At 60.2% G+C, this 67,402-nt stretch overlaps 3 protein-coding genes across 4 annotated transcripts; 2 read left to right on the plus strand and 1 right to left on the minus strand.

Annotated features, from left to right (window-relative positions):
• Positions 1-2,351: 2,351 nt before the first annotated feature.
• Positions 2,352-8,105, plus strand: CKM (creatine kinase, M-type). The gene is made up of 8 exons (XM_040976582.1): positions 2,352-2,403; positions 3,634-3,849; positions 4,150-4,304; positions 4,926-5,058; positions 6,072-6,243; positions 6,908-7,031; positions 7,573-7,762; positions 7,916-8,105. The coding sequence occupies exons 2-8, from the start codon at positions 3,657-3,659 to the stop codon at positions 8,092-8,094; spliced, it is 1,146 nt and encodes a 381-aa protein (XP_040832516.1). The 5' UTR covers positions 2,352-2,403; positions 3,634-3,656; the 3' UTR covers positions 8,095-8,105.
• Positions 8,106-9,526: 1,421 nt separating this feature from the next.
• MARK4 (microtubule affinity regulating kinase 4) lies at positions 9,527-32,182 on the minus strand. Of its 2 annotated transcripts, XM_040976157.1 has the most exons (18): positions 31,802-32,182; positions 28,214-28,414; positions 26,168-26,221; positions 26,000-26,048; positions 25,573-25,638; positions 25,387-25,457; positions 24,910-24,966; positions 21,927-22,163; positions 19,777-19,896; positions 19,447-19,546; positions 18,496-18,605; positions 18,244-18,403; positions 15,746-15,963; positions 13,893-13,996; positions 12,047-12,325; positions 11,833-11,912; positions 11,222-11,266; positions 9,527-10,616 (listed from the first exon to the last, which is right to left on the minus strand). In XM_040976157.1, exons 1-18 carry the CDS (start codon positions 31,850-31,852, stop codon positions 10,552-10,554), a joined length of 2,067 nt encoding a protein of 688 aa, XP_040832091.1. In that variant the 5' UTR covers positions 31,853-32,182; the 3' UTR covers positions 9,527-10,551. The 2 variants fall into 2 exon arrangements, with proteins under 2 accessions (XP_040832091.1, XP_040832090.1); XM_040976156.1 differs by lacking the exon at positions 11,833-11,912.
• A 6,208-nt stretch (positions 32,183-38,390) lies between these two features.
• On the plus strand, positions 38,391-49,257 carry EXOC3L2 (exocyst complex component 3 like 2). Its single transcript, XM_040976583.1, has 11 exons — positions 38,391-38,898; positions 40,722-41,355; positions 43,028-43,139; positions 43,749-43,850; positions 43,971-44,071; positions 44,226-44,336; positions 44,792-44,927; positions 47,022-47,144; positions 47,242-47,397; positions 47,666-47,787; positions 48,928-49,257. Exons 1-11 carry the CDS (start codon positions 38,391-38,393, stop codon positions 49,193-49,195), a joined length of 2,373 nt encoding a protein of 790 aa, XP_040832517.1. The 3' UTR covers positions 49,196-49,257.
• Positions 49,258-67,402: the final 18,145 nt, after the last annotated feature.

Consider the following 67,402-nt stretch of genomic DNA (forward strand, 5'->3'; position numbering starts at 1 on the left):
CCTGTAGGTGCAGGAACCAACACCTGGGCCATCCTTCCCTGCTTTACAGAGCATTACAGGGAAGGAACTGGATGGGAAGTCGAGTAGCCGGGCCTTGAACCAGCACCCACATGGGTGCCAGCGCCACAGGTAAAGGATTAGCCTGCTACACAAGACCCATATTAGTTTTACTTATTTATTAAATATTTATTTGTTTTTATTACAAAATCACATATACAGAGAGGAGGAGAGACAGAGAGGAAGATCTTCTATCCGATGATTCACTCCCCAAGTGAGTGCAACGGCCAGTGCTGCGCCGATCCGAAGCCAGGAGCCAGGAACTTTCTCCAGGTCTCCCACCCGGCTGCAGGGTCCCAAGGCTTTGGGCCGTCCTTGACTGCTTTCCCAGGCCACAAGCAGGGAGCTGGATGGGAAGCGGAGCTGCTGGGATGAGAACTGGCGCCAATATGGGATCCTGGCACATTGAGGCAAGGACTTTAGCCGCTAGGCCACGCTGCCTGGCTCATTAGTTTCCTTTTAATAGTTGCAGATGACCTTAGCTCATCTTGTATTCAATAATAAAACAATATTTGAGAAACGACCTTAATGACATAGAAATCCTAACAGTAGTCGGAAAATACTTGCAAGTGACCGGTAATCAGACTGCTACAGAGTGAGAGGGGCGAGGGCCAGCCAGGCGTTGTCCCCATGACACACACAGTGACCGCTGATGCAAGGGACCCTGGGAATCCTCGACTCTGGCTCCAGGGCGCGGCAATCCCGGACCTGGGATGTGCTTCTGCCACCTTGTGGCTGAAAAGTGCTAAGAGCCCGCCAGGGTACATCAGGGGCCCAAGGGCTTGGCTGCCCTGCCCACCCTGGGGACGTGGCTGGAGCCCCCAGCGGCTAGCAGGGGCCTTGCTGCTGGCTCCCACTGTACCCCTGATCTCCGCCTTGCCTCCCCTCCTCCCGCAGGCTCCCCCACCCCGGTGACTCCTACCCTTCCCCTAGGTCTCCCTTGGATGTCCCCCACCTGCTCGCCTGTGCTATGACTGTTTCCAGAATGCTCCAGGCTCCAGTTGGCAGGGAGGGGTGGGGGACGGCATGGTACCCCTCCTCAGGAGTCAGAGCCGATTGGGACCTTGTCCCAGCTTTACCCTTAGTTGACCGCAGAAAAACGGGGAGACCTGGGAGGCGGAGAACCCCGGAGAAGGGACACACTCCTAGATGTGGGACTGTGGACACAGAGAGCGTTACCCCACAATCCTGGGAGTTCCCTGAAGGAGACGCTCTACCCAGCCTGCAATCCTGGTGTCCACTAAGAGGAGGAGGCGGTTTCCCCACACCATCTTCCCTTCCCCTACTAGCGTTCAGGCCTGGTGGCATCCAGGGGCCACTGCAGTGTACACATGCCATATAGTTCAGATCTGGCACCCCCCTGCTCTGGGCCATGGACACTGCCCAGCCCCCTTCCCCTCTCCGCGGGGTAGGGTGGGGGTGAGTGGGTGTGCCACCTGCAGCTTGCCAGTGCCCTTGTAAGGAGGCAAGGCCCCAGGGATACCCGAGCCGTGCAGCTATAATTAGCCTGGACACGTGGCGAGCCCCCCCCAACACCTGCCTGGCACCCCCCTATTTGCAGCCTAAGGGCTTGGCCCTTGCAGTCGCAGGAACAGGATTGCTGTGTGCCCTAAAAATAACTCCCTTCCCAGATGGGCCCTCCCAGCTGCACCCTGAGAATGGGAGGGGGAAGGCGACCACCACCCCAGCCCCAGCCCCAGCCCGAGCTCTGACTTCCCACTGCTAGGCAACCCAGCAGAAGGGTGGGCACGCTCCCTGCTCTGGGGTGACTCCAGCTTTGGCCTGGGTCCATGTGTGGTCATAGCTGGGTGCTGCAGGAGGGTCCCACATCCTTGGCTTCCTCCTTGCCTAAATGTTGTGTGTCCCAAGCACTGGCACCCATCAAAGGGTGGGGACCCAGCAGGTGCTGTTCACTGTGGGGAGGGTGGGGTTTGCTGTAAGCAGCACGCTCAGGGGCCGGGGGCGGGGGAGAGGCACTTGGTGTAGGGACATCCCCAGCCGCTGTCCCGTGCTCCTGGTGGGGGGCCAGCTGTTCCTGCCAGCTCCACTCAGCAAATCAGTCCTGGGGTGGGGGTAGTGGGGTGGGTAGGAGGGCCGGGCCCAGCCCCTGGGGCACCCATACAAGGCCATGGGGTTGGGTGCATGGCATGCCTGGGTCCTGACAGGCACCATGCCCAGACGGCGAGGTGAGAGGCTGGGCTGGCCTCCAGGACCCCTCCCTGGGCCAGCCCCTCGCAGCCAATGACACGGCCCAGGGCCCCCTACATAAAGTTGGGGCAGTGAGCCCTTCCTTCGTCCCAGTGTCGCTTCCAGGACACCAGTAGCCCCTCAGTGCAGCGTGGCCAGGTACTACCCGGGGTGGGAGTCCAGAGTTCACGGGTGCGGGCTAAGGGGGTGCCATGGGAGCCAGAGGAAGGGGCCTCGGGAGCTGCTGGCTGGCTGGGGACCTCTCCCTGCCACGGGAGCCTGCCTGACTTCCTGTGGGACCCATGACTTCTGGGGAGCCAGCGAGTGACCCAGAGGTGCAGGGGATTACTGCTGGCTACCAGCGGTGCAGGAGCTGTGTGTGTGGGTTTGTCGTGGAGATGGTGCCATAGGCCCTGCAGGCGGCAGTGCCAGGGTCAGCTACAGCAGGTGGCCCGGGTGCTTCCTGTGGGTTCCTCTGTGTCCCTGTGACCTTGCACCCAATCTCCTGCATGTGTGTTCCTGCTCTGTGGGTGTCCCTGAACTCTCGGGTGCTGCTGAGTTCATGGTCAGGTGCGGGCATGGCTCTCCGGTGAGGGGTTGGCTCTCAGGGCTGTGTTCTGGGCTGGTCGGGGCCTTGGTGACTCCTGGGGCCTTGGAAGGGCTGTCCTTGAGCCCCAGGTCGTCTGTGTGTCCTCCCAGTCCCCTGGGGAGACCCACCTGTCCCCGGGGCCTGCTGACTTGGCGCAAGCTGAGCCCAGGAGTGGGGGGCGGGGCAGCAGCTGGGGTTGAGGGGCAGTCAGCCAGGTTCTAAAAATAAGCACCCTGGCCTGGCGCCCTCCAAGGGCTCTGCTGGTCCCCATGCCTCCTCGCCTAAGCTCACTGCTGTTCCAATCTCATCTTTACCTCCCTGGGTCATGCCTGCTGTAGCCACCAGGATTGCAAGCCCCAGGAGAGTGGGGAGGGCTGTACAGGGAGGCCTGGGGTCACCCAGCTGGCAAACACAGCGGACAGCACCCCAGCACTCCCACTGGGGATGCTGGAAAGAATGTTCCTGTAAAGCCAGCTTCATTCCAAGCCACCACTACAGCTGGAGGCGTGCTGAGGGCCTCACCAACTTGTCCACACCCGCTACCAAAGGCCATGGCTGAGAGAGGCCCCAGGCTGCCCTGAGCCTGCACTTGTTCCAGGCCTGGAGTGTTTTCAGCCTCAGAGGGAATGGGGGTGCGGGTGGGTGGGGTCCCTGCTCCCATTCTCCAGCTGGGGACAACCAAGCTGGGCTCCCCAGGGTGGGGCTCACCTCCCTCCCTGGCTCCAAGCCCTGCAGCCCACAGCCTCGCCGGGTGCTGCTTCCTCAGACTCAGAACTCAGCTCCTGCCACCTGCCCCACAGAGCCCCCACCCCAAGCCACCACCATGCCGTTCGGCAACACCCACAACAAGTTCAAGCTCAACTACAAGCCTGAGGAGGAATACCCGGACCTCAGCAAGCACAACAACCACATGGCCAAGGTCCTGACCCCTGACCTCTACAAGAAGCTGCGTGACAAGGAGACCCCATCCGGCTTCACCCTGGATGACGTCATCCAGACTGGAGTGGACAACCCAGGTGAGCCTCCTGTGTGCGGTGGCCTTGGCCTTGGCTTTCCCGGGGTATGGCTCACTGTGAGGAGTGAACCAGTGGACACCGGAAGCTCACGCCTTGCAGCTAAGATTCCCTGACGTGGGGGCTGCTAGGTGCTGCCCATGACACAGCCCCCCTCCCAGGCCTGCAACCCCAAGTCCCCCCACCCAACCTCGTGTTGTTGGATGAAGCTTTGGGCACTGGCACACCCACACACATTCAGGCACACGCCCCACCCAGGCCTTCCTCCCTGAGCACAGCGCTCTTGACCTTCCCGACCCCCAGGGCACCCCTTCATCATGACCGTGGGCTGTGTGGCTGGGGATGAGGAGTCGTACACCGTGTTCAAGGACCTCTTCGACCCCATCATCCAGGACCGCCACGGGGGCTACAAACCCACCGACAAGCACAAGACCGACCTCAACCATGAGAACCTCAAGGTTGGGGGCTCCCTGGGCAGGGAGGGGGAGAGAGAGAGGAGGACACAATGGGGGGAGCACGGGGACAGGTAAGACAGGTGCAAGGGTGTGTGGGTGGAGGGGGTGGGAGGGAGGTGCAGAACAGGTGTGGAGGGGGGTCGCCAGATGCCTGCCATGCCCACATCTCCTGTCGAGTGCCCACTGCTGATCCAGCACCCTGCTAATGTATCTGGAAGGGCAGCAGAGGATGGCCCAAGTTCTGGCCCCCCCGTGCCACCCATGAGGGAGACCCAGCTGGAGTGCCAGGCTTGCAGCTGCAGGCTGGCCCAGCCCTGGCTGTTGGCAGGTAAATGGGGAGTAAAGCAGCGAAGGAAGATCTCTCTCTGCTGCTCTTTCAAGAAGATGAAAATAAACAGCTAAAAAGGAAAAGGAAGGATTCAATAGGAGAGAGAGAGAGAGAAGAGAGAGGTGGAAAGACATGGGGAGACAGAGATGGGGTGAAAGTGATGGGGAGATGGGGATAGCCACAGAGAGGAAGTGGGGCCAGGAGCCTGGAAGGGTCCTGGGGGCTACTGAACTTGCTGGGACGGTGCCCCAGGAGGGTCCACCCAGCTTGATGGCCCCTCTCTGCTCGCCATGCAGGGTGGGGACGACCTGGACCCCAACTACGTGCTCAGCAGCCGTGTGCGCACCGGCCGCAGCATCAAGGGCTACACGCTGCCCCCACACTGCTCCCGCGGTGAGCGCCGGGCAGTGGAGAAGCTGTCTGTGGAAGGTGAGAGCCCTTCGGGCATGGCAATCTTCCAGGGCACGTCCCTAGTCCTCCAAGGCACGGTCCCAGAATTCCCCCCGAACCCTGCCCAGGCACGGCCCCAGTCCTCCCTGGCATGGTCCCAGTGCTCCAGAGCACGGCCCAGCCCTCCAGGGCATGGTCCCAGTCCTCCAGGACGTGGCCCCTGTCCTCCAAGGCACGACCCAGTCCTTCAGGGCATGGTCCCAGGCCTCCCTGGCACGATCCCAGTGTTCCAGAGTACAGCCCAGCACTCCAGGGCACACCCCAGCCCTCCTGGCCACCCTCTTCCCAAACACTTGAGACCTTGTACCCTGTGGGCATTAGAAGAGTGACAGCTGTGTCATTTGTTTGAAGTCTGAGGAGCTGATACAGACCACACACCCTATTCATCCACCCATCCACCCATCCATCCATCCACACACCCATCCATCCATCCACACACCCACCCATCCATCCACCCACCCATCCACCCACCCACCCATCCATCCATCCATCCATCCATCCACCCATCCACCCACCCACCCATCCACCCATCCACCCACCTATCCATCCATCCATTCCCCTAACATTACTAGTTGTTCTGGCCTGAGGGGGTGGTGGCTGGGATTCCCAGGCTGAGTAAGGTAGATGAAGTCATACTGCAGTGTATACCACAGGGTACATAGTATTTCAATGTAGATGAATCGTCTCTGTGTGTATGCATGCATTCCTCACACACCTGACCTCCAGTTTCACACACTTGAACATACATAAGCAATATCTGGGCTCTTGCGGAATAATTCTTGGTGATGGCTCCCCAGTCCCCGAGACCTCGACCTGCAGCCTAGCAGCCGTGGGAGAGGCGGCAGCGGGTTCCCATCCAGGGCAATGGACAGACTTTGGATGTGGGGAGGATGCAGATGCCTGGGGTAGGTGTGGGGAGCACCGGCATGGGCTTCACAGCTGCCTGGGGCAGGCTGCTGACCACTCTCCTGGGGTGTGGCACCCACCCTTAGCCCTCAACAGCCTGACGGGCGAGTTCAAGGGGAAGTACTACCCCCTGAAGAGCATGACGGAGCAGGAGCAGCAGCAGCTTATCGACGACCACTTCCTGTTTGACAAACCTGTGTCCCCACTGCTGCTGGCCTCTGGCATGGCCCGTGACTGGCCCGACGCCCGTGGCATCTGGTGAGGCCCCCCTGCCTCTATCTGACACATCGATCCCACCCCCTACTCCATCCTTGCCTGGCTGTGACCTGCGTGCTATACATGGGGAGTGTTGACCTGCAGCAATGGAGTTGAGAACTCAGACTTAACCTCACTCCCCAGGTTCAAATCCCAGCGCTGTCCTTTACCAGCCAACTGTGTACCAGCTGGGTGAACCATTTAATTTTTCTCTACCTCATCCAACCTCACTAAGCTGTAGATCATTAAGGGTTTTAAAAGGTTTAGACAGCCTAGGGTTCAGAGATGTGCAGACTGGGGGATTTGGAGATGTTAAATATTTAAAATATCGCTATTTAAATATTCTTAGGTTTTTGTGAGTCCACAATTCAAAACAGCCGGAAAGTTTACGGTTCTGGGACGCGCAGGTGCATGTTAAGGGATCACGCAAGGGACACTGCCAAGATGCACCCACTGGGAGCCCCTCAGACGCGCCCGATGCATCTGGTGTGAGATCCAGAACATTACAGTCCCAGAGCCCAGGCTTCACTGGCCCGGGGCTTCAGTTTCTGCATTTTGAGGAGGGGGCACCGCTCACCTAGCGGGGACCCGCGGGGTTTGGGGAGACCACAGGATGCAGGCTGGATGCCAGGTTCACCCCTCGGCCTCTCGCTGCACCCCACCCTAGGCACAACGACAACAAGAGCTTCCTGGTATGGGTGAACGAGGAGGATCACCTGCGGGTCATCTCCATGGAGAAGGGGGGCAACATGAAGGAGGTTTTCCGCCGCTTCTGCGTGGGGCTGCAGAAGGTAGGACTGAGTCCTTGGCTGCTGACGCCTGGCTCCGCCCCCAAACGCCACGCCCATCACCCCGAAATCCCCGCCCAGACATCGCCCCGCTCACGTCCCAAAGCCCACCCTACCTCCTGCTCCAGCCACGCCCACCTGGCACCATTCCACGCCCCAGCTCCGCCCACTTCCCCCAGCTCTACCCACCCCTTCCATGGCTACGCCCACCGCCCATCCCAGCTCCACCCACTTCCTTGCTGGCTCCACCCTATGCGCACGCCCACCCGGACACCACCCACACAAACCCCGCCCACTTATGGTTCCACCCTATGTCCTGCTCACCGCTCTGGCTCCACCCACAGCCTACCCCGGCTCCACCCACACCAGCCCCGCCTGCCCTGGCTCCACCCACACCGGTCCCGCCCACTCATGGTTCCAGTGTCCTGCTCACCCTAGCCCCACCCACAAGGCCCCGCCCACTCCAGCCCCGCCCCGCCCCGTGGGTGCTGCCCGCTCCTGGGGTGTCCGCCGGCGCTGACCTCGGTCTTCGCCCCCACCCCAGATTGAGGAGATCTTCAAGAAGGCCGGCCACCCCTTCATGTGGAACGAGCACCTGGGCTACGTGCTCACCTGTCCGTCCAACCTGGGCACCGGGCTGCGCGGGGGCGTGCACGTCAAGCTGGCGCATCTCAGCAAGCACCCCAAGTTCGAGGAGATCCTCACGCGCCTGCGCCTGCAGAAGCGAGGCACAGGTGCGGGGTTTGGGGTCACGGGCGCCCCATGTGGAAATGGGGTGGGGGCGGTCAGCTCCCGGCTGTGGGGTCGCCCTAGGGGGTCTCCGGTTGTAGGGTCGCTCTCCGGGGCCCCGCCGCCTCACCCCGCCGTCCCCTCTCCTGCTCCCGCAGGGGGCGTGGACACGGCCGCCGTGGGCTCCGTGTTCGACATTTCCAACGCCGACCGGCTGGGCTCGTCCGAGGTGGAGCAGGTGCAGCTGGTGGTGGACGGCGTGAAGCTCATGGTGGAGATGGAGAAGAAGCTGGAGAAGGGCCAGTCCATCGACGACATGATCCCCGCGCAGAAGTAGGAGCTGCGCCCGGAGCCACGCCCACCCGGAGCCACGCCCGCAGCGCTGTCCGCCCCGCCCCGGACCCCGTCCATAGACCCCACCTCTCTCAACTGAGCCCCGCCCACGACGCTGTCTGCCCCGCCCCTCTCGACGGAGCCACGCCCGAACCCCGCCCCCTCTCGGTGGAGCCACACCCCGGACCCGCCCACTTCTGTGTTCCAACCAATGGGCTCCGTTGCCTGAGTCCTGGCCAATGAGAAAGCTTCTTCACACCTCCTGCCCCACTCATTCTCCCCCCCCCCCCGCGCAGCGTGTGCTGACGTGTCTCGAGCGACACGCGCGGCAGCGAATAAAAGCGGTGGCGACGGCGGTCCCTGCCCAGTGTGTGGTCTGACTGGGTGGCGGAAGTCGCGGCCAGTGTCTGCGTTCCGCAGACTCGTGCTGTCCTTGTGTGACACGAAGCCACGCTGGGGGCAGTTTAGTGAAGCTCCCTGGGGCCCCGGGGGGGTCAGGGTCGCCCGGCACCGAGGGAGGGGGGCGGCCAAGGTGTCGAAGGAAAAGAGGGGGAGTACATGGGACACAGTGGAAGCCCCGGGACACAGGGGTTTCAGGGAGATGGCTCCCATGGCGGAGACCCCGAGGCCCCGGGAGTGGCCACAGCCCCAGGCCCGCCTGAGGAGCTCGCCCTCAGCTCAGCTCACCGTGCCTGCCGTCCTCCGCACAGGGCCCCTCCTGACCCTCCCCACCCTGCCGGCATCGCACGCTGCACGGCCTCCGTGCTCCGTGTCCTGGATGTCCACCCAGCCCGCCGCATACCGGCACTGTCCACTCTGAGCCGACCCCCCACTTCACCGTGACCCTCAGGAGGACAGGGGTGTTACGGCCACCCCTGTAACCCCTCCCTCCCATGGCACAGAGCCCCCAGGGCTCCTCAGAAGCTGGCCCTGGACACCCCACAGCAACACCTCCACTGCCTGCTCGCTCAGCTCCCAGTTCTTTCTGCTCCGGGGACCTAAGTCCAGCTCCTGTTGCAGCCCGGCCACTCGCCAGCCCTGCATTGGGCCAAGGACGACCATGCGACACACCCAGCCCTGCCTGCATTAGAAACAGCCCGTTAGACGCTGGGCAGATGGAGGTGTCGGGAGCTCCTGAAACCAACACTCCTGGTGCAGCACCCACAGATGGTGGGTCTTTAGAATGCGTTTCTCCATTAATTCCCATGCCCACCGTATCACCCATGATGCTCTGAGGCTGTTGTACAAACTCCTGCTCCCGGGCCCAGTCCACCCCAACATGTCCTTCCACGCCCGCCCTAGCACTGGGTCCTTCTCCAGCCCTGCCTTTTCTCCCTGCCCCAGCATCCCAGTCAGACCCAGGTCCTCACACTGGGGGCCTCCAAGGACGCCTCAAGTCTCCGTGTTGGGCGCCGGGCCTGGCACAGAGGCGGCACTGGTCATTGAGTGTTTATTGAGTAAATGCGCTACTGGGGCAGAAGTGGCTGAGTCCAGTGTGTAAGTGGCGGATGCGCCAGCGTTCCGTCCTGCCCTCTCCTCTGTCACCTGCTCCCTTCCCGCGCCCTCACCTCCACTCTGCAGATGGGACAACTGAGGCAGGTGCAGGCGGGGAAGGAAGACCCCAGGGGTGGCACGGGGCGGGGAACTGGCCTACGTTTATTGGGTGACAGGCTGCAGGTGAGAGGCTGACAGAGGGTGGGATAATAACTTAAAAACTGGGGCGGGGCGGGGGGCGACAGCGACGGCCCCTCAGGACGTCTGTGGTCTGTGGAGGGACTGGGGGTATTTACAAGGGTTTCTACAAAGTGCCCCGCGCCAGCCTGGGGCAGGAGGGGGCCCGAGCGGGAGGGGAGGAGCTGCCTGACCGCACTCCCAGATTCTCCCCCACCCGAGGCTTCCAGTTTTTAGTCTTAGCAGCTTGTCCTGCCCCCGGCCCCAGGCCTTGCTCCCCAGCTGCTGGGAGGGAAGTGTCTCAGTTTCCCTTCCTGCCCCCCAAGTCTTCCCCAAAGTCAGGGGGTCCAGGTCCAGCTGGAGACGCCTGGGAGGTACCAGCCCGCTCTGCTTGGCACCCCTGGTCCTTGTCCCTCACAGCAGAGGGGCCCCACCCTGGCCCCCAGATCTGTCCCAGGAAAGCTGAGGTGATGATAAGGGGGCACCACAGGAAGATGGGGACCCCAGGCTGAGGCGGCTCAGAGCTCCAGGTCGTTGGAGATACGGGTGACGAGCGTGCGAAAGGCCAGGGCGGTGCCCGCCACTCGGCGGAACAGCACTCCCCGCAGGCCTGGCCGGGGCAGCTGGCACACCTCCACTTCGAAGTGGGACAGGGGCTCGGGCCCGCCAGCACCCCCGTGCAGGCAGGCCAGCAGGAAGGGCTGGGGCTGGCGACAGCGGCAGCGAGCGGCCGCCGTGGCCTGGCGCAGCGCTGCCATCAAGGCCTCGGGCGGCCGTGAGCTGGTCAGCTTCACACTCCAGGGGAGTCGGAGCAGCCGGGGGGCGGTTTCCGCTTGATCCCAAGGTAGATGGCGACTGCCGGCGGGAAGGGGGAGACGAGGAGGTGAGAGACGGGAGCATTGGGACCCAGGAGGGAACTGGGGCAGGTATGTTCTCCCCCAGCTTGGGCCTGAGCAGAAGCGGGGTGCATGCCCATGACCTTGGGCCACAAAAGAGCATGTGACCACTCTGGCCAATCAAGACTCATGTACTTCTCTGGCCCCAGGTATTGGCTCGGGGACAGGCACATGACCTAGTACGAGCCATGAATCAGCCTTGGGACTTTGTGGGAATTCCAGGGAAGTTGTTTCTTTCAGGTCTCTGGCCCGGCAGGGCTTGGCCATCACAGTGGACCACGGCCACACGTGTAGTCTATGCACTGGAAACCGTGAGTGGCTTTTGGGCTACAGAGCAGAGCTGAGCAGGGGAGCTGGGGGTCGGCTGCGTCTCTGGCCTCCGCACTCCCTGCTGCTGGGCGGGACGGGCACAACCCACACCTGGGCCAAGGCTGCCATGGAAGAGGCTTGTGGACCCAGTGCCAACTAGAGGGGCTGCGGGGGCTCTGGGGGACTCTGAGGAGCAGGAGCCCCGGCTGCTGGTGGGGGTGGCATGGAGGCCCGTGGGGCCGGACTCGCACTCACCTTGCGACCTCAGGTCCCCCGATTCTCTCAGGTTCGTCTGTGACCCTGGGGAAGCGAAGGGGGCAGCATGTCTAACCAGAGGTGGGACCCTCCCCACCGCCCCAGCCTGTCTCCCGCTCACGCCCACAGGCCCTGGAATGGTTAGTGCAGGGTGGAGGACAGGAAGAATCTGGAAGATGAAAAGGTCGTGGGACACACACACACACACACACACACACACACACACACACACAGATGCACAGGCTGATTCACACTCAGACACCTCCTGGCTGAGGCTGGCCCCATCAAAGCTGTCCCCTCCCCTGAGCTGCTCATCTCATCCCGTGTGCCTGTCTGACCGTCTGAAGGTCCCACTGGCTGTGGGTCCTCTCGGGTCACAGCCACACACAGGTTCCTTCCCATGCTAGAAAGTGCCTTCCAAAGTGACACACTGGGCCCAGCCCTTGGGACCTCAGTCGCCCAGCCCCATGTCACCCATGTCACCGAGTGACCGCCTAAGGCGCCTGGGCAGCTTCTGTTCACTACCTGAGGACGCCAGCTACCTGGTGCCAACCACGCCACCCCTCCCCACAGGCACAGCTGGGAGACCAGCAGGGGCCCAGGGCACTTACGGATCTTGGATCCCTGGGGCAGAGAGGCGCCCGAGACGCAGCGGTTAGAGTTCTGCCGTTTAGAGGGATCGAGGGTTACCCTGCAGTGCAAGGGGCAGGCGCAGGGTGACAGGACAGGAGGAGGAAGAGAGGGACGCATCAGAGGATAGGAGGCAGAGTAGACAGGACAGATTAAGCCTGCGGCCCCCCCCCCCAGCTGTCCCTGGGGACTCACCTTCGGGTCAGTTTGGAGGTCAGCTTGGTGAAGAGGTTGGTGGTTGGGCGGGTCCGCCCGGCGGGTAGGGGCGCAGCCTCGTGGGCCAGCGTGGGAGAGGCAGGGGGTCCATTCTGTATGCCTCCACCACTGCTGCTCCCCGTACGCCTGTCCCGGACCTGGCCACCGTGGAAGGTACTGCGGATGGTGGAGCCACGGGCTAGGCGGCTCCGCTCACCGGCAGGGGGTGCCAGGCTATGGCTGGAGGGGGAGGCAGGTGGCGCCCGCGCGGTGCCCGAGCTGCAGGAAGAGGGGCACATCATGTCAGCCTGGGCCCCTCACCCCTTTGATCCTTCTCTGTGCTGGCCTGGTGGAGACCAGACCCTCCAGCCATCCGGGGCGGCCTGGCTGTGCCCCGCACAAGCCTGGTGTCGTTTCTCCCAGCTCGCCTCTGCACAGGCGGTTGGGGCAACTCGCTTGTCACCTGCCATTCGTACCTCAGGAACCAAACAATGTGACCCGGGTGGGTTATCTGAATGCTCTTCTGGGTCCACGCAAGGGAGAGAGGCCAAGGTCAAGGGCACTTGGATTCAGGACCATTTCCTGGCAGGGGCAAGTCAAGAGCGAGGGAACTTCCCTCTCATTTTCTTTAGATGCGGCAAGGGCAGTGAGATCTCTGTGGAGAGCAGGGACCAGATTTCCACTTTCTATGTGCCCAGGCCAGCGTGGGTCTCAGCCAGCAAGCCCTGACAGTGGCAGATGGCCGCTGCCTCCCTTGCTTGAGTCCCTCCCCTGGGAATGCAAAACTCAGCTGGAGACTACATTTCCTAGTCTTCCTTGCAACTGGATGTGGTCACATGACTGCCCCAGCCAATGGGACGTGAGCAGAGGTGCTGGGTACATTTCTGGGTCAAGCCTTTAAAAGGCTGGCAGCTTGCCTTCCAGGTCTTTGTCCACTTCTTGCTGGTTGGAAAATGGTTGCAACTGCTGGAGCAGGGAGGCCTGGGGACCCCCTATGGACAAGCCCTTGGGGGACCCTGTGGTCAGACAGCTCTGTCCAAGAGGACTAAACCGCTACCTTAGAATTGGAAGGACTCACTGACCAGAACTGGAAGGCCCCGGCCACAGTGGCTACAGACAGCTTCTGGTTCCTCCGCCCTGGACCCTTCTCAGCTCTGTGATCCTGGGCATTACTTGCCCTGAGCCTCATTTTCTCAACTGTAACTGCGCGGGGCTCTAGGACCCAATAGGAAACAAACTCCCCTCTGGTGGAGAGGCAGATCCTGTGCTGGGGCTGACCTGGTTAGGGCAGCAGCCCCGCCTGCCTGGAGGCAGGGACGTCAGCTCCACATTACAGACGGGACATGGAGGCCCACAGGGGTGCCCATCACCCGGCCAGCGTGGCGTGGGGCCAGGATCTGAACACAGAAGTGACAGGTCCCTGTGTCACGCCTGCTCTGCCCTGCTGTGCTCACGGCCCCTGCCTGTGTGTTCAGCAGGTGCAAGCCAGCGCATACCCCCATGTCCAGGCCACTGTCCCGATGCCAAGCCCACCCCGGGACTGTAGCCGGGTTGGAATCGGTGTCCCTGGCTGCTGGCTCCAGGGCCTGCACCATCGCAGGCAGGCAGGGGAGGCAGCCCAATAGGCACCGAGCTGCCTGCCGCCCTCCAGGGCTTCGCTCTGCTTTTAAAAAATGCATCAATCAATCAACCCGCTGGGGCTGTCCCAGCCTGTGGTGGGGTGGGGGAGCACAGCGATTCATCCACCACGTGGGGCGGGTTGGGGTCTGGGCACAGGGGGCACATGTTGCTGAGAGGGTGTCCCGCTCACCTGCCCTGCCCGCCCCGTCACCCAGTCCTGCCAGACCTGTTCTCTTTGCCGTTTGCCGACAGGGACGGGCGCTCGGCCCCCGGACGCTCGGTGCACACGTAGGTGTTCCTGCGGGTCATGATGCTAGGAGGCAGGTTGTTCTGTGGAAGACACGGCCATGGGGGGAGCAGGAGGTCACGGGACCCGCAGCTCCCTGCTCCCCTTCCTCCTGCCGGGTAAGTGAACCGCACAGGGCCAGGAGGGAGCAGGGGCTGGGCAGAGGCACCAGGTGAACTCCGACGGGGGTAGGGGGTCACCCAAGGCTGCCCCTGGCCTTGGGCCTGCGCTCAGGTACACACCAGCCCCCAGCGAGTGCCATGTGCACCTCCCGGTGGGTGCCCTGACACTTCCCTTCCAGCCTTGAGCCACCTACTCTCCCTGCTGCACCCCGACCCTGGCCCGGGCTGAGGCATGAGCTTCCTGTGGCCTCCTGCTGAGTCTGTTTCAGGAACTGGTCCCTGCTGACACGCTCGGAGCAACGCTGCCAGGAGCACATGGTGGGCCTGGGACCCCCAAGGATGACGGCTGTGGTGCTGGGTGAGGTGGGGCTTCCTGTTTCCTGCAGCGTCAGGCCTGCCTGGTCGCACGTTGCAGGCAATCTGGCTGCTTGGAGAGCTGAGGTCCAGGGTCCATCCTTACCCTCTGCTTCTTGACTTGTGTAGTTCTGGCATCCCGGGCGCCGCCCTAGCCTGGCATGGCACCGTGCACCCAGCCTGCATCTGTCAGGGCCACCACGCTTGCTGCTGGACAGTCACTCCAAACACTATCCTGGCGTCTTTTTCATCGGCATCTTGTCCTGCTGGTTTTGGAGCCTGCGTGCCTCGGCGTTGGCTTCAATGCGCTGCCAGTCTTTCAGGGGCCATGGCCTTCGAGAACTTATCAAAGGACCCAGTTCCGGCTTCGCCCATGTTCTCCAGTTTTCCTCTGCTTTCTTCCACGGTGCTATTTTTTTTCCTCTACTATTTCCTCCTTTTGACTCGGTGGCTAATTTGCTGTTTCCTTCCTGGTCTGGGTTGAGTTTCCCAGCCTCACCAGGTGCCAGTGGTGGAAGGCTGCACACAGGGCCCTGGGATGCCAGCACCCCATAGCGGACAGCCGCTTTGAGTCCAGGCTGCTTCGCTTCAATCCAGTTCCCGCTAATGTCCCGGGGAAGCAGAAGACGGCCCAGGTGAGACGCCCGGACAGAGTTCTCGGCTCCTGGCTTCGGCCTGGCCCAACCCTTCTGTGGCCACGTCGGGAGAGAACCAGCAGAAAAAACCTCTCCTGTTGCTCTTTCCAATAAATGAATCTTTCATAAACAGACCCCCTCATGAGATTCTTGAATGAGGCCGTTTCACAGATGCTGCTCGCAGAGCTGAGGCCCAGGGCCTATCTGTCCTCACCCTCTGCTTCTTGGCCTGTGTAGTTCTGGCATCCCGGGCGCCACTCTAGCCTGGCGTGGGTCCGTGTGCCCAGCCTGCATCTGTCAGGGCCTGGAGAGCCCAGGCCACCTGTCCCAGGATGTTATGCAGCTCTGGGTCCTGGGTAAGAAGTGGCTCCTCTTTGCACCCAGGAGGCCTTGGGAGGAGACGGATGACAGCTGCTCCCCGCCTTCTTACTGAGTTTGCAGCACCGTCAAGGTCATGCCCCAGGGCATCAGCAGACTCTGGGTGCTGAACCCAGGCTAACTCTGAGTCCTGCAGGAAGCCCCCTCTGCCCCAGTACTCAGCTCTACACCTGCCTGACACCAACCACAGGGAGGGGCTGCTCGCCGGGGCTTGCTGCACGCGAGGGCGGATAGCCACGTCACACAGCCCTGGCCCGCCCCAGCCTACCCTGACCCACCCCGGCCCCCACGGCCCCCCACTCACAGGGGCACTCGTGCTGTCCTTCCGCCGCTCGGGGATCTCAGCCTTGTTGGGGTTGTGGGCGCTGCTGACCATGGGGCTGGAGGGCGGCAGCCCCCGACTGCCACTCCCTGTGGCACTGCAGCTCGCCTTGCGGCCTGGCAGCCGTTCCTCTTTCAGCTCCGTCTCCCCGGTACTGGTGGGGCTGCGTTTGGGGTGCAGGGGGGCGGGGGAAGGGCCACCTGTGGAGGGAGGGAGGCAGCCATCAGAGCAGGCAGCACTGGGAACCAGAACCATCCCCGGGGAACCTCCCAGGCCTGTCCCCCAGCACACATGGCATCTCCTGGGTCTGCTTCAACACCTGAATAGGGGAACGGCTGGGCTGCCACCGTGGTACAGCGCCTAAGCCCCTGTCTGTGATGTGGGCATTCCACAGGAGTATCTGTTCTAGCCCCTGCTGGTTTGCTTCCGATCCAGCCCCTGCTAACATGCCTGGGGAGGCAGCAGACGACCCGAGTCACGTGGGCCCTCCTGTAACATTGCAGCTCTTTGCTTCTGCTCTAGCTAGGGGCATTTGCAAGGAGGCCTCTCTTAACTCCCTCTTTCTCTCTCCCCCTCTCTATTTCTAGAAGTGAAAAACAAGTTCTAGAATCACTGAGGTTGAGACAGACACTCCCTCCCACCCTGGGGTTAATCCTGTGCCCCAGAAATTACGGGGATGTCACGAGGTCTGGCTTGCAAAGCGCGGGGGGAGTGTGAGTGGGTGCAGTGGTTAAGGTGCTGCTTGGCATGGCGGGCCTGGGTTCAAGGCTCAGCTCTCTCTTTTTTTAAAGATTTTGTTTATTGGGCCCGGCGCGGTGGCGCAAGCGGTTAAAGGTCCTCGCCTTGCACGCCCGGGATCCCATATGGGCGCCGGTTCTAATCCCGGCAGCCCCGCTTCCCTTCCAGCTCCCTGCCTGTGGCCTGGGAAAGCAGTCGAGGACAGCCCAAAGCTTTGGGAACCTGCACCCGCATGGGAGACCCGGAAGAGGCTCCTGGCTTCGGATCGGCATAGTATCGGCCCGTTGCGGCTCACTTGGGGAGTGAATCATCGGACGGAAGATCTTCCTCTCTGTCTCTCCTCTCTGTATATCCGCCTTTCCAATAAATAATAATAAAAATAAATCTTTAAAAAAAAAAGATTTTGTTTATTTCACTTGGAAGTCAGAGTTACAAAGAGAGAGAGAAAAAAAAAAAAAAACAGAGAAAGAGACCTTCCATCCCCTAGTTCACTCCCCAAATGGCCACAAAGGCCAGAGTGGGGCCGGCATGAAGCCAGGAGCCGGTCTGGGTCTCTCATGTGGGTGCAGGGTCCCAAAGACTTGGGCTATTCTTTGCTGCATCCTCAGGCCGTAAGCAGGGAGTTGGATGCGAAGTGGAGCAGCCGGGACAGGAACCAGCGCCCATGTGGGATGCTGGCGCTGCAAGCAGAGGAGTAAACCACTCTGCATGGCACGGCTCCCTCAGTTCCACTTCTGAGTCCAGCTCCTGCTAACGCTCCGGGAAGGGAGCAGGTGACAGCTCAATGGCTTGGGTCTTTGCCACCCACGTGGGACTGAGTTCTGGGCTCCTGGCCTCAGCTGGACTCACTCTTGTCTACTGTGGTCACGCAGAGAGCGAACCAGCAGATGGGAAGGTTCTGATCTGCCTACTTTTTAAAATTTCAAAACATTTTTATTTATTTTGAGTTGCTTACTTTTAACAGGTAAGTTGTATGGTGTGTAAATTTTATGAAGCTAGAGGGTAGTGTTAACACTGGCGGAGGGTGTGGGTGGGCGACCCCTCAGGCCTGCTCTCGTGGCAGTGGGGGGCTGTCCGCCCTCTGCAGTGATCAGCTATCAGCTGCAGAATGCGGAGTGCAGAGAGCCCTCCCTCCTTTCCTTAAGAAGCACCTCCTCTCCCTGTAGAGTGGAGGAGGGGCCAGAGGGCAGGCTCTCAGCAGCCGCTTTGTACAACGTGTCCTGTGCCCCGGATCTGGCAGATTAATCCCAGCCAGACTGTGATAACAGTGCAGCAGGCCTCAACAGAGGCGGCGAGGAGGCGGGCTATCTGCCGTGCTGCTCTCTGAAGCCATTGTCCGACGCCTGGGAGTGGTGAGCTCCAAGAAAACATGAGATAAGTCACGGGCTAAGGAACAGCCAGAGGAGCCAAGAGGAAGCAGGACTGGGGGATGTCACACTCCCTGTCTTTCTCTTGGCTATTTTGCAAAAATGTATCTACTTGACAGGCAGAGAGGAGGGGAGGAATAGAAAGGGAAAAACAGACAGGCGGCCAAGTAACCAGTCCCTCAGTCATGCTCTAAATGCCACCCGCAGCTAGGTCCAGGCCAGACTGCAGGCAGGAGCCAGGAGCTCTGTCTGAGTCTCCCACATGGATGGCAGCAGCCTAAGTCCTGGCGCATGACCTGCTGCCTGGCAGGGTTGGTACCGAGGGGGTACAGATGCTGACCCTGGGCCCCGGGGGTCCCTCCCGCAGCCACTCACAGAAGTCGCTGTGCCGGCGCTGGCGGTGGTAGGTGGACGAGGCGCTGCGTTGGGCCTTGCTGTGGCTGGCACCCTTAGCGGAGCTTGAGCCGTTGGTGGTGTCGCTGGGCGCCCGCACCCGTGCCAGGGCCAGCCCTGGGGCGCCCCGGTCCCCACCCTCCTGCAGCAGGGAGATGGGGGTGGGCAGAAATCAGGCTACTGTCCCCTCCGCCTCCTGAGGGCCCCCGTGCCGGCGGGGCGCTCTCCTCTGACCTCTGTCTTCCTGCCCAGCAGGAGGTACGTGGCCGTCACTTCGTTGTACTTCTGGCTGGTCAAGGCCTCTCGGATCTCCTCACGGGTGTAACCCATGCCCACCATCACCTCTGGCAGAGGGGCGGAGACAAGGGTCAGCCTCCCCGGGTGTTGCCTGCTCCCTCCAGTCAGCACCCATGACCTTTCCCTCCTAGAATATTCCACCCACCCACACACACACACCTTCACCAGCTGTGCACCCCAGTGTGGGAGGCACCAGCCAGCACCTGTTCTCTCCCCCACCCTGAGTCACTCTGATTGGTTCAGAGCAGGTACAAGACGTAACAATGGCCAATGAGAATGCACACATTCAGGGACCACCAGCCAGCCTAGGGCTTCTACAAGGGAAGCCCCTCCCCTTCTTGTCAGGGAGCCCGGCTGTCCGGGTCAGCTTTGCCCCTAGTGAGGAGGGCCCTGGGGGGAAGAATCTAGATTCTCCACTACTGAGCACCTGGATCCGGTTGTGCCTGGAGATTTTTCTACTGATATGAATGAGTACATGGTTAGCAGCAGGTCAGGCCAGATGAACCTGCCGGCTCTGTGCTGATCTGCAATCTGCAAGGTGCCTCCTATACCGGTTCAGCCTGACCCTGCTGAGGACCCTCGGCTTCCTGACCCAGCGCTGACTGGTGCTGGCAGGCGGCCTCCATGTACAAGGGGAGAATGCAGGTGTCCTGGAGTGCCCAGCTGGGGACATGAGGACAGAAGTGGGGAGGAGGGGGCCTTTGGGGAGGTGAGGAAGGAGATGCCAATGGCTGGGGCACGCCAGCAGGTGTTCCTGTTATAGGAACATATTACAGGAGAGGAAGCCGGAAGAAGCCCCGGGCCAGCCTGGCAGACGCTAGAGGAAGCATGCTCACCGCCCTGCACCGCCCCCCCGGAACAGGTGGGCTGGGAGTGCGGGACCCTCACCGATCCGCTTGGTGTCGGTAAAGTCCTCCTCGGGCTCCGTGTACGGCTTCAGCTCTTCGCCCTCGTAGCCGATGTTGATCCATTTGTCTTTCATGATTTGCTGCAGGGGGGGGGGGGGAGGGAAGGTGAGTGTCAGAGGAGGAACGGGGAGCCCTCAGATGCACCCCCCCCACCGCCCCAGCAGGTGCCTGGCACCCCGACGAGGAGGCCCTCTCTCTCTGAAGTTGCCATCTCCTGCTGCTGCCCTCCGCCCCCGCCCCATCTGGGGCCTGCACCCTGTAATCAGGCTCATTAGCTAATGACTGGTGTGGGGGCCCGGGGGCGGCTCACCTCGAGAGTACAGCGCTTGGCGGGGTTCAGCACCAGGAATCTGCGCAGGATGCTCTCACAGTCTGTGGACATGTAGAATGGGACGCGGTACTTCCCGCGCAGGACGCGCTCCCGCAGCTCCTGCGGGGACCAGTCACTTGGCAGGCTGCACCGAGGGGGAGGGGGACGCCCCACCAACTCCTCATGTGGAGACCAGCTTACCCGACTCCCCACACTGTGGGGCTGGATACCCCGTCCCCCACCTCTGCACTCATTCACTCCTCCTGGTCCGTCCAAGGGCAGAAGTGCTAAGTCCGGGGTCTAAACTGAGGTCCCCCGGGGCATCATGTAGCCACGATGATTTCCCCAGAGAAGCTATTCTTAAGCTGTGCTAACTCTTCCCTCACAGGGAATCTTACAAATAAAATTCTAGGAGCCTGGCGAAGGGGGTGCTGGGTCAGCTGGGGCTACTGGAACGTCCCTCTGTGCAGGCCTGCACCTGTGCCCCCAGAGGGCGCATCTGTAAGATGTATGGTACCTGCTCTGGGTGGGGTGCACCTCTGCTGCCCCAGGTGAACTACAACACTCCAGGGCCTGCTCCGTGGCCTTGGGGGGGGTGGGGCTTGGGCCCCGTCTGCCAGGGCCTGGGCTGAGGTCTCGGCTCCTGACTCCAGCTGATGCCCGCGCTGGGAAGCCAGTGGCTCCGAGGCTCTGAGAGCCGAGGCCTGGAGGCTGGCTTGAGCTCCTGGCCCCCAACTCCTGGCCTTGGTGCTAGGACCAGCTCCGGCCGTGGTGTGTGTCTGGGCAAACGGTGGATGGACGCTTTGTCCGTCTATCTGCCCTGAAGTCAGCAGATTTTTTCCAAATTAAAAAGAACCAAGGGAGATGGAAATCAGGTGCCAGGGGTGAGTGACGTCTAGTTCCTGGGGGGTGAGGCTGGATCTTGGGGTTCCAGGAAGAGCGCTGACCCTCCCTGGACTAAGCAGAGTCCCCCACGTGTCTCACACAGACAGCCACTGTCACAGCGCCATGCCATGGGTGCAGATGCAAGCTTTCCAGAGAGGAAACCAAAGTCCCCGCTCCCCCCCAACAAGCGAGGTCCCGGCCAGGGGGCTGTGTGGCTGGAGGCGGGGCCTGAGCCATGGCCCCGCCCCAGCAGGCTTCCCAGGTGTGTGTGGGCGGGGCCTCTGGGAGGCCCTCAGTGGCATCTGGGGTCTCAAGGCCAGTGCAGGGCAGGGCTCCCAGCTTCCTGAGGGGCCCAGGCCTGGAGCCCTGCCCTGGCTCCCTGCCGTCTCCACAGCCTGCGGTGGCCCCGCCAAGCTGTGGCAAGGGCACAGAGGCCCTGGCCTTGAGCCACAAGCCAATATATTTTTTAAAAAAGAGATTAATGTATTTGAAAGGCAGAGTTACAGAGAGAGGGGCACAAACTGATCTTTGACTGGCCAAGTAACTGCACAGAGCGCTGGGGTGGCTTGGGCTGGCCAGGCTGAAGCCAGGGGCCACAACTCCAGCCGGGTCTCCCTCCTGGGTGGCAGAGGCCGAAGCCCTTGGGCCGTCCTTCACTGCTTTCCCAGGCGCTTTATCATGGAGCTGGATGGGAAGTGAAGCAGCGGGGACTTGAACCAGCGCTCATGTGGGATGTGGGTGTTATACCACGCCCCTCTGGGTGGCTGGTACCACACCCTGCCGGAAAAGCTCACCGCTCGCTCGGGGCGGCTGTGCAGCTCTCCACCTCATGGGGGAGAAACAGAATCAGAAGACAACTCCTACGTCACTCCATCTCAGGCCAGTGCGGAGCCAGCCCCTGGCTATGTGCCTCCTGCGGCCGCCAACATGGTGCTCACTGGCCCACTGGTCCTTCTCCAACATCACAAAGGCTTGGGGACTGGGGTGCCTGTGAAGTACCTGTCATAGGAGGCAGCTGGGACCCTGAGGGGACCCTTGACTAGAAGCAAAAAACAGCTGCCAAGCTCACATGAGGACATCGGGGGGACCACACGGTGCCTGACCCTCCACGGTCCACTTGCAACCATGACAACAGCACGCACCGTGGGGGGACACAGACCCGGCCAGCAAGTGCAGCCCCTTCCTGGTCTTTTCCCTGGACTTAAACCTCAGCAGGAAAGGCCTACCAGCCTGCCCATGCCCCCGCCCCGCCCCGCCCCTGGCACCTTGAGGTTGTGCCCGTCAAAGGGCAGGGAGCCGCTGACGAGGGTGTACAGGATGACTCCCAGACTCCAGATGTCCACCTCGGGCCCGTCGTACTTCTTGCCCTGGAACAGCTCCGGGGCAGCGTACGGAGGGCTCCCGCAGAACGTGTCCAGCTTCGAGCCCAGCGTGAACTCATTGCTAAAGCCGAAGTCTGCGATCTTGATGTTGGCTTCGGCGTCCAGCAGCAGGTTCTCGGCCTGGCAGGAAAGGCAGGGAAGGCAGGTGAGGGGGTCTGGTGGGGCGGCAGCCTGGACTCCGGGGTCCTGTCCTTGTGTCAGAGTGGCAGGTGGGCAGCTTGCCGGGGCTCGGGGCTCCGTCCCTGCATCTTGGGCAGCAACCTCGTGTTTCTGGGCCCCAGCCTCCTCTTCCTCCATAGAGTGGGGACAGTTCTACCCCTGTTCCTACAGGGAGCTTCTGTTCCAAGATCACGCTCTTTGACACACTCCTGTCCCCGAGCCGCCTCAGTGTAATCAATGGAGAGGAAGGATCACTCAGGTCCCCTGGGAATGCAAAGAATGACTGCAACACACCCACCTGCAGCCCCAAGTACCCGGGCCTGTGGTCTGTTGTGTGTGGGTGGCAGCTTAACGTGGGGTCATGTGTACACACGCCATGGGGTCGAGGCACACATCTATGGGGTCACATGTATATACGTCATGCGGTCACTTGGACACATCTAGAAACATCTTGGCTTCACTTGGTGGGCCGGGGTCTCACCTTGTGTATTCCACCACCAAGCACCCACTCAATGCATGTGCCCTGTGTGAGCCGCCACATAGCTGCGGGCTTCAGTTTCCCTGCACGTGCCGGCAAGGCCCCATGCAGCACACAGAGTTCCCAACAAACGCTGCATGGAGTGTTGGGCCTTCTCCAGCACGTGGTGTGGGGCCACTGCCCAGGCAAGGAGACCAAGGCACGGAGAGGCCACCTCCTGTGCACAGCAAGAAAGCAGCAGAGCAGGTGTCCAGCCCTGCGGCAGGAGTGCCCACCTCTGCCCATTTGTAACTACAAGCTAAGTCTGCCCTCTGGAAGGTCACTGCGTCACGCCTTTCCCCCACGCCATGACCGAACAGCCTTGCCACCCCAGCAGGCTCGTTTCTGTCCAGCCTGCCCTGCTTCTGCCCCCGAAGAGTGAAAGAGCCACAAAGCAGCCCTGGCCCAGGCCCCTACCCTGAGCCTAAAGCCGCTCCCACAAGGGGGGAAATGACGCCGCCCTGCTGCCGCTTTAGCCACAGCCAGGACCCTCCAGCAGGGGGCGCCCACTCTCCAGGCTCACCCCCACCTGCCCAGGGGAAAGCCCGGCAGGGCCGGGAAATGCTACAGGAACTGGGCACAGTGGGGTTTAAGATATAATTTTAAACAATGCGGCTTGCATTTTGTACATTTTCTTTCATTTTCCCTGTAATTTATTTTAATAGGGGATTTTTGCAAAACAGCCTGCCTACAATGGATTAGTGTTTCAATGTTTAAAAAAATGGTGTTTTTTCCACCTATTTGGAAGGCAAGACCAGCGGGGGGGGTGGGGGGGAAGGTTTGCTCCCCAAATGCCCACACCAGAGGGGCCTCAGCCAGACTTCAGCTGGGAGCCAGGTACTCGCGTGGGTGTCCTATGTGGGCATCAGCAGCCCACACGCCAGGGTCACCCTGCTGCTTCCCAGCATGCGTACCGGCTGGCAGCAGGACTCGGGGGGGGTGGGGGGGAAGCACAGGCTCTGTAGACAGAGTACACAATGCCTTGAGCTGCACCTTAATCCCCAGGCCAAACGCTGGTGTGCAAAGTTTTTATATTTTAAACAATAATGCCAGGCTGGCATGGTAGCTCAACAGACTAATCCTCCACATGTAAGCCCAGCATTGCATAGGACGCCGGTTTGTATCTTGGCCACTCTACTTCCCATCCAGCTCCCTGCTTGTGGCCTGGGAAAGCAATGGGGGATGGTCCAAAGCCTTGGGACCCTGCACCTGCTCGGGAGACCCGGAAGAGGCTTGCGGCTTCAAATTGGCTCAGCTCCAACTATCGCACCTACTTGGGGAATAAACCAGCCAGTGGAAAATCTTTCTCTTTGTAAATCTGCCTCTCAGATAAAAATGAATAAATCTTTTTTTCTTTAAAGATTTATCCATTTTTATTGCAAAGTCAGATATACAGAGAGGAGGAGAGACAGAGAGGAAGATCTTCTGTCCGATGACCCACTCCCCAAGTGACTGCAATGGCCGGTGCTGCGCTGATCCGGAGCCAGGAGCCAGGAACTTCTTCCAGGTCTCCCACATGGGTGCAGGGTCCCAAGCACTTGGGCCATCCTCAACTGCTTTCCCAGGCCACAAGCAGGGAGCTGGATGGGAAGTGGAGCCACCGGGACCAGAACTGGCACCCACATGGGATCCTGTGTTCAAGGTGAGGACTTTAGCCATGAGGCCACACTGCCGGGCCCAAAAATGAATAAATCTTTAAAAAAATACAATAAGCCAATCTGGTCCTACATTTTAAGTAGTCCATGAGAGCCTGCAGCGTGAGGCCCAGCCCCGAGCAGGTACTCTCAAGCTGGTGGCTGACTGGTTGATGGGAGCCCAAGGCTCCTGCGCCTGACCTGATGGGTGGCTGCCTGGTACGTGCTTCGGAGCAGCCCATGTGCAGCTGGGACTCCCAGGAACACAGGGCCCCAAAGGAGGCTGCCCAGCCCAAGCCCCCTTCACGGCTGCCCACCCCTCCATGCCGTCCTCCAGCTCTAAGGTCCGTCAGGCCATGTGACTGCCGGGCCGGAAAACCCTCATCGACAAGGATTCTAGAACATTCTGGAGTCTGAGAGCTCCATCCTCTCCTGTGTCCTTGTCCCACAGCTGGCCCACGATACTTTGTTTCTTTCCCTTGTGTTCTGTAGCCTGGGAAAGTTGGCTGCTCAGGGTTGGGGAGGGACAGCCAGGCCAAGGGCTGGCAGGGCTTACCTTCAGGTCCCTGTGTACGATGTTTTTCTGGTGACAGTAGTGCACAGCTGAGACAATCTGGGGGGGAAGGTGGGGGTCGATCACCTCACAGTCTGCACCCCCAACAAGTCCCTGGGGACCCTGGCTCAGCCACAGCCAGAGGCCCGTAGGACACCCCCCGCTCCACACACACACACACGTGCGCCGGGACACCTGGAAACCGCACCAGGGCCAGAGAAACCTGGACGTCAGGCCCCGTCCCCACCCACCCTCACACCTGGGTGTGCCCATGAGTTCATGGCTCACCTGCAGACATGCAGCACCTCCCACCCAGGGCAGCCGGCCAGTCACGCACGCCTGGCAGCCTTGCACCTGTGTAACTGGGCACAGCCTGCTGCCCACGCCACCAGCCTGCACACACACCTGGGCCCGGCCCACCGCCTCCACACTTTCTCCCACAGCCAGGGCCCCAGCCCCACCCTTAGCCCCGTGCCACACCTGTCTGAACTTGGCTCGGGCCTCCTTCTCTTTCATGCGACCGTGGGACACGAGGTAGTCGAACACTTCTCCTGTGGGATGGAGCTGGGTGGTCAAAGCATGTGGGGGCGGGGCCGGGCGAGCAGGGCAGGTGGCGGTGGGGGCGGGGCCCAGGTGGGGCGGGGCCCAGGTGGGGCGGGGCCTCACCTGCGCTTGCGTATTCCATCACCAAATACAGTGTCTTCTCCGTCTCGATCACCTCGAAGAGCTTCACTGCAAGGGTGGGGGGCAGGCGCGGATGAGGGGGGACCCCAGCTTAAGAATACTCCACGGTTCCCTACTGATTGTGTCACTGCCCAAACTGCTGGGCCCGGCTTAGCTGCCCACAGGGTCAGGGGCGCAGTGCCAGGCAGCACCGTGCAGCCCCAACTGGCAAGACTAAGAGTGCGCCATCCCAAACCCCACTTCCCCCACAAAGCCCCTAAGCCCCAAAGCCCCTGCCTGGTGACAATGACAGTAAAGCCACCGACGGCTCAGCTAGGCACCGAGCCCTCAAGACCTGTGCGTCCTCACCCAGGCCTCACAGGGACCTGGAAGGCAGTGCCCAGCCCCCAGCTGTCACGTCGCTCCTCACCGATGTTGGGGTGGTTCAGGCCCTTCATGATACGGACTTCACGGAACAGCTGGGTGTGGCAGGAAAGGCAGAGAGAGTGAGGCCGGGGCCGGCTGCCACGGCCATCCCAGACCCACCTCCCACTCCCTGACACTGCCTGGCCACCCTGGGCCCCTCTCCCTGCCTCACCTTCTGAAGGCTGCTGGGGTTCAGCTGGGTTTTGTCGATGATCTTGATGGCGACCTAGGAGTGGAGTGGAGGGGTGTAAGGCTGAGGCCCCGCAGGCCCGTGGCTGTGAGGCGGGCTCATGACGTGGGGGCCTTTCTCCATCCCCCCTCTCAGGGGAGCCCCTGGGAGTGCCCTCTTCCCCAGTATGAGGCCCTGGCCAGGAGTTGGGGGCATGGGGTGTGTGAGGGTGACCAAGACCTTGAGAATCAACACCTGGGCATGGTTCTGTTCCGCTCTAAAGAGCCTGTGGGAGCCGAGGATGGAGCTCGGAGCTCCTGGCTTGCCCTGGTGCAGCCACCTCTGGGACTGGCCCTGGCCACGGACTTCCCACGCACAATGACCCCAGCAGGCGGGGACGCTGAGGAGCGAGCAGTTCCACGGTCACTTGGCCAACACTAAGCAGTTTTGTGCACAGGGATTTAACGTGTTTTTTTTTTTTCCCCCCAAAGAGCTAGGGCTATAATAACCAAGTCACCACGTGAGGTGCCTGGGTCCCACAGCAGAGTGGCCAGATCGAATCCTGGCTGCTCTGTGTCTGATCCAGCTCCCTGCTGATGTGCACCCTGGGGGCAGCAGACAGTGGTGGTCCAAGTGCCTGCTTCCACAGAGGGAGACTGGATGCAGCTCGGAGCCGCTGCGTTGCCCTCTCCCAGCCCGGGCTGCGGTGGGCTTCCGGGGAGTGACGGACTGGCTATAAGACCTCTGTCACTGCCACTCTTTCAATAAAAATAAAGAAGTAATTTTTACAAAGAGAGAAACAGGCCTTGAGCCAGCCAGTTCGAGAGGAAATCAGAATGTTTGTTCTTGTTTAGAATTAGACATCGGGTCAGAGAGCCGGGTGCTTTCCAGGAGTCAGGGGGTTGAAAAGTATGGGACCGGTGCTGTGGCATAGCTGGTTAAGCCTCAGCTTGCGACACTGGTATCCCTTATGAGTGTCGGTTTGAGTCCTGGCTGCTCCACTTCCCATCCAGCTCTCTTAATGTACCGTGGAAAGTAATGGAGGACGGCCCAAGCACCCACATGGGAGACCCGGAGGAAGCTCCTGGCTTCGGATCAGCTCAGCTCCAGCCATTGCGGCCGCATGGGGAGTGAACAGGGACACACAAGATCTGTGTGTCTCTTCTAACTCTACCTTTCAGAGAAACCCTGCAGGCGTGGGGAGCCCAGCCTGGCGCTCTCTGCGCCCCCAGTAGGGCCACTCTTACAGCAGAGGGCGATGCGTTCCCTGTGGGGGAGCTCCCCTCCCCCTGCCTGCATTCCTGTGGATGTGTGCTTTAAAAACTTGTGCCAAACACTTGGCATGCCAGCGTGGAGACGATCATACGGTTCCTCTCTGGGGATGTGTGAGGCGTGCCGCGTGCATACATTGTCAGCGGGATGGGAACTCGCTATTCCTGCGCCCCCAGCTCTCTCCGTGCTCACGTGCTAGGACCCACCACGGAAGTGTGGTCCCACACGCTGGGGTCCCCAGTGGACGAGCGGATGCTTCAGCTTTTTGTCTGGTGCTGCCCTCGAGGCCAGACCAGGGTGTCCCCGAACCCGATCCTGAGTCGGGGGGCAGGGTGGGGCACTGCCATGCAATCAGGTGCTTTCTCAGAATCTGCCTGTGCACCTGCCAGGGCCTGGGGTCTTTGGTGGGTATGATGGGCATGGTGCGAGGGCACCCGGAGAGGCCAGCCAAGGCTAGAGAGCCGACCCTCGGCAGTTTCTCCAGAGCTGGTGGTGAGGTGGGGGAGGGGCAAGGGCACCTGCCGCCTTCGGGGATTGCGGTCTGCGTGAACGCGCCTTTTGCACTAATGCTGCCACAGTCAGCGTCCAGCTGAGAGGCTGTCCTATCCTTGAGGTCTCTAAAAGGCTCCGAGCTGCCAGAGCCCACCATTCACACATGGGGTGGCCAGGTCTACCCATGCCACCTGAGAAATGCCACACACATCTGTGCCAGCCGCCCCGGCCTGGAGTGGGGATGGGAGTGGTACTGGCAGGCCTGCCCTGGGACTCCACGCTCACCTCGCGGCCCGTGAGGATATGCCGGGCCAGCTTGACCTTGGCGAAGTTGCCCTTGCCGATGGTCCTGAGCAGCCGGTAGTTGCCCACGTGCGGCTGTTCCTCAGGGCAGGAGGCGATGGAGTTCCGGCAGCGGGCGCCCAGAGAGCGGCTGGACCACGATGGCCCTTTGTCTGAGGAGCGGCCGCTGCCCAACGTGCCATGCTGGGCAGAGGAGACACAGAGTGAGTCCTCCAGCCTGGTGCTGCCCGATACCCCCCGACCTGGGCCTCCCTTGCAGCCACTGCATCTCTCTCTGCAGACAGAAGCCCCAGGGCAGCCCCCTCGTATTCCTGGCAGCTCTAGAAGCTGCAGCCTCAAGCTTACCCATGAGGGCTCTGTCCCCACTCAATGTCCTGTCCCAACCATCAGCAGCTGCAACCTCCCGCAGCCCCCTGCGGTCCCCACTGCAGCCCCCAAAACACATTCCAAGTCCAATGCCAACAGGCTTTTTCCTCGGGGCTGGCTGCTTTGGCGCAGCTTGCAGCACTGGCATCTAATGGGTACCAGTTTGAGTCCCAGCTGTTCCATTTCCCATCCAGCTCCCTGCCTGTGGCCTGGGAAAGCAGTCGAGGACAGCCCAAAGCCTTGGGACCCTGCACCTGTGTGGGAGACCCTAAAGAAGCTCCTGGCTCCTGGCTCTGGATTGGCTCAGCTCTGGCTATTGTAGTTATTTGGGAAGTGAACCAGCAGATGGAAGATCTCCTTGTGTGTGTGTCTCTCTCTCTTGGCCCCTTCTTTCTATAACTCTGCTTTTCAACCAAATGAATCTTGTAAAAATCAAAACCTTCTACTCCTTACTGCCCCGACACCTGCCAGCAGCCTGGCAGCCTTGGTTACTTCAGGTCTGGAAGGGGCAGATCAAGAGCACCCCTCCCCGCCCCCTGAGCTGCCCAGGGTTTTTGGTAAGTAAGCTGCCTGCACGATCCTGCCCCAAGCCCTGGTCCGGTCCCTGCCTCCTCCCTCCCACAGGAGACGCTGCGGCCTCCCCTTGGGGCCCTGACCTGCTGCTGCTGCCGCCCACGCCACTGCGCCTGGCTGTCCCTGGCGCTGTATCCCTCCAGCTGCGGCCTCCTCCGCCCCACTGGTCACCTGCCTGCTCCACGCTGTCCAGTCCCCACTGTGGGCCCCAGGGAGCAGGCCTCCCATTTGGGGCCAGAGGCCCCAGCCAGGGTGGCGCTCCCTCAGACCCGGTGGCCTTGGCGGGGCCCAGGTAAGGAGCCAGAAAACAAAGGCAGCTACAGAAAGCAGGTGGCCAGCGGCCACTGACCAGCACTTCAACCACCAGCACCTGAGTGCATTGGTCACCCCTATTTCACAGACTAGGGGGGCCAGGTTCTCGGGAGACAAGCTTCTCCCTAAAGAGCTTTTCAAGGTCACGTGTCACACCCAAGCGTGGAGGAGGCCAACCTCCTTTCCTGGGCCAGGCGGCCACAGCCATCCACCCCTTGCCCTGGCCCATTTTCTCCAGGCAGGACCCCGGGCCCTGGTGGGGCAGGGTACAGCTGGAGCAGGGTATGTGAGAGTCAACCCCAGGTCTGCTGGCCATGGCCACAGCGCTGTCCTCAGCCCCGGCCCCTCCTGAGAGAGATGGAAGGGTGGAGACTGGGGTCTTCAATCCCCTGATACGTAAGCACGAAGAAGGCTCGTGGTATCAGAAGAGCTGACAGGTGTAGGGTGGCCCCTCTGAAGGCAGCAGGCCAGGTGGGGGGACCCTGCACAGGGCATCTGGGATACTGGGTGAAAAAGCCCCCAGGGGCTGGGGGTGGGAGCTAAAAACTGACAGGCATCGCCAGCTGGCCCAGCTCGTGTCCCCCGCCATCAGCCTGGCTGGCACCCCGACACAGCAGCCAGTTGCTAGGGAACCTGGGGAGGGTGGCCCCCTAGTGGGGGACCTGGGACTTGAGGTAGGGAGCAGGACCCCAGCACGGCTGTTGCCATGGTAACCAGGTAGCAGGGAAGCGGGATGCAACCTCAGATCTTACAGGGAGACAGAGGGAGCCAGTCTGCCCAGCAGGTGAGCCTCAGTGACCTGGCCTGAGACTCAGCAGCCATGGGAGGGGGGAGTCTGGGGATGAGGCCCATTTTACAGGGAGGAAAACTGAGGCTGAGTGGGGGCAAGGAGGGCCATGAGCTCAGCACGAACCTGTGTCCACCAGATCATCAAGGGGAGAACAGTGGAACCCTAGAGGCTTGGCCCTGCGTAACTGTGTGCTCTGGCTCCCCAAAACCCAACATGGGGGGAGGGTGCCAAGGCTGAGCCCGCGTGCAGAGGGGCAGACAGCAGTCAGCCCAACTCACCGTGTGTGATCACCCTGGGGCCAGGCTGCACCCACACCAGGCCCTCAGGCGGGTTCCCCTACCCCCTGCCAGTCAGGGCCCTGTGCCCATCAGGGGGCACAGCCAGCACAGGACGCAGGGAGCCAGGGCTTCCAATGCCCCCAAGGCGTAAATCTGGGCAGCCTAAGAGGCAGAGGCAGGCACTCCTGAGGGAAGCTGGGGTGCAGAAACCCTGGTGGGGGAGGACTGGCCGGCCAGGCCCCTAAGGGGGTCAGGAAGCCAGAAACTGGGGAGGGGCATGGGAAGCTTGGGGGAGCAAGTTACCCTGGAGCAGGCCTGGGGCCACCCCCACCAGGCCACCCAAGTGTGCAGGAGGCTCCAGACAGAGGGACCCCAAGGCTAGGGGGGGACTGGAAGGCTCAAGGCCAGGAGCTTTCTGGAAGCAGGGCCTGGAGTCAGGCCTCAGAGCTGGGGTTGGTAGAGCAGCTGGGGTGGGGGCTTCCTGGGGTACATGGATGCCCTGCAGGACAGGATAGGCCCTGGGCCATGAAGGGGGGTTGGGCGCCTCCAAGACAGGGGCCAGGCCCAAAGGGCGACAAGAGGCTGGGGCTTGGCGACAGGCTTCTCACCAGGAGCTGACCTGGCCCAGGAGGCGGGCAGTCAGGCTGGGCCAGGGCCTAGACGCCAGAGCTAGAATGTCTTAAGCGCTGGAAGGGAGGAGACCAGTGAGGGAGGGTCCTCCTGACACATCTATGAGGTCCCCCTCCCAGTGCTGGGGGGTGCTGGGAACCCAGACACAGGCCTGTGAGCCAGCAGGAAGACCTTGAAGGAGCCAGCCAGGGCCCTGGGCCCCGGAAAGGTGGAGACCACTTCTCCAGCCTGCCTGTCCAGCGGTCGCAGCATAGGGGGCACCGAGAGCAGGGCAGGCCAGCGCCCAAGGCTGCAGCCCAGGGCCAGGCCGCGCCACCGGGGGTCAGGGGCCTGGGGAGAAGGGGCCAGCTGCTTGCCGGTGGGGAGCACGCTGCTGAAGGAGGGAGGGGTTCCGGGCCGGCCGGGGGAGGGGGCTTCCTGCGGGGTAGCACCCCGAGCGGAAACGGTCAGCAGAGGGGCCAGAGAGGGGGGTCCCTGGAGAGGGGCGCCCCAACACGCTGGGCAGGTCAGGCCGGGCTCCCCTGGGCCTGGAGGTCCCGGAGGAGGAGACCGGGGCAGTCACGGGGGTCGGGGTTCGCGCAGTCAGGGTCCCCCCCAAGGGGCCGGACCCTCCCCACTCACCGTGTCCGAGTTCCGATCGTTGCCCGGGGCCAGCGCCGTCCGCGAAGACATCTTCTCCTCCGGGTCCCGGGTGGGGGAGGGAGAGGCAGGCAGGGGCGGCCGGGTGGGGGGGGCGGGGATCCCGGGGTCCCCTGGCTCCCCCTCCCCCCCCACGCCGGCCTTAGGAAAGGGGGGGACGCGAGCTCAAAAGCCGGACGCCGTGGACGCCGGGGTCCGCGCGCCGCGCGCGCGACGGGGCCAGGGCGCGGCGGCGGCTGCCGAGGATCCTTAGTGGCCCGGCGCCTGGGGGGCCCGGGGCGCCATGGGGGGCGCCGGCGGCGGCGGCGGCGGCGGGCGGGGAGGGGGCGCGGAGCCGGCCGGGGCGGCGGCGGGGCCGGGAGGAAGGGACGTCAGGGGGAGGGGCGGCAAGGCGGGGCCCCGGGACCCCTCCCCCGCCGCCGCCGCCGCCGCCACCGGCCCTTAAAGGCGCAGGCCCGGACCGGCCCGGGGACTCCGGGGGCGGAGGCAGGTCCGGGCGCGCCGGTGAGGTCCCGACGCAGAGGGGCTCGTGGAGATGGGGAGCCCCGAGGGGCGGACAGAGACGGGGAGACACAAAGACAAGGACACAAAGAGGGAGACCACCTCACCCCAGAAGGAGGAGGAGGAGGAGGAGGAGGACGAGACCCGCCTGCACACCCAGGCCGACCGGCACCCGGGCGCGCGGAGCGCAAGGGAAGCCGCACAGCAGCCGGCCGAGGAGAGCACCCAGGAAGCTGTCCCAACAGAGGAACAAGGGCCCAAGGGCGTGGTGGGGGGCTTGGGCCTGGGCTGGGGGGGGGGGCTGGCTCACCTCTCCCCGCCCCCTCCGGAAGATGCCACACCCCAGTGGTGGGCACCACGGGCGGAGTCTCCTCCGCTGTCCCCCAGCTCTGTCCGCCTGTGTGACCCCCAGGGCGGGCAATGCGAGAGCAGGTGCCAGCGGTGGCAGGAATGTTGGAGTTGGTTGTTCAACACTTTCATTCTTGAAGAAAATTAAGCTGTGTGAGCAAATTATATGGAAAACACGAATGCTACATCCGTCTTAACTACGTTACTCTTCTACTACTGATTAAAGACTTTTTCTTTTTATTGGAAAGGCAGAGTTACAAAGAGAAGGGGAGACACAAAGATCTTTCCTCCACTAGTTCACTCCCAAAGTGACCACAATAGCCAGAACTGGGCTGGTGAGAAGCCAGGAGCTTTTCCCAGGTCTCCCACATGATTCCAGGGTCCCAAGACTGGACTGTCCTCTACTGCTTTCCCAAGCCTCAAGCAGGGAACTGGATGGGAAGTGGAGCAGCTGGGACTTGAACCAGCACCCATATGGGACGCTGGTGCTGCAGGTGTGCCTGCCTCTGCCTGAGGTGCCCACTCTCCACACAGCCAAGGGGCTCTGCCATGCTGGGCTTCCATGTATGGCTTCCCCCAAACCCTCAGTGACCTCCCTTCGGGAAATTGAAGCCAATTGCCCGGCGGAAGTTTATACTGTGGGAACTGGCAGATGCAATGGTGAAACCTCCCACGTCTGCCCGGCCCACCCTAGACACCTGCTGAGCAAGTTTGGCCTGCCAGCCCATGGCTGATGGACCCGTGTGGGGGCCTCCTTGGGTTGCCTGGCCATGCCTGGCAGGGTTGGCGTTGTCCACGTGTCCCTAATGTCCCCTCGGGTCCTTGAGAGCAACCCGGTGTGTCCCAGGGGTCAAGTGGGAACTTGCCCCATCTTTGTATTCTCCAGCGTGAGGAGTCTCAGGCCTGGAGGGCAGAGGTGAGTTTAAGATGGAGTTTCAGAAACTTCAGGGTCTCCTCTGGGTGACAGACTACATGACAGGCAGCCGGTGGTGGGGAGGGACACAGGGGACCGAGTTCTCAGAGCCGCAGGAGTCACACACACCACACGAGGGCAGCAGATCCATTCCCTGCACTGCCGCCATCACCCATCCTGGGGACCCTGTTCCCACCCCAACCACCCCATTATGTCCCATCTTCTGTGGGGGCGCTGGACTGAGGCTTACAGAGGGGAAGACCACAAAGTAGATGAGTCTTAAAAACACTTTTGGGGGGGAGGGCGAGGGGTGCAGCTGGTAAGAACGCCCCTCTTGTGACACTTGGTTCTTCATCCACCAGCCTGGGTAAGGGGCCCTGCGCCCTGGAGTGTCAGCAGGTGATGGCTTGAATGGCTGCGTCACTGCCACTCACCTGGGGACCTGGGGTTCAGCTGGCACAGATATCTGGGAAGTAAATATCGGAATCAGAGATTCCTGTGTGCCTTTGAAATAAATCGAAAACTTAAAAAAAAAATTCTGTTTGTAGAAAGTATGTTTTATTTACTAACAACCATTAACTATACAAGTCCATGGATGTAATCCGGCAGCCGAGGTGGCTGCAGGGCCTAGGGTGTGTGGGGCCAGCCTGCCATGGCTCAAGGATTTCCTCCAGGGCTGATAACCCCCTCCTGGACTTAGTGGTACTGGTGGTCCCCACCTGGTCCCCATGCTGAGCTCCCCCCAGACCCTTACCATTTTAGGGTGTTTGGAGGGCACCATTTAGCATGTTAGAAACTGGGGAAGGCGGCATGGTAGATCCCTGGTGGTCCCCAGCCCCTCCTCCACAGCCCATTGTCCAGGAACTTCAGACCCGCAGTCCTTGGCATCTTTTTTTTTTTTTTTAAAGATTTATTTATTTTTATTGGAAAGGCGGATATACAGAGAGGAGGAGAGACAGAGAGGAAGATCTTCCGTCCGATGATTCACTCCCCAAGTGAGCGCAACGGCCGATACTATGCCAACCCGAAGCCAGGAGCCTCTTCCGGGTCTCCCACGCGGGTGCAGGGTCCCAAAGCTTTGGGCCGTCCTCGACTGTTTTCCCAGGCCACAGGCAGGGAGCTGGATGGGAAGCGGGGCTGCGGGGATTAGAACTGGCGCCCATATGGGATCCCGGGTGTGCAAGGCGAGGACTTAACCACTGCGCCACCACGCCGGGCCCAGTCCTTGGCATCTTAACCCCTGACCCACTTCCCCTACAGCCTCTGGGGTGGGAGAGGAGGTGTGACCCTTGACCCTAGCTATGCCCAAGCCAGTAGGTGACAGCCCCTCCAAGCAGGATGGGAACCCTGCTCCCACTACCCCCCCATTCACCAGGGGCGCAGTGGTGCTGTGAGCTAAGTCACTGTGCCCCACCCCCACCCGTGTCAGAGGGCCCATTAGGGTCCTGGCTGCCCCCCTTCCGAGCCGCTTCATTTCACCAGCCGCTTTCCTGCTGACACACTGGCAGCAAGGATGCCCATGTGGGGCTACAGGCTTTGGCCAGGCTGCTGCAAAGGATGTCAGTCTCGCATCACTCTGCTTTTCAAATATATCATTGTTTTTTTAAGGTCGGCTTGGTGAACCGACACTGGGGCACAAGAGCAGAGGCACCTGTTCCTCTCGGGAGAACAGAGAGGGGCCTGAGAGCAAAGGTCGAAGGAGCTTAAGGGGGCTCCAGCCCCAGAGCCACACCTAGCGGCCCCCAGTCCCAGCTTCTGAAGCTGGAGAACTCTCTTGTCCAATCCCACCCCTCCTTCCCCTTCAACTTGCACAGAGCCCTGGCGGGGGGATGACTTCCCAGGACCACACACCAGATCCAGCCCCAAGGCTGCTGGCCGCTGGGGGCTGGAGTGCAGCACGGGCAGGGGCCGGGGAATCTCCCCAGGGTGCCCAGGATGGTGTTGGCACCTCAACAGGCGTGAAGAGTGGGCGGGGCTGGGCTGCAGGCCCAGGTCCGTCCCAGCCCCGCTGCAAGGGCAGACAGATAATGCGCCCTTCCCGCCCCTGGCCCACGGAGGGAGGGGTTTCCTGACAGGAAATTGTCCTCCTCCAAGCAACACCCCCCAAATCCAAGCTCTCGGCAGTGCTGGCCACGGTGGCCAGGGCACACGAGAGCAGCAAGGACACAGACACGGGGCACGGAGGATCGGGGTGAGTGTGCCTAGGGGAGGTGAGGACCCACGTCTCCCAGAGCCCCTGCCTGGGGGTAGGCAGGCTGCCCCAGCCTGGGGTGGCCGGGAGCCAGAAAGAAGGTGACCCCGGAAGGTGCCAGCCAGCGGGCAGAGTGGAGGGTGCACAGGAGCGAGAGCAAAGATGCAGGGGGGGATAGGGAGGTACCCCAGGGACAGGAACGTGGGGCTGCTACCCCCGGAGGCCACAGGGCAAGACTGAGGCCTCAGGAGGCGAGCGGGCAGGAGCAGGACCCGGGGACAGGGTCGGGACTGGGGACATGGGTCACGCTGGCTTAGGTTGGGCCGATTCCAGCAAGGTGGGGAGACCAGGTTGGGGGCTGCATGGCCTGGGCTTGGGGAGAGGGAGTGAAGGGGCAAGGGGCCGACTGTGCAGAGAGGGGGAGGGGCTGGGGAGGAAAACCCTGGTGGCGAAGAAAGACATCCTGTGGGAGCCGGAGGCGGGCGGGGGGCTCCAGGGATGCCTCGGAAGTGAGTCAGGGGCTGGGCACGGGCAGGCAGGCCAGGGGGCAGGATGTGGGGGCCCTGTCTGCAGAGGGGTATAGGGGCCAGGAAGGGGAAAGGCGTTGGGACCCATGTGGAGGTGGTGGAGGTTTGGGGGTGTGGGTACTGGATCCGGTTTGGGCAAGATGCTGGCGCCAGTGGGGGGTGGGGATGGCAAACCCGATGGGAGTGAGGGCAACTAGAAGCCACTTGGGTGGGGGCAGGGTTGCAGCTTTTGGGGGTAAAGACAGAAGTTCCTGGGTACCTTCTGTGGATTCAGAGGGTGTGACCAGCCAGGGGGCTCCCGGCCAGGGGGCTCCAGGCCAGAGGCTGCCTTGATGTTACCACTCTGGGATATCAGAGGTCAGCGGGCTGCAGCTGGCAGGAGCAAGGAGGCTGGGAAGCAACTGCAGGGCGTTGTGATGCCCGCCAGCCAGCTCAGGGCCCCCGCCTCCTCCCACCTCCTCACCCCTCACCCTTGCACACCCCTGACCTTTGACCCTGACCTGAGGCAGGTGAGAGGATGCTGCCTGGTCACAAGTCACGGGGTGGAGTAGCATGCGGTGCTTACTGTCCGCGGCCAAGGGCTGTCTGGTGAGGGGGCTTCTGTTGAGGGAGCAGGTATGGGATCCCACTCCCCCCACCTGAGACAGAGATGACAGACAGGCCCGTCTGGGCCCCTGTGTGGATGCCGGTGGTGATGGGGGAGAGGGGCTTCTTGAGAGAAGGGGATGGGGTCACAGGGCACTGGCCGGCTGGGCTCCTTGAGGCAATGTCTAACCGGCCTGTGGTGGGGCCGCGACTGCTGCCGTCTGATTGCTACACTCTGCTTGGTGCCCTAGCTGTTCTTTTCGGAGCAACCCCCCACCCTGGGTGGGGGGCCAGGCCCCCCGTGTGGCCTGCTCCCTCTGCCTTGGGCAGTTGAGCCCCCCCGCCACCCCGGGATGCATGTCGTGCCTCCTTCCTTCCTGCGTTTCCTGTTTAGCACCCATGCCCTGAGTGCCTGCCCCTGGTTGGGGAGCCGTGGACACAGTGCTGATCGAGGGGGGCCCTTGACTCCGTGGAGGCATGCAGACCTGTCTCTTGATCCTTCCAGGTTGCACAGGGATGTGCACATGGAGAGGACACTGCACTTGGTCTGGGAGTCCTGGGGGAGGGCATCCTGGAGGAGGTGGCAAGACAGTCTTGTGTTGGAAGGCCAGCCGATGCTCAGGCTCAGAGGAAGGAGGAAGAGGAGGATGTGGGGTGGGAGTTGTGAGGGGCCAGGGCCTTGGCGGAGCCACAGAAGACTTGGCAGATGGGCAGCGGCAGGCCTGTGCTGTCTGTGTCCCCAGAGGTGGACAGAGGTGACAGGACGGGAGGCTGGAGACCAGGGAGGGCGCTGGGCCATGGGAAGAGAGGGGGGCTTAGAGGAAGGCTCATTAGGGAGTCCAGGAGCCCTGGGAGGGCACAGGCTCTGGCCATGGCCACCACAGTGTCCCCTGTGCCTGTACAGGGTGGGGCCCCTGGTGGGATGCTTCACTGTCACCAATGTCCAGTCTATACCTACAAGCCTCCCTACAGCCTGAATTCTTGTGGCATTTAACACATGCACCAGGCTGCTGCCCCTCCCCGGGAGTCCGCCCCCCTACCCTGGGCAGTCACTCCTGGCGAATCAGCTGACTTAATGACGGACAAGACAGAGCTGGACAGGGAGGTGGTAGGGGTTGCGCCACCTAGGGAATTAGGCTTGACCCCTCCGGACTGACTCCCTTGCCCCTGCCGCTGTGGGGCAGGAGGGTACCAAGACCACCCATGCCACAGGTGCATGTTGCTCCTGGCTGTCAGGCAGCGGGGGGCCAGGGAGGAGGCTGAGCGTGGAAGCTTCTGGAAGCTTCTGGGCACTGCCATCATCAGTCAGGCGTGGGTGCTTATCCAGGCTCTATTCCAGGGTCCCTGCTGCAGGTGCCTCCCCCTTCTGACCCCAAATCACCTCATTGGCCAAAAGTGGACTTCCCTGGTGGGACTGCGTGGGCACAGCAGGAAATGAGAGTCCAGCCTAGGGTGCTCAGTGCCCATGGTCACTGCTTCCCCCAGGTGCCCACTGTTGCTGCCGAGATGCCCATCCTGAAGAGCCCAGGGGTGCCAGACCCCAAGGCGTCCCGGGCAGGGACGCTGCCCCTCCGCTCTTCTCGGAACCCCTTCGATGAGCCGGGGCTGGAAGACGCCGCAGGGGAGCCAGGGAGCCTGCCTAATGGGACGTCCTGTCGCCGCCGTGCCACCCTGGAGAAGCTGGCAGGCCTGGCCCCCTTCCGGCTGGGCTGGACCCCGGGCCGCCGGGTGGGCAGCCCCGGGGATGGGCAACCCCGCTCCTTTCTGGGCCGGGTGCTGGCACCGGGGCTGCGCAGGAGCTCTGCCGACTTTGGGCTCCTGGCGCGGCTTCAGGGCAGCCGCGGTCAGGCCGGTGAGGAGGAGGCGGCCCGCAGGCTGGCCTTTCTGCGCTTGGGCCGGGGACCCAAGCCCCGGCGCGCGTCCTTGGCCGAGAGGGTGGTGCCTGCGGGCGAGGCGGCTCCGGAGCCCCCGCCCAAGGTCCCCGAGCCCCCCAAGATGAAGGAGCCGCTGTCAGGTGAGTGGTGCCTCACTCCTGCCCGTCTACTTGCATCTTTCCTCCCGCACCTGGCCACACCCACCTGCACCTGCAGCTCCTCCCACTCACTCCGCCCCATCCCCCCTCCTTTCCACCTGCCAATCTTCACCCTTCCCTAGTGGGCCCTAGCTTTGGTCCTGTCTCTTCCCAAATCCCTTCCCAGTCTCCAACCCTACCAGACTTGACCTTTGAACTCTCCTGTGCCCATCCTTCACCGCCGTCACCCCCAAATCTATCATCGTATGTGTGAGTCTTGCCTGAGTTGCTATTCCCAGATAGTCTCCCAGCTCTGAAGCACGGACTCATGCCCATGGCCCCCTAAAACCTGCTGGGGACCCCCATTTCCTCTCCCACACTTGTGCCAGCTGCAGGAGTCTTGGGCTTCCACGATTCCCCTTCACACCAAGAGGCATCTGTCTCTACAACTTTCTTTCGGCATGAGGATACAACTGTCCATTTTGGGAAGGATATGGAAGGCCCTGGGCCTGCCCTCTGACCCCACTGATGGCCTCCATCATGGTGCCGGCTTGAGTCTCAGGGGCTGAGGGCTTCCCGCGGCCCCCTAAGAGCATCCCACTTCCACACCCATATCCCCACATTTCCTTGTACCCTCGGGCTCCACACACAGCTTCGCCCTCTCTCCTTCCCTCCAGCACCATCTGCCACACTCTGCCCCCCTCCCCTTCCTCTCTGGGACCCCACCTCAGCACCCACCACAGGCCCAGGCAGACTCACCCTCTCCAATCCCCACTGCCACCTCCAACCCCAAGCCCCACCTCCTCTGTATCCTTAACTCCACCGCCACCACCGCCATCCCAGGTCCCTGTCCGAACGCTCATCTACAATGTCCATTCTCAGCTCTGTCCCCAGCGGCCTCCTCTCCACACCTCCAGTTGTGCTTAATTCCATCTCTGCCTCCTCTGCACACCCCACCCCAACTTTATCCGAACCCCAGACTCTCACGCGGGCATCTTGGCTGTGTCTGCTCAGTCCCAGGGCCTCCTTCCTCACCCGGTGCCAGAACAGTTATCACCTGAACTCAGCTCCAGGTCCCCTGTGTGCCTCCCACCATCCAGCACCCCTAACACGGGGGACTCCGTCAGCGCCCCCCACCCCCGCCCATCCTCCAATGCCCTCCACATCCTGGCCAGAGGCTATTTCAGCCCCAGCTCCCTGGGGACTGGGAGGCACCGCGAGGGGTGGGGGTTGGAGAGCAGGGGGTGACTGGAGCCCCGCCTTCTGGAAACGGATGGGCAGAAATAGCGCCGGCCAGGAAACAGTTTCTCTGCCAGGGAGGAAGTGGAGGGGGGGTGGAGGTGTGAGGGTAACCCTGGGCCACCCGACACCCCCTCCCTCTGGGCCTTGCTTCACTCGTGTCTCCCCATTCCTGGGGTAGCCTTGACCCCACGGGGCAGCCCAGCACCCCACAGCTGCCCGCTCCCTCCCACGGCCAAGTCCCCACCTTGCCCCTGGGTATCCGAGCCCCATTCCTTTCTAACCCCCTCTCTTGCTCCTGCTCCAGCCCCTCAGTTCCCCCCCCCTTACCCAACTTCCTGACCTTGACTGTCCCCATCCTTCGCGGACCCTCAACCCCCTCGCCAGGGCTGGGTCCTACACCCACCTCCACAGCTCCCTCACACACCCCTCCCCATTTCGCCAGCGACCCCGTCTTCCTTGCCGGCCCCCACCCCTACCCCTCTCGGCCTCAGCTTCCCCCTCTCGCCCCGCCTGCCCGCACCTGCCCGGCTGCTTCCTTCTTCCCGGGCTGGGCCCCCCGCTGACCTCCCACCTCGCCCCCACAGTGCTGGAGATCCTGAGCCTGATCCAGCAGCGCGAGCTGGCTCGCGCGGACGAGCACATCTTGGAGCTAGAGGCCGAGGAACTGGCGTCGTCCGGGGGCGGCGCCCCGGGGCCACCGAATGCCCAGGGCGCAGGAGGAGGGCGCCGCGCGCGGGACGTGGCGCTGCTCTATGAGGCCCTGCAGCGCGAGCTGTGGGCGCTAGTGCGCGAGACCCTGGCTGGCCCCGGGCCCGGCGCGGGCGCCGGGGCGGGCATCGTGGCACAGCTGGGTCAAGTGTTGGTGCAGGAGGAGGCGGCCGACGGACGCCGGGGACCCGGGGCTGCCCGCAAGCTGCGTGCCCGTTGGGCCGAGGCCGTGGCGCGCGCGGCGCGGGAGCGCCTGGAGGCGGCAGCGCCCGGGGCTCCCGGGGGTCTGGCCGCTCAGCTGGAGGCTCTGCGGGCACGGCTGCTGGAAGATATGGCCGTGGTGCGGGGTCGTCTGGCGCCCGCCTACCCCGCTGGCCTGGGCGCCTTCGGCGTCTACCTGCGCGGCTACCACGGCGCGCTCGCCGAGTGGTTGGGAGCGTCCGCCCGCCGGCGACTGCCACTGGCGGACCGCTATGCGCTGCTGCACTGGCACAACCAGGTGTACCCCAGGTGAGCGGGACCCCAGCCTCCCTCCCACACCTCCCAGCCCTGGCTACCTGATAGCGCCGGGGACCTGGGACCCGGTAAAACCCTTGGATCCCAGAACTCCCCGCAACCCTAGCCTGTCAGAGCTGTCGCTTGTCACCTGGGCTTCCCCGCGACCCCAGGCGGGCAGCCCTGGCAGGTCAGCACTCACGGCCGGAACGCAGCCTCGCATTTCTGCTTTTAAAAATCTTAGCATCTTTCTAAAATTTCCACATCTTTGACCCTTGTAGCGCCATGCTCCCAAAATCTCAGCGCTGACTCCACCCCTCTCCCCGCCCCAACCTATTTATTGATGTATTTGAGAGTCGCAATAAGAAAAGAGCCGGCTGGCACACACTCAACTCGTGGCCTCAGGGTCTGCTTAGGCAGGTAGCTGCAGGTGGGAGCCAGAGGCCCAAGCTGCGGCCAAGTACAAGCGTGGGGGCTGAGGGATGGGGGTCTCAGCCCCACCCAAGGTCTCAGCAGACCTAGGATTTTCAGCTGCCCAGTTCTGGCCTGTCAGCCCAGAGCTTTGTCCAGGCCTCCTGCCACCAGCTGCCCAGCTGGAATGTGAGCCATCCCCTCTCTGGATCCTTGGGTGTTACATGTACAGTCCTCCCAAGCAGGACTGGGGGGGGGGCTTCTTTTTTTTCTTTTTAAAATTTTTATTGCGAAGCCAGACCCACAGAGAGAAGGAGAGACAGAAAGATTTTCCATCCACTGGCTCACTCTCCAAGTGGCCGCAATGGCTGGAGCTGAGCAGATTTGAAACCAAGAGCCAGGAGATTCTTCTGGGTCTCCCATGTGGGTGCAGGGTCCTAAGGCTTTGGGCCGTCCTTGACTGCTTTCCCAGGCATCAATCAGGGAGCTGGATGGGAAGTGGGGCAGCCCGGACTTAAACTGGCGCCCCATGGGATGTCAGCATTGCAAGTTGTGGTTCCTCCCACCATGTCACAGCCTCAGCCCCTGAGCCCTTGAATTCCATCGCTATAGCATCCACAGTTTCAGCACCATCTGCCCTGCAATTTTGTAGTCCCTAACAACGTAGCCCTGAGTCTTAAAAGACACCTCTTTTAAGGGTGGGGGATGGTGGTGGCGGGTTGGCTGTGCTCAGCAAAGGAAGGGACTTGCAGGCAAACCACAGCTGGAGGGGTGAAGTGGGATGCTGGCCCCGGGGAGGTGGGCTGGCAGCAGTGTGACCATGGTCATCCCCCGAGCTGCCCACTCAGGCGCTGTCCGCCAGGGCCAGGGATCTGGATAAGGCCTTATTTACAGGGAGGTGATGTTTGTCACGGAGCTGTTGATGCTGGGAAGGCCAGGTCTGAGTGCAGGTGGATGGAGAGGGCTGGCGGCCTTGACAGGCCAGCGCCTACAGCAGGGGATGGAGGAGGGAGCAGCGGGAAGGCCATGGAGGCCCGGGTGCTGGCGAGCTCCCCGCCGGTGAGGGTAATCGCAGGCAAGGCCTTGCAGTTGACTCCTATGAGTCTTGCCCGGAACCATCCATCAGGGAGCTGACTCAGAGCTGGAGCCAGGGGAGCCACTCCAGGTTCCAGAGACTTCCTCGGAGGGATGCAGGAGAGGAAGGGAGTGGCCCGGGGCTGAGACACAGTGGGGCTGGGGGCGTGGGTTGCAACTCTGCCTCTCACTCTGTCCCCAGGGAGGTGTTGGGGCTGGTGGACATGGTCGCCTTGGAGAACGGGGAACTGGGACCCCTTCTGTCTGCCAGCACCCTGAGGACCTTGGAGGATGAATGTGTCACAGACGTGAAGGTACCGGACCCTGGGGTGCTGCTGATCTGCGGGTGGGAGGTTTTGTAGAGGGGCGCCCCTCCTCCCTGTCCATCTGCTTTTCCCTTTGGGAATGGCTGTGTTTTGACCAGAAGCCCGCTCTGATCTTGTGTGGGGTCAGCACCGCACCCCAATCCTCAGTGCCTCACATCCTCCACTGACTTTCACAAGACAGACAGGCAAGGCCTCAGCCTGAGTGGGCTCCAAGGCCCCAGAGGAACAGGCATGGCTAAAAACAAGCACTGCGCAGGCGCCTGCCGCTGGCGGGCGGGGGGCACAAGCCCTGGCATCCAGACTTCTCACGACCATGACCCATAGAACACACACAGCCTGCAGGCACCTGGGTGCTGGAGGCAGCTCAGAGCCATAGGGCATGCTCTGCACTCCCACACAGCAGCAGGAGGGGCTGGAGCAGCTGTCCTAGGCGGCCTCTCCCCCCAGTCACTTACCATCACCCCAAGACCAGGAGTTCCGAACTCTTGGGAGTCAAGCAGAACTCTGAGGGCACCAGGGTGTGTTGGGGGTTGGAAGGAATGAGTACAGGAACAGTCCTCCTCGGGCAGCCGCCCACCACCGCCTGTCTCCCTGCAGGCGCAGACGCGGGGTGCCCTCCTTCGGGCGCTTCAGGAAGATGAGGAGCACTGGGCCAGCCCGGAGGACCCACCCTGCAGCCTGGCCCAGGACGTGTGCGAGGTAGGCAGGAGGTTGGGGCCTGGACGCTGCAGGCTGGCCGATGCGTGCCTCTGTGGGGGCTGGAGAGGGACCCCCTGCCTGCCTCCTCTCATCCCTGCCCCCATCCCCTGCTCCACACAGCTGCTGGAGGAGCACACGGAGCGGGCACCCCGCATCAGCCAGGAGTTTGGAGAGCGGATGGCCCACTGCTGCTTGGGGGGGTTGGCTGAGTTCCTGCAGAGGTAAGTAGGGGTGGGATAGTGGGCCCTCGCTGGGGCGGGGAGGAGAGGCAGGCGGTGGAGAGGGAAGACCCTGGCAGGCCAGGTGCCCAGCCGGTGGCCTGACCCTGTCCCTGACGCCCACTGCGACCAACTGCCCCCCCCCCCTCGGCTCCAGCTTCCAGCAAAGGGTGGAGCGATTCCACGAGAACCCCGGAGTGCGGGAGCTGCCGGCCGACACCTACATCAGCAGGACCATTGCGCTTGTCAACTGTGGGCCGCCTCTAAGGTGTGGGGGTGGGGTGGGAGTTGGGGGACAGCTGCCCTGAGGTACCCAGGTCCTCGGGGTGCAGGGCTGGCTGTGGCAGGGCACAGCCCTGCATGGTGCCTTCTTCCAGTGAGGGGCCTCTGCAAGGGCAGCTGTCAGGACTTGGCCAGGAATCCCTGGAGCGGGAGGGAAGGGCGGGGTAGGGGGGACCAGCGTGAGAAGGGAGGATGTCCCACCTGTCCCTTTTGGAAATCAACCTTGGGGCACAGGGTCCTCCTTACTCACCCTCAGAGATCTTGGACTCCCCCAGATGTGTCCACTTCCTCTTGATCTCTGACACCCCAACCTCCCAGCAACTCCCCATCTGACCTGCCACCCCTGCACCCCCACAATAAGGGTCCCTTAAAGGTTGTCAGTCCAACCCTGTGTGGAGAATCTGGGTTCCCCTGACCTTCGGCTATGCTGTCCTCCTCCAGGGCTCTGGCGGAGCGCCTGGCCAGGGTGGGCCCCCCTGAGAGTGAGCCAGCCCGGGAAGCCTCGGTCAGTGCCTTGGACCGCGTGACCCGGCTGTGCCACCGGGTCCTGGCTGACCTGCTGTTCCAGGAGCTGCAGGTGAGGGAGATGGGGTCCCCTGAGATGGCACCCCCATCCCACAGTTCCCCTCAGCCCATGAGTCAGTGTTCGGGAAGCAGGCGGTAGTGGGGGTGACAGGCGGGGGAGGGGGTGGGGAATGTGGAGGAAGGAAGAGATGGGAGGATATGGCCAGCCAGCCGGGTTTGGGAAGAGCTGCTTCCCATCACCGAGGGTACCCCCGGATCTCTGCCCAGGCTGCTGGAGCTCCCCTCCCCCACCTTGGGAGCCAGGCTCAAAGATGGAGGCGAGTGCCGTCCTGGGGGGAGGAGGTGGCAGTGTGTGTGGCCGTCCTTGTTGGCATAGCAGTCCCCCCACTGCCCGTTGTCCCCTCTCTCCAGCTTCGCCTCTGCCATGCTCTTCCCTCCCATTCCCCCCACCAGCCCCTTGCTTTAACACAGCATATTCCTGCCTCAGGCCCTTTGAACGTGCGGCCCCTCTCTCACCTCTGGCAAGTCTTGACCCAAGTGCCCCTTCCCGGATGGCCGCATGTGAGGGTCAAATTCCTGGGTCACCTGTCCTGCTGTGGCCTTTGCTTTTTTCTTCTTCTTTTTTTAAAAAATCTGCTTCCTGACTCTGGAATGTCATCCCCTCAGAGCCCGGTGTTGGGGTGGGGGGGGGGGAAAGAGTGTTGGAATGTTCCAGAAATAACTTTTTAGCGTGGAAAATTTCAAATGCCTGGTCCCCTGAGCGGGCAGAGTGACACGCGATGACCCCTGCGGACGCATCGCCGAGCTGGCAAGTGTCAGTTCTGGTCAATTGTGCTCCAGCTCCTCCCCTCCCCTGCTGTGGAATTCTTTTATTTAAACAAAATCCATTTTTAAAAATTTGTTTTTGTTTGTTGGAGAGGCAGAGAAACAGAGGGAGATTTGCCGTCCTCTAGTTCACTCCCCAAATGCCCACAGCCGCCAAGGCTGGGCTGGGGCAGGGTGGACTGTCTGTCCTTGGAGCCACTGCTGCAGCCGCCCAGCGGGGGTGTCAGCTGGGAGCTCCAGTGAGCGGTCAGGGCTGGGACTCAACCCTAGGCCCAATGTCGAGCTAAGCTCCCCAAGGCATCTTCCCAAGATTCCCCCCTCCCCCAACATCAACCTTTTTTTTTGTTTTTAAACTTTAAAAGGTTTATTTATTTTTATTGGAAAGTCAGATTTACAGAATGAAGAGAGAGATATTCTATCTGCCCGTTCACTCCCCAAGTGGCCGCAATGGCCGGAGCTGAGCCAATCCAAAGCCAGAAACCAGGAGCTTCTTCTGGGTCTCCCATGTGGGTGCAGGGTCCAAGGCTTTGGGCTGTTCTCAACTGCTTTTCCAGGCCACAAGCAGAGAGCTGGATGGGAAGCAGAACAGCTGGGATACGAACTGGCACCTATAGCCACTAGGCTGTTGTACCGGGCACGGGGAAGCATCCTTTTAAGCTGATGAACTGCCACATCACTTGTGTCCCCGGTCCTCCTCCGCCCACCCCACTGCCCTCCACCACAGCCCCAGTCATCCGAGGTTCTGTTTCTCCCCGCCCTCGAGAAACCGTGTTACTGCAAGGGTGCGAGAAGGCCGTAGGTGTGCTTGCGTGTGTATGTGCACGCGACAGTATCAGGTGTGGGGCTGGCATCCTGGGACATGGTGGCATTTTGGGCAGCTGGGATGCTGTCAGGAATAGAGGGGGCGCTGCTCAGACACCTGGGTTCATCCTGCCTGTGTCCACTCCCGGCTCCTGGCCATCTCTGGGACAGGCTCCCTGGCCTTCCCTCTCCTCCCCCAGGCGGTCGCCCACCGCACCTGTGCGTTCAGCTGCATCCCCCTCCCCCTCCCCTCAAGTCCCTCCTTTCGGCCTTGCCCTGCTTAGAGCCCGTCACGGCTCCCCAGCGAGCCTCACTGCTTCCTCACTGCCTGTTCCGGCAGGCCAGCCCTGGGTGGGCACTGTGCAGGGACCACTCTGTCGCTGGCTCTGGACTGAGAGGCCCGCGAGGGCAGGCAGTGGCTGACCCCCAACCCAGTGGTCTCCCGCACCAGTGAGTCAGAAGGGAACAGGGTGTGGGGGAAGCAGAGCCCTGACGCCCCCTTCTTCCTCGTCCCCCACAGCCGCACTTCAGCAAGCTCATGCGCAGGAAGTGGCTGAGCAGCTCTGAAGCCCTGGACGGCGTGGTGAGCACGCTGGGCGCGCAAGCCTTGGCGCTGCGCCGCATGCAAGACGAGCCCTACCAGGTGCGCGCGGCGGGGTACGGGGACCGCGCGGGAGGTGGGGGTCCTGGCAACCCACGTCGGGCAGGCTCTAACCTCACCCCTTCTCTGCGGCCCCCAGGCCCTGGTGGCCGAGCTGCACCGGCGCGCGCTGGTCGAGTACGTGCGGCCCCTGCTCCGTGGCCGCCTGCGCTGCCACTCGGCGCGGACCCGCAGCCGTGTGGCCGGGAGGCTCCGGGAGGACGCGGCGCAGCTGCAGAGGCTGTTCCGGCGCCTGGTCAGTGCTGACCCCCCGGGGGGTGGGCAGTCGGTTGGCATAAGGACCCCTGCAGGGCCACACGTGGTTCATTGGGCGCTTCCTCCCCTGGGAAATGAGGTCCAGGGACCCCCTCCGACCCTTCCTTCAGATTCCCGCCTCGGGTTAGTTTGCACTCTGGCCCCTTTTACAGATGGAAAAGTTGAGGTCAGGAGCAACGAGAGTAGGCCAAGGCTAGGATGCGGGGACACCCTGGGGGCGAGGGTGTGAAACTGGGTTCTCCCCGCAGGAGTCCCAAGCCTTGTGGCTGGACGCCGTGGTGCCCCACTTGGCCGAGGTCCTGCAGCTGGAAGATACACCCAGCATCCAGGTGGAGGTGGGGGTGCTGGTGCGCGACTACCCCGACATCAGGTGAGGCCCTGCCCGCCTGCCGCCTGGCTCGCCTGGCTCGGGCTGTGGGCGCTGGCGGCCAGCCCGCGTTTCCTGCTCTGCGGGCCAGGGCGGGCGGCGGCGAGCGTGTCTGACGGCCGTTTCCTGCGGGAACCAGGCATTATTAATACGATTTCCCTCCTTCTACCGCCGCGGTCGCCGCCGCCACTGCCACCAGGGCTCGCAAACAAACAGGCTGTCACAGGAAGCCTGGGGCAGGGGGGACGCTGGGCTGGCCGGCGGCAGGAAGGGCCGGCCCGGCAGGGAGCCGTGGGGACCCAGGGACATGCATGGGCACGCTGGCATGGCCGGACTCTCAGTTTCCTCATCCGTCGTCCCCCCCCCCTCCCCCGGGGATGTTAGGCATTGAAGCTGAGGCTATCTGAGGTTAGGAAGGTGGACGAGCTCGAGGGAGGCTGGCAGGAGCTGGTCCCAAGTGCCACAGCCAGCAGGTGGCAGAGCTGAGCCCGGGCTGCTGCCAGGGAACCAGGCACCGCATGGCAGATGGAGCCACTGGGCCGGGGGGGGGGGGGCATGCAAAGAGGTGGGTGCCAGGCTTCAGCTGATTGAGGTTGCCAACTCAAGGGAGCCTGCTTGGACTGGCATCGGCCAGGCGGGGGACCCCTTGCGATCAGATCTTGAAATGGAGCCAAGATTGGGGCAGCAGAAATTTGGGGCTGGGTCCTCTGGCAGGTGTTGGTGGACAAGGGTTTGGAGGGGGCAGTGGGGATTACCTACTGGACACAGCTGAGGTGAGCTAAGGTGGGGAGAAGGTTCCAGAGCTGTGTCTGCATGGAGAATTCTTGAGCTGAGGTGCAGTTAGGGTGGGTGCCGGGGCGCCTGGAGCTATAGGGGGTAGGGTAGGGTCCAGGATGGGTGAGCTGGGGTCCAGGCTGCAGCCCCTAGCTGTGGTGGAGCCTGATTGTTGTGGGAGAGAGGGTCTCCCATAGAATTCTGGGGATGGGTTGGAGTGAAGTCAAATCTGGGGATGATTTGGGACCTTGGCTGTGGGGTTGGAAGCGAAGGGGCCTATAGGTGGTTGGCGATGAAATTCTGCAAAGGGCAGCTGGGGTGGGCAGGGAGGGCTGGGTGTTCCGGGGCCTGAGCCGCCTTCTTCTGCAGGCGAAAGCATGTGGCAGCCCTGCTGGACATCCGCGGCCTGCGCAGCACTGCCGCCCGCCAGGAGATCCTGGCCGTGGCCCGGGACCTGGAGCTCTCCGAAGGGGCTGCCCTGGCCCCGCCGCGGGACCGTGCCTTCTTTGCCGACATCCCAGTGCCCCGTCCGTCCTTCTGCCTTGGTCTCCCCTTCCTTCTGGGCCGCCTGCCCCTCACTCGGCTGTCGCGGCCCAGCTTGGCCTGCCTGCCGCGGCGGCCCCGGGCCCAGCACTGAGGCGTCCCTGCTGTGCCCTCAAGCAGGGACACAGCCCTGCTGCCCAAGGCCGCCTTCCCAGCACCTCCTCCCGCCACAGCCCTGTGTGGGAGGAGGTGGAGGCAGAGTGTGTGTGGGGGGGGTGGCCTTCTGGAAGCTTCTACAGAAATATCCCAGCCCACCCTCCCCCCTTTCCCCTCACCTCAAGGTCTGGCCCCCATCCAGTGTATTAAGGAATGTTCGATACTTAGAATAAAGAGGTTTCTATTTAACACAAGGAAGGGCTGAGTCCTGAGTGTTGCGGGGAGGAAGGGCCTGGGGCAGGGCCCAGGGCCAAGGGCTCCTTGCAGGGTGGGCTGGGGTCCAAGTGTCCGGGAGGGAGGACACCGCTGCCCGGGGCCCGGGTAGTGGCTGCGGGCAGGCTCCAGCCGGCCCTGTCCCGCCCACACCGCTGCCCAGGCTGGCCCTGTGGCTCCCGCCTCGGACCCTGGGCAGGCATCCTGAGGGCTGGGAAGCGGCTGGCTAGAGAGGAAGGAGGTTGGGGGTAGGGCGGCGTCCAGGGCGCCCTCCTGGGTTGACGCAGGAAAATCTCAGGGTGGGAAAATGTCCAGCCTGTCACCCCCAGCCCTGCCGGATCCTGCTCGGCACGGAGGCCTGGAGGTCGCCGCCCTGCTGACCCCTGCCCCTCCGGCTGGCCCTGGACAGCGCATGATCGATGCTTCCTGGCTGCGGGGTGGTGGCGGTGGTATATAGATGTGTTGCTGTTGTTGTTGTTGTTGTTTTTTTTTTTTTTTTCCTGAGAAATCAGAAAGGACGAGGCAGCCAGGGGTCAGGTGGGGCTGGGGTTGAGCCCTCACGTACAGCTCAACTCAGGGCTCTTCCTGGAGCTGTGTGACCCTGGGACCCGCCCTGGGGACAGTTGGTGGAGCAGGCGGCTCTGTCTCCAAGAGCATCCTTCACAAAATGTCCTCACTTCAGAGTCATGCTCACTCCTGGGCCCTGGCACCCACTGACCCACCCACCCACCCGTGTGTTGTGCCCATGGGGGTGTCTGCTGCAGACCCCAGGGACACCGTGCATCCTGCTGAAGCTTGGGCCCCAGCGCCTCACTTCCCATCTGGGCCAGGTCATAGTCCTGGTACTGTGGGACACATTTTACCTGCTAAGTGTCACCCAGGCCTCAGCACGAGCACACTTGGATACAGCAGGATAAGAGGCAGGATCGGGGGTGCTGGTGGGCTGGCCATGAGCCAGGGTGAGAGGAGAAGGTGGGAGGGAGCCGAGGGGTGGGCCCTCTGGATCCCCTGTGGCCGGGGCCCGGGATAACCAGGCTTTGTTCAAAGTGAGGGTGAGTGGCCTAATAGATAAACTGCTGCCCAGCAACATGGACGCCGCCTAAGGATGCTGGTTCAAGTCCCGGCTGCTCCACTTCCCATGCAGCTTCCTGCTCGTGGCTTGGGAGAGCGGCAGAGGACGGCTCAAAGCTTTGGGACCCAGCATCCATGTGGGAGACCCGGATGAAGCTCCTGGCTTCCACCTGGCTCAGTTCTGGCCGTTGTGTCCATTTGGGGAGTCAGCCAACAGATGGAAGATCTCTTTTATGTCTTTCCATCTCTCTCTCTCTCTGACTCTTTCTAAATAAATACATATTACATTTAAAAAGTGAAGATTGAGTCATGATCAAAAAGATCATTTTTAGCAGAAAATATAGAAAAAGAGAGGAACCAGGGGTGGTTTGGGTGGAGGCAGGGGCGTCAGGCAGGCTGTAACCCCTGGGCATGGGGGTGGGCTCAGGTGGCATGGGGTCCCAAAGCTGGGGTGGCCTCACAGGGAAGTTCCTGAGCAGCCCTGTCTAAGCCTTTGTGCCCATTGCTGGGGTTTGGGGAGAGCTGTAGGGTTTGTACTGCCTGTGGGGCGGGCTACACTGTGGGGCGGGCTACCCTGTGGGGCCAGGGCCTCCCCCACGCCCCGGTTGCCACCTCCCTTCCTGGGACAATGCCTTGCCTTTTTCTTTTTTGGTTTGTAGTTGCTGTTCTTGGTCTTGTGCTCAAAAAAAAAAAAAAAAAAACACACTGCAAATCCAAGGCCGTACAGGTTTTACCTGCTGTCTTCTTCCGGGTTCTGTAGTTCTAACCCGCACATGCAAGTGAGGCAGTTTCTGGAGCTGCTGTGAGGTTTGTGGCGGGTCTGACTCGATTCTTTGCCGGCTTTTCCAGCTCCCCTGTTCCAGAAGATGGCTGCGTCCACAGTGAACCAGTGGATGGGAGCTCTCTGTCTACCTCTCAAATAAATGCTTAAATATTTGTTTATTAAGATTAATTTTGTTTCATTTGAAAGGCAGAGTCATGGGGAAGATACACAGAGAGAGAGAGAGGAAGAGGGAGAGAGAGATTCTTATGACCATTGGTTCACTCCACAGATGGCTGCGATCGCTAGGCCAGGCTAAAGTCAGAGTTTAGCAAGGAGTTGGATCAGAATTAGAGCAGCTGGGATTTGAACTGTTGCCCACATGGGATGCTGGCACTACAGAGGGCAGCTTAACCTGGTGTGCCATAGTTAAAAGTTAATTTGAGGTGGCCCAGCAGAGTAGCCTGGTGGTCAAAGTTCTTGCCTTGCACGTGCCAGACTCCCATACGGCTGCTGATTTGTATCCTGATGGTCCCGCTTTCCATCCAGCTCCCTGCTTGTGACCTGGGAAAGTAGTCAAGGACGGCCCAAACCTTGGGACCCTGCACCCGTGTGGGAGACCCGGAAGAGGCTCTGGGCTCCTGGCTTCAGATCGGCTCAGCTCCAGCTGTTGTGGCCACTTAGGGAGTGAATCATCGGACCGAAGATTTTCCTTTCTGTCTCTTCCTCTCTCTCTATCTGACTTTTCAATAAAAGTAAAATAAATATTTTAAAAAATTTAATTTGAGGGACTCACCCTGCGGAATAGTGGGCAAAGCTACCCTCTGCTGAGCGGTCATCTTGTGGGAAGCCAGTTTGAGTCCCGGCTGCTTCACTTCCCTTCCAGCTCCCTGCACCCATGACAGACACCCAGAAGAAGCTCCAGCTCTGGCCACTGTGGCCATGTAAGGAGCAAACCAGTGAATGGACAACGCCTCTGTCTCTCTCTGTGTAAGTCTGTTTTTTCAAATAATAAAACATATCCCCCCAAAAAAGTAAGTTGAATCTCCACCTTACACAACACAAAAATCAGCTCAAAATGGATTATGATCTGAATGTAAAAGCAAAAGCCCTGCAACATCTGGGAGAAAATGCTGGAGAAAACTCTGCATCCTTTGAAGAGGCTACGGCTTCTTGGGGTGTAAGAGGCTCTCGTCTGGGGACCGGCCCTGCTGCCCAGAGGCTGATGGTCCTGGCTGCTCCACTTGTGCTCCAGGCCCCTTGCAAAGTCCCTGGGAGTGCGGCAGAAGGTTCCTTAGGTTCCTGCCTCCAGGTGAGGCCGCTGGCTCCTGCCTTGACACGGCCCAGCTCCAGCCAGGCAGCCATTTGTTTTTTTACAGATTTATTTATTTTTATTGGAGAGTTGGATATACAGAGAGGAGGAGAGACAGAGAGGAAGATTGCCTGTCCGCTGATTCACTCCCCAAGTGGCTAAAACAGTCACAGCTGAGCTGATCCAAAGCCAGGAACCAGGAGTCTCTTCCAGGCCTCCCACATGGGTGCAGGGTCCCGAGGCTTTGGGTCGGCTTCCACTGCTCTCCCAGGCCACAAACAGGGAGCTGGACGGGAAGTGGAGCTGCCGGGATTAGACCTGGCGCCTGTATGGCATCCTGGTGTGTGCAAGGTGAGGGCTTTGGCCACTACACCATTGCACCGGGCCCCGACACAGTCATTTGGGAGCGAATCAGTGAATGGAAGCTCTGATTATCTCTTGTTTGTTTCTATAACTTTACCTTTCAAGTAAGTAGGAACAGCTTTTCCAAAAAGGCACCACTAGAAAAATTACAAATCAGGTCAAAAACACTGAAGAAAAAAAGAGACCTGTCTCTGGAATATCTAGAGAAGTAAATAATTAATATGAAAAAGAAAAAGCAGCTCAGAAGTAGGCAAGAGCTTTGGACACGTTACAAAACAGCGTATGTGAACGGCTGATAAGCTCGAGAAAATGCTGGGTGCTTGTAAGCATTAGGGAAATTAGAACGGAAACAAGCATGAAACCCATCAGCTTGCCAAGAACAGAAGGACTGACAATAGCAAGTGTGGACAAGGACGTGCAACACCAAGTCATTGTAACGGCGCGGGCCTGCTGCCCCTGGGGGTCCCACAGAGCGAGCCACTGAGCCACACAACCAGCCGCTGGCAGCACCGATGGGGGGAGGACGCGGCCATGGCTATCGGGGCGCTAAGCAGAGTCCCCGGGCACACCGTGAGTCATCACAGCGCCTGGCTTCCTGAACCAGCTGCCTGCCAGTATAGCAAGTGCTGCCTCAAAGACCTGGGTCCCCAACACCCTCATGGGAGACCCGGATGCAATTCCTGGCTTCTGGCTTCAGCCTGGCCCGGGTTGGGCTGTGGCTGGTGTTGGAGCTCTTGGTCTGCCTTACAATTTTGTTTTTAAAGGAAAAGAAGTTAAGCATAGACCCATAGCCTGTATACGCCTGTTCCTAGCCAGAGCAAGGCCTTGCCTGTCACAGAGCGAGTTGTACCATCACACGGGGCATTATTCAGCATAAACAGGGGAGAGATTTTGACAAGCCTACAGTGTAGATGAATGTTTCCCAGCTAAGTAATATTCCACTGTGTGGTTCTATCACTTACAAAGTTTAAAGGACCTGTCCTTTGCAGAAGGTGTAGTTTCAGCCTTTTAAAAAATTATTTGGACCTGGTGCGATGGCCTAGTGGTTCAAGTTCTCACCTTGAACACGACAGGATCCCATAAGGACACCAGTTCTAATCTTGGCTGCCCCGCTTCCCGTCCAGCTCCCTGCCTGTGGCCTGGGAAAGCAGTCAAGGACGGCCCAAAGCCTTGGGACCCTGCACCCACGTGGGAGACCCGGAAGAGGCTCCAGGCTCCTGGCTTCGGCTCGGCTCTGGTCATTGTGGCCTCTTGGGGAGTGAACCAGCAGATAGAAGGTCTTTCTGTCTCGGTCTCTATAAATCTGCTCTTCTAATAAAGGCAGATTTAAAACAATTATTTTTATTGGAAGAGCAGGTTTATAGAAAGAAGGAAACAAAAAAAAAATATTTTATCTGCTGGTTCATTCCAGCTTGGGCCAAGCCAAAGCCAGGAACCTTCTCTGGGTCTCCCACGCGGGTGCAGGGTCCCAAGGCTTTGGGCCGTCCTCGACTGCTTTCCCAGGCCACAGGCAGGGAGCTGGACGGGAAGTGGGGCAGCTGGGATACAAACGGGCATCTGTATGGGATTTTGATATGTGCAAAGCCATAGTCACTAGGCCACTGTGCCCGGGTGCCAAATACATCTTTCAAAAAGTTATTTACCTGTATATGTGAGAGCAAACAAAAAAGAGAGAAATATAGAAAGTGAGCTGGTCCTCTGACAGTCAGCTAAGGGTGGTGTCCCCCGCGGCTGTGCTCCCCTCGCTGCCGGCAGTGCCTCGGGGCTTGTCCTGGTCCCCACTGCCTTCCGGAACGTCCACTCAGCCGTCCGGAGTTGCCCGGCCCAGCAGTGCCTTCACGGCACGGGCTGTGATCCGACCACGCTGACCACGCTGAGCATGGCACTGCCCTCTTCCAGCCCTCGTCCGTCTGTTCTTGGTTTCTACTCTGACCTCTCTCTCTCTCTCTCGGTTATTTACTTTGCAAATACTTGTGGGCAGTTTCGAAATAGCCTCATAGTATTGATTTCCGTTAAGGTCCCTGAACTATTTTGTAATATTTTAGTCTTGTAAACAGCTTCCAGCGAGCTCCTGCCCGTCCTCAGCCAGCCAATTCCTGCCTCTTCATCTTGAATTAATTCACTTACCTTTATCTGTAATGGAGGAAATAACTGGATTTTATTTTTTGTTTGTCTCTCCTTTTTTTTTTTCTTGTCTTCTTTTAGGGCAATTTAATACTTTTTTATTATTTTTATTTTGATGGTTTTTACATAGTTGGTTAAGGTGCAAAGGGTCAAGGGCTTCAGGAAGGTGGGTGAGACCATTATTCCACATTCTCTTGTTTTTTTCCTTCCTGTATCTGGAAGAAAGGGGGAGACAAGGGGAGAAGCCACACCCAGCCTCCCCACCGCCTCCGGACCCTGGGATGGAGGACAACTACCTGACACACCCCGGGGTCCCCAATGTGGGGCATGCTCCAAGGGTCCCGCTGAAGAGGTTTTGATAGTTCAACGATTCTGAATTACTTTCAGTCTTGCCACCTCAAACATCATGAAATCTCTCCAGAGTCCACTGGCTGACATAGCCCACCTTAGAGTCTGTTTGCCCAGAATTCCACTGCCAACACGTGGCTGGGGTAGTTGATCCGTTTGTTTTATCCTCCGTCTTCTGTTGTGGTACCAGGTGTTCTGTGCATGCTCCGATGCACTGTCCTGTCCTCCATGTGCGCCTGGTCAGACCAAGGATCCCATAATTCTCTCCATGTTGGGGTTCTGAGTCCAGCGGTTCAGTTAGGGGGATTCCCAAAGAAACTTCATGTGAGGGGATCCCAGACCTGACTCTTGTGCGTGCATGCCAGTACAGGGTCTGGCACAGCCCCAGTCAGCGTAGGCACACGGACAACCTCAGTGGTTTCTGCTTTTGTGATTTCTGCCTTACTTGCTTGGCTGGGGGCTGTGTGAACTCCAGGCCTGACAGGCTACGTGACACCCGACAGGACAGCCGACAGGTCACGTAGGCAGACCACTCCTCAGGAAAGAGGCCCCTGGTGTTAGATAAGACCCACTGCCCTATAGCCCATCGGTTTGTACTTTTTGAAAGTTGCTTGCTTCAAACCCACTAATAGGAGCCTGCCAACTTGCTGCTCTTTTTAAAAGTTAACAGTTAAACTGACCAATCATGACTGTTTAATTGTATGGAATTGGCCGGAAACGTATAAGAACCCGGTGCTGTTGAACCTTGGTCTCTTTCTTCTGCCCCTGCTGCAGCTCACATATATATCAATGGGCATTGAAGCTTAGTTCAGCCCAACCAGCCCCACTGTCCAGCCCACACACATGCCAGTGGGTGCCACTTTCTGTCCAGCCATGCCTGCCCCAGTCCTGGTTCTCATGCTCACCAGTCAGAGTGTCAGCCCAAGAGGGAGGTGCCCATTATTTCCCTACTGGGCCCACTCCCTCCCAGATCTTACACTCTCCAGGTGGTTCTGCAGTTTAACCATGTCAGCCTCTGCCAGCCTCTGCCAGCTGATGCTGCAGCAAAACCCAGCAAACCCACACGCACTCTGATTAATGCATGTACCAGTAGGAATAGTCAACCCAGCCTGGCTTTAGCCGATCCAGCTCACATGAGGCCAACAGATGCCTGGCCTGCTCTGCCCCCATCCCAGCTCTCGACAAGCTCACCAATGAGAGTGGTAGTCCAGCAGGGGAGCCCCACGTAGCGTCTCTACTGGATCCAACCCCTTCCCCCATAGGTCCCACATGTGCTGGTTGGGTAATGCAGCCCAGTCATGCACGGCTCCACATGTGTTGGAGTCTAGCCCAGTCTGGCTCACCCCAGACCCGAGGGACACTGCAGCCATGTCTGGACCAGACAGCAGTCCCCACTCGAGCCCTTGCACTCTCCAGTGGGAACCACAACCCAGCTAAGACATCCCCTTTGCTCCCCAACCAGGCTTGTTTCCAGCCACAGATCTTGTGCCTGCCATTGGTTGTTCTGACCCAGCTTGGCATATTCTCTCACAAATTTTGGCCTTTGCCTTTGGGTGCTGTAGCCTGGTTTGACTCAATATGTCCCCAGTCCCGGCTCTCACTGGTGGCTGCTGGAACTTGGCTCTGCTCATTGTGCTTCCATCCCTGGCTCATGCAAACCAGTAGGTGTGATAACCTAGCCAGCCTGCAGCCTCGTTTCTGCACTTGTCAGTTAGCTAAGGTTTGTTTATCCCTGCCCAGTCCGCCCCTTCCAAAACCAGCTCACACACTTGCCAATAGTTGGAGTTACCTTGCCCAGCCTGCCTGACCTCCAGGGCCTGGAGCACATGCTCACCAGTGGGAGTTATGACCCACTAGGGGGTTTCCCAAGTTCCCCCACTTAGCCCACTCTGGGTCTCACGTATGCCAGCGGGTGCTAGGTCACACATATGCCAGTGGGTGCTAGGTCCCACATATGCCAGCGGGTGCTAGGCCCTTGCCCAGAAAAGTCTGCCCCTCCATTTTGACCTTCGTATGAGTTGGTGAGTGTTGCAGGCCACTCCACACCCTGTTTCAGGATGCACATTTGGGTGCTGCAGCCTGGACCTGCCCCCTATTCTCTCCTCCAGTACCTGTGAGTGTTGGCAGGTTCCATGGTCACACCTAGCTCAGCCCATCACTACTCCAACTCTTAAGCTAACCAACGGGACTGTATTTCCACAGGATTTGGACCATATATCCCCCACAGAACCTACCCCCGGACCTGGTTCTCTCATGAGCTGATTAGTGTCATGGCCTTGCTTAATGTGACCTGTTCCTTGTTCCTACATTCAGTCAGATATTGGGATCAAGCTCTGCCAGTCAGGACCTCAACCCTAGCTGGTGTGTGGTGGTCAGCAATGCTCCATGCTAACAAGCCCAGCTCAGGTCTCCCATGCGGGCTGGTGCATTGGCCTGACCCATATAGATCTTCCAGTCTCTCCCCTCCAAACCACCAGGTCTCAAGTTCTGTTGCTGACCTGCAAGGACAGTGGTCCCGTTGCTGGAGTCGCTCGGGATTCATTCCTCACCTACATGTATGGTGACCTTATCCATGGATGTCCCTAGGCAGTAATTCCACTCTCCCAAGTCCTCAGTACTCATTGCTGACTGGCCAGCAGGTGAAGCCCAGTGCTATCGGCACACTAACTGCCCAAGCCAAGATGGCACTGGCTGCTTTTAAGCAGTTAGGCTAGTCTGCTCCACCCCCACCAAAAACAGCTGGTGGAGGGTCTTCTTAGATACAGCTTTAAAAGAACTTTTTATTTGCAGACAGTTGCAGATCCACAGAAAGTTATAGTAAGCAGAAATCCTGTGTACCCTCCTCACCCTTTCTCCCGGTGCTAACATCTTTATTTTAATTTTTTATTATATTATTTGGTGTGTTGTGACACATCAGGTTGAGCCCCTGCTTGGGACACTTACATCTGTCCGGAGCGCTGGTTCAAGTCCTGGCTGCTCCACTTCTGATCCAGCTTCCTGCTAACGCGTCTGGGAAGCCGGAGAGGATGATTCACGGATGTGGGTCCCTGTTCCTGCCTGGAGTTGTAGGTTCCTGGCTTTGGCCTCAGTCCTGGCCATTGTAACCGTTTCTGACGTGAAACATTGGACGAGGACCTTTTTCTCTCTGTTACTCTGGCTTTGCGCATAAATAAATATTTCAGAAACATGGTAAAGATGTACCCCTGATGCTATGGTTACAACACCTGGATCCCGCAGCAGGTGGCTGCATGGAGGCCTTGACTGCAGCTTGCTGCTGATGTGGACTCAGGGGCAGCGGTGACGGCCCGAGTCTTTGGGCTGCTTGCACCCATGTGGGAGTGCAAGAAGAGAAACCAGTGTTGAGTTCCTGGTCCCCAACCTAAGCCATACTGCGCAAACGTTTAGGGACTCAAACAGTAGATTTGCACTCTCGCCCTTGGCCAAGTACGATTTTTAAATGGTTACGGTAACAACTTTTATGTTGGATTCATTGTACCACCGTTTTTAAAGGGTAAGCTGGAAGCAAAACTAAAATTTGCAGACACAGCAAAGCTTAAGGAATTTGGCGCCAGCAGATCTGCACCGCAAGGATGGTCAGACAGGGCCCAGGGCCAGAGGACCGAGACGCCAGATGGACAGCTGGGTCTGCAGTCCAGAGCCAAGGGCAGCCTCGCAGCTGCCGGGAAGCCTGCGGTGGCCTCACTGCTGCTTGAACTCTGCTTCAGGGACAACTGAGAGCCAAGCAAAAAACATTTCTGTGCCGTCTGAGTTTACAGCACGTGTAAAGGGCCTTGTGTGGCCACCAAAACACGGAGCCAGGAAGGGAGGGCATTTGAGGTGGAAAGGGCCTTCGCAAGTCCACAAGAAGGGGCCAACACCCGTGGCATAGTGACTTAAACTGCCTACAGCGCAGACATCCCATATGGGCGCTGCTTCACACCCTGGCTGCTTGTGGCCTGGGAAAGCAGTCAAGGACGGCCCAAAGCCGTGGGACCCTGCACCCGTGTGCTCTGCTTCCCGTCCAGCTTTCCTTGAAGAACACACATGGCCAGCCAGTTTCCCAGGGGAGTCCCATCTGCCACCGGGGGATGCGGCATGCCAGTCAACCCGGCGCCCCCGTGCTGCCCCCATCCTTCCCACTCTGTGCACAGAGCGCTCGCTGCTGGCTGTGAATCAGAAGCAGCCAACAGCACCGTCCGCCATGCAGCGGCTGCCCCGTGACTGCGTAACGGAGATGTGCGCTGTGGATCACGCACGGTGTACACGTCCGAGCTCAGTGACCCCAGGGAGATGTCTGGTCTCCAAGCACCTGCTGGCCCATGTGAGCTTGAAGGGTCGAGACGTGGCTCATGCTGACAGTCCCATCTGTCATCACCACTGCACCACCAGAGGGCAGCAATCAGAGAAAAGCAAACAAACTATCCCCAAGGAAGGGGAGCGCAGCACGCTAACCCTCAGCCTGTAGTGCCCATACGGGCACCGGTTTGTGTCCTAACCACCCCACTTCCCATCCAGCTCCCTGCTTGTGGTCTGGGAAAGCAGTGAAGGACAGCTCAAAGCCTTGGGACCCTGCACCCGCGTGGGAGACCTGGAAGAAGCTACTGGCTCCTGGCTTCAGCTTGGCTCAGTTCTGGCAGTTGTGGCCAGAATGACCTCTCCAGTTACGGCTACCTTTCCAATAAAAATAAATACATATTGTGAATAGCCTTGCCTTGGTTTTTGTTCTTCTTTCCCGCCCCCCCCCCAAAAGATTGATTTACTTTTCGTGGAAAGCCAGATTTACAGAGAGGAGAGACTAAGATCTTCCATCTGTTGCTCACTCCCCAAGTGACCACAACGGCCTCTTGCATTGCCCTGCGTGGGGCCGTCTCTGGGCCCACAGCCGCACCCCGGGGTCAGTGCTCCAGGTGACCGTGCCTCCCGATCCACAGGTGATGGTGGCTTCTGCTGGCTTGCTTCCTAACTCTCCTTCTCTCTGTGGTCTGCCCAGGTCTTTTGCACCTTGGGTTTGGTTTTGGTGGTTTTTCTTGGACACATCTTGTGTTTGGCCTCACTTGTATTTTCTGGCATCATCGTGCTGAAGCAACCTCTAAACCTGTGTACTTTTTTTTTTTTTTTTAAGATTATTTTTTAACTGGAAAGTCAGATATACAGAGAGGAAGACCTCCCATCCGATGATTCACTCCCCAAGTAGTTGCAACAGCTGGAGCTGAGCCAATCCAAAACCAGGAGCCAGGAGCCTCTTACAGGTCTCTCGTGTGGGTGCAGGGTTCCAAGGCTTTGGGCCGTCCTCAACTGCTTTCCCAGGCCACAGGCAGGGAGCTGGATGGGAAGTGGAGCAGCTGGGATTAGAATCAGTACTCATATGGATTCCTGGTGTATGCAAGGTGAGGACTTTAGCCACTAGGTACCATGCTGGGCCCTGTCTATGTTTTTTTAAGTTACTAATTTAAGAGGCAAAGCCACAGAGACAGAGTGCTCCCATCTGCTGATTCACTGCCTGTAGGCTTGCAACAGGCAGTGCTGGCCAAGGTCAAAGCCAGGCGCCGAGCACTGAACCCAGGTCGCTCATCGGGTTACCTGGGCTGCCAACGCTGCCTTCTGAGGTCTGTGTGGGCAGGGAGCTAGAGCAAGGAGCCGAGGCTGGGGAGCGAATCAAACGCTCTGCTGGGCTGTGTGGGCATCAGCCCCGGGCTCAGTCCCTGCCGGGCTGTGTGGGCATCAGCCCTGGGCTCAGTCCCCGCTGGGCTGCCGTTTTCTTTTTTCCTCTTTCACAGCTCCCAGTTTTTGTTATGACAATTTCAAGCAGCCAGACGTGTTAAAGCAACAGCGTGCTGGACAGGCGCGACTCCACGCCTTGCTGCATCCAACCCAAGCCTCCTCACGGAGTGCAGCTCAGACAACACTGCTAAGCAGCATAGTTTATTTTATTTTATTTTTATTGGAAAGGCGGATATACAGAGAGGAGAGACAGAGAGGAAGATCTTCCGTCCAATGATTCACTCCCCAAGTGAGCGCAACGGCCGATGCTATGCCGATCTGAAGCCAGGAGCCTTTTCCAAGTCTCCCGCGTGGGTGCAGGGTCCCAAAGCTTTGGCCTGTCCTCGACTGCTTTCCCGGGCCACAAGCAGGGAGCTGGATGGGAAGAGGGGTCGCCCGGCGCCCATATGGGATCCCGAGCGTACAAGGCGAGGACCTTAGCCACTTGCGCCACCGAGCCAGGCCAATTACCTGTGTTTTTGCAGAGTTGGGGTGCCCTCCCCTCTCCCCACTGGCTGCTGCTCCCCACACAGGCGCAGAGGCGTCATCATCAACCTCTCCTCGGTGACCAGCTTGCGGAGCATCCCACTTTGTAACATGTATGCTGCGTCCAAGGTGATGGTGTGGCCCAGCCTGGGTTTCTTATTTTTATGAGAGAGAGGAGGTGACTGGAGTGCTGGGAAGACATGGGTGGGAGCGGGTCCTGCTGGGGGCTGAGAGCAGGTGCACGGAGGAGTGGAGGTGTGGGACACAGGGTCCTCAGGCAGGCAGGGGAGGTGCTGGCCTCGGTAGTCACACAGTGTCCTAGGAGCAGGCAGGGCTAGGGCCAGGGTGGGCTGGCAGGCCATCCCTGCCCCTGCCCTGGGGGAGGCTCTGGCTCCTGGCACCGTCTCTGTCCTCCTGCTCAGGCCTTCGTGCGAAGCTTCTCCAACGCCTTGGCCACAGAGTACCGCCCCTATGGCATCACCGTGCAGGTGCGGACTTGGAGGGGTGAGGGGGCTCTCAAAGGAAGGGCTGCGAGGGGGAGAATGAGAAAGGGGCTCCCAGGGGATTCCCACAGGCTCTGTGTCCTGAGGGAAGCAGGGTGTCGGGAAGGGTTCTTTCAGGGGAGTGTCTCAGGGCCCGGACTAGGGGAAGGTATATGGCAGGAGGCAGCAATGTGGGTGTCCCTGGCTTCCCCTCTTCCATTCTCACAGAACGTGAGTCCCGCTGGCCAATAACCTCCCACCCGGGCCCCTGGTCATGCGGTCTGAAGACTTTGCCCGGGACGCGCTGGACACCGTGGGCCTGTCGTCTGACGTCTCTGGCTGCCTGAGCCATGCCCTGCAGGTGCCGCAGTGTGGCGGGTGGCAGGTGGCGGGTGGTGATGTTTTCTGGCCATGGGGAAGGGGAGTGGTCCAGAGGAGGGGAGAGGCCGAGGAGGCGCAGCACAAAGAGCTGACCCGGCTCCTGTCCTCCCCAGGTTAGCCTGATGCCTTTCCTCATGCCCCAGTGGCTTCTACACACTCAGTGGGGAAGCCAGCTTCTAAAGCACAGCTTCAACTGGCTTGTTGAAGGAACCAAGGGAGCAGGTGCCATGAAGCACGTCCCTGCTGCAGAAGCTGGGCTGGTGCTGGCTGCTTCCCAGAGGACTCTCCCATGCGGGCAGAGACAGTGAACCGCAGGGCACTCAGCCCTCCATCCCAAGCTGCGCTCTGACCACTGGACAGCCACTCGGGAAAAGCCAGTGAATGCATGCACCTAATATATCACAATCTATATTTATTAAAAATAGGAACCACTCCATCCCCTCCAAAGTGCACAAGGCATTCAGAGAGCTTGAGCTCAGGGCTGGCATTGGGGCACGGCTGGCTCTGCCGTCCTGGACTGCAGTACCAGTGTGAGCACCGCCTGCTGTGCTCTGGTCCAGCTCCCTACCTGTGCCCCTGGGATGGCCACCGAGGATGGCTCAAGTACCTGGGTCCCCTGTCCCTCCAGGGGGCAAGCCAGATGGAGGCCCTGCCCGTGCCTGGGCCTGTGGCTGCCATCAGGGAGTGAGCCAGCACCTGGAACATCTTTCTCTCTGTTTTCCCCACCTTCTATCCCTCTGCCTTACAAATGAATTAATCATTGTGAAGCTCCTGGGGAATTGGGATGAGGAGGTGTTTATTTGGCGCCCAGACCTGTGGGATCCTTGCACAGGCTTTCATAGGACGTGTTTTCCATGAAGTGTTGGAAGAGCCTGGTGTGGAGACTGCATCCGCTCCTCACAGCAGCAGGATCAGCCCAGAATGAACCACACATCCTCATGTCAGAACCTGAATGGGTGTAGGACAGGCTGGGCCAGGTGGCGTCCTCCAGTGGTCACATGAGAGCTGGGTCTGGGTGTTTTTCCAGGTGGGACTGCGCTGTAGCACCCAGAGGTGAGAGCCAGCATTGTTGTGGGCAAATTGGGCTAGGTCACAGTACCATGCAGTCAGTGCCAGGACTGGGGCACTGGGCGCCTGAGAGTTGGTAGCAGCACCTGCTGGCACATGTGAGATGCAATGGTGGGAGCAGGGCTGGTAAGGCAACGAGGGGAACTCCCCTGCTAGGCCACAGCTCCTGCTGGTGAACATGAGTGCCAGGGCTGTCAGCAGGCAAGATAGGACTGGGCTGTAGCACCCGTTGTCATATGTGCACAATTGGGGCAAAGGAGCATGCGTGGCAGGGGAACTTTGGGGACTCCCTTGCTGGGCTGCTGCTGTTTCCACTGGAGAGTGAAGGGCTGGGACTTGGGTGTTATCTCAGAAGATTCTAACTTCAGGGCCTGAGGTTGTGTCAGATGCCGTCCTGTTAGCCACAGCGCATGTCTTTTTATTCTATTGTCTTTTAAACAATGTGTTTGGATATTGATTTTACAGGTGAGTTGTTTGCAGACCCATGTGGGGCTCTGGCTTGAGTGCAGCCTGCCTGGGTTGGGAGGAATGGGAGTGAGATGAATGTTTCCGTTTTTCCCACCTGTGTCTGTGAGGGGATAGGCAGTACTTGCTGTCAGATTGCATCATCCCCGGAAATGGAAGTGGTCATTTGATGTTGCCTTGGAGACCCCAGTGTGGGAAAGAAAGTCCCTTGGGTCTTTCCCGAGTGGCCTTGGCTTTCCTGCTGTGTTATGGCTTTCATTAACAAAGGGTGAGACATTCTTTCTCAGGCCTGTTGCCTGTCCTGTCTACCTCCTTGTGCCCCAGGCCTGGGTGCTTGTTGCTGTGCCTGTCCTGCCTTCCCTCCTTGGAAGGGGCACTCCGAGTCTTCTGTTGGCATGGAGGAGCTGGCTGTTCATGTTCTTCCTCTTTCCTGTTCATCTGGGTATTCTCTCCCTTCTCCCACAGGGTCAGCAACTCCAGGACTGGACCACATGTCCACGTCATTTTCTCTGATGTTAGGCAGGGGTCAAGTGTAGTGGTCTAGTTGGGGAGCCACCTGAGAAACCTCAACTAGCAGGTCCTCAGACCTTGTGCTTGTGTGTGCCAGCTGGTAAAATGCTGGGTTCAGTCTGCACCCCCCCACCCCACCCCAGGCAGGCAACAGATACTAGTGGGTGCAGCTTCCTAGTCAGTCCTGCCCTCAGCCCTGGCTCTCACATGAACTGCCAGGTGCTGCCACCGAGGGTCTCCCTGTTTTCAACAATGTGGAGAGCTTCTCTTGCTGGTTAGTTACTCTCCAGGTCCCTTTTATATGCCATGAATGCATCCTGCCTGGGCTAGCTGGCATCCATGGTGCTCACTGCCATCACAAAAGTGTCAGTTCACTGTGGAGGCACATGCAAGCATGATTGGGACTTCTCCACTTTGCTGTACATAAACTCACTGGCTGCTGCTGTCTTGACTGCATAGACATCCAGGAGGCCACACCTCAGGCCAGCACATGGACTCTGGGTGATCAAAGCAGCCAGCTGAAATCTAAGTGAATCTTGTTGGTTCTTGCACCAGCTCATTCTCAGGGAGCTTATCCCTTGGTGTTCAGGGCGATGTCCTCAGGAGGCCCTTCCGTCGCTGCAGTCCTAGTGACTCCCAGGAAACCAGCGCAAAGCAACAAAAGAAGCAAATGAGCAGCAAAGCCCAGCCCTGAGATACACATCTCTAAGGTCTTGTGGCGTCCCAGACATTGGGAGCTTCTATTGCAGCTTTGGGGGATCCCTCCCTGGGGTGGCACAGCCTGCCCCTGGGAAACATACTGTGCTGTTATGCCAACTGGTTCTTAATAGTGAGTTAATGGTGTTATTGACAATGTTCGCATAGATAAGGCTGGGTGCACATGTGGACCATGAATTAGGGTGGGGAGGGTTGAGGAATAGGGGAACATGGATGAGACAACCGTTTCCAATTTGCCTTTTATCTTCCTGGGATGAGAAGAAAGAAGGAAAGAGCCAATTGCATCAGGAGCTGTGGGGTGGGGAGAGACCACTCAGTCTCGCCCCAGGGTCCCCACGTGGAGCATGTTCTGACATGCTGTCGACTTCTCAGACCCAAGGATGAGGAAATCCCCCCAAGGTCCATGGGCTGACGCAGCCCACCCCGAGTCTCCGTTCGCCCAGAAAATTGCTCTCAGGCTTCTCTGTGGAAGCTGACCAGTTGATTCTGCCCTTCTTCCTCTGCTCTGGTACCAGATGTCGTCCGCAGGCTCCGAGCGACTGCCTCATCCTCCATGGGCATCTGGGCATGCTCTGCTCTGCAGCATCTTCAGTAACTGAGGGGGCCCCGTTCACACACAGGCTCTCCACTGTGTGGGCACAGGTCCTGCCGCTCTGTCCATGGTTGGAATTCTGAATGCAGCAGTTGAATCGAGTGGGTTTTCAAAGAAATCTCATCTGAAGTGATCCCTGAACTTACTCCCATGTTCGCGTGTCTGTGTGGGGTCTGGCTCTGTCTGTCACCCACATCAGCATATGCCCACACTGATAGTTGCAATTGCTGGTCAAATCTAGCTCCAGCCCTGTCGTGCAGCCCCACCGAACACAGCCCACCACACACTCAGTCTTCACATACTCCAAGGGAAGCTGTGGCCCAGTCAGAGCAGCCCCCAATAACCCCCACCTGGTCGGAGCCCAGCCCTGGTTCCTATGCCTACCAGCATGTGCAGTGGACTGGTCCTGTTGGTCCCTCATCCCATTCAGCTCTCATACACATCATTGGGCATTGAAGGCTAACTCAACCCAACCAACTCCACCCTCCAGTCACCACTCACGCCAGCACGTGCCACTGCCTGTCTAGCCAGAGCCGCCCCCAGTCCTGGTTCGCATGTTTCACCATTGGGAGCTCAGCCCGTCAAAGAAGTGCCCTCTTTCTATATGAGACAATTCCCTACCCTGGGTCTAGCACTCTCCAGGTGGTTCTGCAGTCTAGCTCCAGAGGATCTGCCCCCAGTCCAGGCACTTGCCAGCTGATGTTGCCCCCAAACCTAACTAGTCTGCCCCTACTCTGGCTCATGCCTACACCAGTGGATACAGTCAGTCAGCCCAGCCTGGCTCTCCCCTAACCCAGCTCACATGCAGGCCAACAGGTGTTGTAGCCCTGCCCAACCTGGTCTGCCCCCAGTCCCAGCTCTCACACTCACCAGCAGGAGCTTTGGCCCAGCAGGGGAGTCCCCATATCTGCCCTACCAGGCTCAGACACACTCCAACTGGGTCACACGTGTGCTGGTGGGTGCTGTGGCCCAGTCTATCATGTCCTGTTTCACCTCCGCATGTGCTGTTGTGTGGTGTAGCCTGACCTAGCCTGGTTTTCCCCAGTTCCAGCTCATGCTGGGCTGTGCTACTCATTAACCCAGCCCAGCCAGCCCCCAGTCCTGGCCCTAACGTGAACTGGCAGGTGCTGAAGCCCGACCTGGTCCATTCCGCACCCTGTCCTGCTTCTCAGATCTGCCAGTGAGTGTGGTAAACGGGCCCAGCCTGGCCTGCCCCAGACCTGACCCACACGTGTGTTGGCAGGTGTTGTAACCTGTCCTGGTCTGGGCTGCTCCTTGTCTTGCTTCTTGAGCTCCCCTGCAGGGACTGCACGCTGGCATAGGAGTTCTGCAAGCTCCTCTCTCAGGCCTCCTCCCAGTGCCGGTGTGTCTTTGACGCAGGCTGACTTAGTCCACCCCTGTCCTGGCTAGACAGTGGCCTTACACAACCGGCCCACACCCCTTCTGGTTCTTACTGTGTGGTAGCTAGCTCAGGGTCACGAGCCTGGAAGCCA

This window comes from Ochotona curzoniae, unplaced genomic scaffold, assembly GCF_017591425.1.
Source record: "Ochotona curzoniae isolate NIBS_2020 unplaced genomic scaffold, NIBS_Ocur_1.0 contig_2699, whole genome shotgun sequence".
In the NCBI taxonomy this organism is placed as follows: domain Eukaryota; kingdom Metazoa; phylum Chordata; class Mammalia; order Lagomorpha; family Ochotonidae; genus Ochotona; species Ochotona curzoniae.

What these genes read in the sequence shown, in the direction of transcription:
- MARK4 (XM_040976156.1), bottom strand. Translation starts at nt 31,852, where the DNA reads ATGTCTTCGCGGACGGCGCTGGCCCCGGGCAACGATCGGAACTCGGAC. An exon ending in CCCGAGCCAAGTTCAGACAG is followed by an intron (nt 24,967 to 25,386) that starts GTGTGGCACGGG and finishes CTTCCCCCCCAG; the next exon opens with ATTGTCTCAGCTGTGCACTA. An exon ending in CCAAGCGCTGTACTCTCGAG is followed by an intron (nt 19,547 to 19,776) that starts GTGAGCCGCCCC and finishes CCCCCCCTGCAG; the next exon opens with CAAATCATGAAAGACAAATG.
- CKM (XM_040976582.1), top strand. Translation starts at nt 3,657, where the DNA reads ATGCCGTTCGGCAACACCCACAACAAGTTCAAGCTCAACTACAAGCCT. An exon ending in GACTGGAGTGGACAACCCAG is followed by an intron (nt 3,850 to 4,149) that starts GTGAGCCTCCTG and finishes CCCGACCCCCAG; the next exon opens with GGCACCCCTTCATCATGACC. An exon ending in GGAGAAGCTGTCTGTGGAAG is followed by an intron (nt 5,059 to 6,071) that starts GTGAGAGCCCTT and finishes ACCCACCCTTAG; the next exon opens with CCCTCAACAGCCTGACGGGC.
- EXOC3L2 (XM_040976583.1), top strand. Translation starts at nt 38,391, where the DNA reads ATGCCCATCCTGAAGAGCCCAGGGGTGCCAGACCCCAAGGCGTCCCGG. An exon ending in GATGAAGGAGCCGCTGTCAG is followed by an intron (nt 38,899 to 40,721) that starts GTGAGTGGTGCC and finishes TCGCCCCCACAG; the next exon opens with TGCTGGAGATCCTGAGCCTG. An exon ending in TGGCCCAGGACGTGTGCGAG is followed by an intron (nt 43,851 to 43,970) that starts GTAGGCAGGAGG and finishes TGCTCCACACAG; the next exon opens with CTGCTGGAGGAGCACACGGA.